This window comes from Pistacia vera, unplaced genomic scaffold (genome assembly GCF_008641045.1).
Source record: "Pistacia vera cultivar Batoury unplaced genomic scaffold, PisVer_v2 Contig462, whole genome shotgun sequence".
NCBI lineage: Eukaryota > Viridiplantae > Streptophyta > Magnoliopsida > Sapindales > Anacardiaceae > Pistacia > Pistacia vera.
The window spans coordinates 490,853-551,800 of NW_022196293.1; the positions used below are offsets into that span (position 1 = coordinate 490,853).

General features: G+C 37.1%; 5 protein-coding genes across 9 annotated transcripts; 2 read left to right on the forward strand and 3 right to left on the reverse strand.

Annotated features, from left to right (window-relative positions):
- Positions 1–13,620: 13,620 nt before the first annotated feature.
- LOC116145571 (pathogen-related protein) lies at positions 13,621–15,655 on the reverse strand. The gene is made up of 4 exons (XM_031431023.1): positions 15,331–15,655; positions 15,079–15,211; positions 14,250–14,548; positions 13,621–13,961 (listed from the first exon to the last, which is right to left on the reverse strand). The coding sequence occupies exons 1-4, from the start codon at positions 15,490–15,492 to the stop codon at positions 13,791–13,793; spliced, it is 765 nt and encodes a 254-aa protein (XP_031286883.1). The 5' UTR covers positions 15,493–15,655; the 3' UTR covers positions 13,621–13,790.
- An 18,218-nt stretch (positions 15,656–33,873) lies between these two features.
- Positions 33,874–38,378, forward strand: LOC116145492 (ankyrin repeat-containing protein At5g02620-like). The gene is given in 6 exon segments (XM_031430950.1): positions 33,874–34,557; positions 34,673–34,860; positions 34,962–35,251; positions 35,254–35,402; positions 35,404–35,538; positions 37,531–38,378. Coding segments are annotated over 6 exon segments (2,163 nt in total). The 5' UTR covers positions 33,874–33,972; the 3' UTR covers positions 38,347–38,378.
- Positions 38,379–38,385: 7 nt separating this feature from the next.
- Positions 38,386–42,541, reverse strand: LOC116145490 (alpha-1,3/1,6-mannosyltransferase ALG2). Of its 2 annotated transcripts, none has more exons than XM_031430948.1 (8): positions 42,306–42,541; positions 41,958–42,074; positions 40,695–40,888; positions 40,511–40,616; positions 40,244–40,391; positions 39,975–40,102; positions 38,975–39,141; positions 38,386–38,884 (listed from the first exon to the last, which is right to left on the reverse strand). In XM_031430948.1, exons 1-8 carry the CDS (start codon positions 42,367–42,369, stop codon positions 38,591–38,593), a joined length of 1,218 nt encoding a protein of 405 aa, XP_031286808.1. In that variant the 5' UTR covers positions 42,370–42,541; the 3' UTR covers positions 38,386–38,590. The 2 variants fall into 2 exon arrangements, with proteins under 2 accessions (XP_031286808.1, XP_031286809.1); XM_031430949.1 differs by lacking the exon at positions 42,306–42,541 and adding an exon at positions 41,171–41,198 and having other exon boundaries at positions 41,958–42,078.
- A 177-nt stretch (positions 42,542–42,718) lies between these two features.
- Positions 42,719–44,457, forward strand: LOC116145573. 4 transcript variants are annotated; one of them, XM_031431026.1, is made up of 3 exons: positions 42,719–42,904; positions 43,017–43,173; positions 44,152–44,457. In XM_031431026.1, the coding sequence occupies exons 1-2, from the start codon at positions 42,832–42,834 to the stop codon at positions 43,139–43,141; spliced, it is 198 nt and encodes a 65-aa protein (XP_031286886.1). In that variant the 5' UTR covers positions 42,719–42,831; the 3' UTR covers positions 43,142–43,173; positions 44,152–44,457. The 4 variants fall into 4 exon arrangements, with proteins under 4 accessions (XP_031286886.1, XP_031286887.1, XP_031286888.1 ...); XM_031431027.1 differs by having other exon boundaries at positions 44,163–44,457; XM_031431028.1 differs by having other exon boundaries at positions 44,186–44,457.
- Positions 44,458–53,979: 9,522 nt separating this feature from the next.
- LOC116145481 (protein DOG1-like 4) lies at positions 53,980–55,240 on the reverse strand. The gene is made up of 2 exons (XM_031430937.1): positions 54,815–55,240; positions 53,980–54,325 (listed from the first exon to the last, which is right to left on the reverse strand). Exons 1-2 carry the CDS (start codon positions 55,195–55,197, stop codon positions 54,028–54,030), a joined length of 681 nt encoding a protein of 226 aa, XP_031286797.1. The 5' UTR covers positions 55,198–55,240; the 3' UTR covers positions 53,980–54,027.
- Positions 55,241–60,948: the final 5,708 nt, after the last annotated feature.

Here is a 60,948-nt window from a genome sequence, read left to right on the forward strand (position 1 = left end):
ACCTACCAGCGATTGGTTAACCGAATATTCTCCGACCAGATCAGGAGAACAATGGAGGTCTATGTGGACGACATGCTAGTCAAATCCCAGGTCGCCTCAGACCACATTGCACATCTCGCTGAGATGTTTGACATCCTCCAATTATATGGGATGAAACTGAATCCTCTCAAGTGTTCATTCGGAGTGTCATCAGGAAAGTTCCTGGGGTACATAGTTAACCAGCGAGGGATAGAAATAAACCCCGAGAAGATTCAGGCTCTGCTCGACATGGAGAGCCCGGCCAGTGAAAAGCAGGTTATGTGCCTTAACGGGCGGATAGCGACACTTAGTCGCTTCATATCAAGATTAACAGATCGCTGCTTACCATTCTTCAATGTCCTAAAGGCCAACAAGAAGTTCGAGTGGACACCCGAATGGGAACAGGCGTTCCAAAGCATAAAAGAACACCTCGGGAAACCACCTCTCCTGTCCAAGCCTTTTCCCCAAGAAATCCTACTCCTGTACCTGTCCATTTCTCAGTTCGCAGCCAGTGCAGCTTTGATTCGGGAAGAGGAAAAGGCACAGTGGCCTATGTACTATGCGAGCAAGCACCTGACAGATGCCGAAATATGGTATCCAGAAATGGAGCGATTGGCCTATGCCCTGCTGATCGCCTTCAGAAAGCTGCGACCTTATTTCCATGCCCATACCATCCATGTGATGACTAATTACCCACTCAGACAAGTCCTTCAAAAGCCAGAAGCATCGGGTAAACTACTCAAATGGGCCATGGAATTAAGTTAGTTCGATCTTAAGTATAAGCTGAGATCGACTATAAAAGGGCAGGCAGTTGCTGATTTCATCTCAGAATTTTCCTATCTTCCGAGCGAGCAACAGCGTGGCGAAGCCATTCAGGAAGATATTAAGAACCTGTTGACCTGGAGTCTCTACGCCGACGGGTCATCAAACAGAAAAAGGGTCGATGCCGGTTTTCTTCTTTTAAGCCCCGAAGGGGCTCGTATTCATGGTATTCTTCGGTTCGGATTTAAAGCGACCAACAACGAGGCTGAGTATGAAGCTCTGCTCGCCTGGTTGCGGTTGGCCAAAGAAATGGGCCCAACCACGATCAATGTTTACAGCGATTCCATGCTGGTCGTCAACCAAATTTTGGGGGAATATCAGGCCAAGGAAGAGAACATGGTCCGTTATCTGAAAGAAGCCAAGGCCGCACTCGAGCCGTTCAAACATTTTGAAATTACTCAGATTCCCAAAGACAACAACTCTGTGGTGGACGCCCTGGCAAGGATAGCCTCGTCGTTAGACTCAGAGGCACCAGATAGCATTCCTATTGAGCTCGTCGAAACCCCAAGTATCAGCCCGATCGAACAGGCTATGAATGTGACTCATTTCGATTCCTGGATGACTTCCCTTTTTCTGTATCTCAAGAATGGAATCTTGCCGGATGACAAGGTCAACGCAAGGGTCCTGCGAACAAGATCTGCTCGCTATACCCTCATCGGGGACCAGCTATATAGGAGAGGATTTAGTGCCCCTCTCCTTCGATGTGTAACCAGCAAAGAAGCAGACTACGTTATGAGGGAAATTCATGAAGGGATCTGCGGTAATCACACCGCTGCCTGATCTCTTGCAAACAAGGTTGTTCGTCAAGGGTACTATTGGCCCCAAATTCAAGACGACGCTTACGACTTTGTCAAGAAATGTGATAAGTGTCAACGGTTCGCAAGCATACCGCGAGCTCCCTCCCACGAGCTGATAACTATGACTAGCCCCTAGCCTTTTTCCATGTGGGGAATTGATCTTATTGGCACTTTGCCAATTGGAAAAGGGGGAGTCAAATATGCCGTAGTCGCGATATATTACTTCACTAAATGGGTAGAAGCCGAACCGCTAGCCGCGATCACGACCAGAAAACTGAAGGACTTCGTTTTCAGGAATATTGTGTGCCATTTTGGAATCCTCATACCCTCATTTTAGACAATGGAAAACAATTCGACAATGAGGAATTCAAACAGTTCTGTGACGAGCTGGGTATCTATAAAAAATTCGCCTTTGTGGCAAGACCGCAAGCGAATGGCCAAGTGAAGGCAAAACTTGGCGCAGCTAAGGGGAATTTGGCCGACGACCTCCCCGAAGTCCTATGGGCATACCGAACAACCCCAAGGACCTCCACCTCGGAGACACCATTTTTGCTAGCATATGGGTGCGAATCAATGATTCCCATCAAAGTAGGAACTGGTTCACTTTGGAGAGGCTTGTACAATGAGGCCAATAACGAAGCGCTCATAAAAGCGAGCCTGGACTTTATTGAAGAACATCGCAGCAAGGCTTCGCTGAGGATAGCAGCCTATCAGCAACGCACAAAAAAGTTCTTCGATTCAAAGGTTAGGCGAAGAGACTTCCAAGTCGGTGACTTGGTGTTAAAAGAAGTTCTCCTCGGAACGAGAGAACCAAGTGCGGGAGTTTTAGGGCCGAACTGGGAAGGTCCATACCGCATTGATAAAGTAATCAGACCGGGAACTTATCATCTCAAAAGGCTAAATGGTTCTAAGGTACCTCTAGCCTGGAATGCTGAACACTTTCGGCCATACTATCAGTAATTCCGAACTCAGCTTTCCTTGTAAATTAATTTCTGATTTTTGTAAATCATTTGTTTTTGTAAAGTTTTTATCTTGAGCGTTTGTAAACAACCTCTATGTATAATCCATTTCTTGTAAATAAGTTATGTTATCTCTAACTCAATGAATGTAAACAATCAAGAAAAAGCTTATGTATGATAATGCGAACAGAAAATTGTAAAGGCCAAAATGTGTTTCATTACTATGAAAGTACAGCAGGAAAGAAGAAGCAATTACAAGACCTAAGCCAGCCCCTACGGGGCCGACCTCCTCGTCCTAGGGTTGGTCGGCTGGGGTTTTGTCTGCTACGTGTCCAGAACCTTCTGGTCGGAAGGCCGCCGCTTCATCGTCCTCTTGAGCCATGGACATGAGTGTTTCCTGCCAGTCTATCGGGAGGTTTGACATATCAAGAAAAGGATTCTTTGGACGCAAGGCATAAATGGAGTCAATTGCCCATTCGGCAGCCTTCTCCTCGAGCTCCTCTGTCAAAGAAGCAACTTTCCCTTCACTCTCCTGAAGTACAACTTCAAGAGCCTGCCTTAGCTTCTCAGAGGTCTCTCTCACCTTTTCAACTGGCGTGACCTGTAAGGAGGTCGCATTCACTTCTTGGTCCTTCTCCCCGGCCAGTTTGGAGAATCGGGATACGGTCCTCTGCAGCTCTTTTATCTCCTCTCCCTGCTTCTCAAGCTGCGCTTTCTGGAAATCCACAGTGCGAAGAGCCGCGTTTCTTTCATTCAAATAACTGTTTGCCGATTCGAGAGACAGGTTTCTCTCCGCTTCGGTGGCTTCTAAGTTTCGCTTAAGCACTGCGATCTCTTCCTGTAGGGTAGCACCTCCCTTCGCAGCTCCCAGTTGTGCCTTTTCCATGGACATTCTCATGGAAAGAAGAGCCTGCGAACAGAAGAAGAAAGAGTTAGGTAATCAAAAGAAGTTAAGTCATCGTCAAGGATAGTTCTCTCACCTTGCTTATATGCTGAATCGATGTGGACATTAAGTCCACGTCGTTGGAACTTGCGAAATGCTCGAAAGATTCTGAAAGTCCGCATTCCAGCAGGGCATACACCACTGGCTGCAGGTACTCTGGCAGGTTCCCCAGCGAGTCCAACACCATAGGACCCTTCTTCGCGGTCTCAGCAGCCGACGTGTCGTCCATAGGCGCCTTGCTTGACTTACCCGCGTCAGGTCGCGACCTCTTTGGTTGCTCACCTTCAGATTCAGTTTTTGATTCCTCGGCCTGAATCTGCTTTCTCTTTTTCCGCTGAGCCATGGTTTTCATCCTTGGCCGAGCAGACGACAGCTGGGCGACCTTCGTGGTTCGTGCCGACACATCCTCTGCCGGCTGTGGCTAGGATGTTCTGGAAGGTCGCGTCGGTTGGCTCGGGGTCGCGCCCTCAGCTTGGGAGGCTGTTCGTGCAGCTTCGGTCACTTAGCTTTCTTCGTCTGAGGGAAGTTGATGTTCCTTCGACGAGGTTGCTCTGTTTCCTTTGGTAGCATGGTTGCTGCTGCATACAAGGCAAGGTTAATGGAGATATTCTGTTCCACGACCAAGAAAATAGCCAGTTAGGGAAACTTACATGGTGGAGGTGGTAGAGGCTCTAGCGACACGCTGGCGTTGAAGAAACCATACTTCCGCAAATTCGTGGTTGTCACAAGTGTCATCGCGTCGCGCTTGTCCTCAGGAAGGGAGCCGAACTGAAAAATTCTCCTCCTGTCGTGGAGCAGCCCTATTTCAGTTGTCTTGTTAACTGTAAGGAAATAAAAACCTGGTCGTTAGAGCGAGCGCAATGAGTTTGCCAAAAATAAAACAGAAATGCAAGCAAAGAGAAAGAGGCCTACTCGGATCCTGGAAGCGGCAATGGCCATCATAACGAAAGAAGAAAAACTTCATTTCGTAGGCCCCCGCGTTGCTGGGATAACTGTGTATCCCATCGGCAATGGTAGGTCGCTTGGACAAGTAATACGAATCCTTGTCCTTGCTTTTCTTCAGATAATACGAGCAGCCGAGCTCCAAGGCTGTCAGCTTGCCTAGCCCGTTTTCCTGGCACGTGATGTACATTGCAACAGCAATGACATATGCGTTCAGGGTCAACTGCATCGGTGCAACCCCGAAGTGGTCCAAAACCAACCTGATGAAAAGGTGCAGGGGGATAAGTCTTCCACCCTTGATGATCTCCTCAAAGATCGCATCCAGGCATTTCGATGTGTATCGCGACGAGTGCGTCAGGTCGTGGAATACGTCCACTTCGATACCGAACTGGTTTATTACCCTCTCAAGTTCTTCCTCGGTGAGTACCGAGAAAACCTCAAGAGGGATGCTGGGAGCAACATGCGGGGAAGAGTTGGTTCCCTGCTCAGGCCTGGTATTCGAGGGGTCCATTTTGCCAGTCTGTAACAGCGACAAGCAGAGGGATTATTTGGTCTCCGTACACTATACCGTACGATGACATGGGAGGAAATAAACTCCCTAAACCCTAAATAAATACCCTAGTAACATGGTTTGAGCCGCCATTCACAGCTCCAACCCGGCATAGACGACTAGTCTCCGATGGGTTACCGAAAGACCGACGCCATTAAATCATGGAAAAAATGAGATGACGACAAGAAAACTCTTACCTCTCGAAGTACAGCGACGGTGTCCACTTCAGATGCCGAAAAGATGTAAGTCTGGAAGACAAAAGTTATTGGCCTGCGGAAATCTCTTGTTCTCTGTAAAAAGGGCTTTGGTGACATTGCGTGAGAATGATTTGTGGTTTCTATAGCGCGTGGGTCGGCGTTTGGATTTCTCGGAATTGAAACGACGTTCGAACGGTAAAGGTTTCTTACCGTTGATCTTGGCCACATGTCACTCATCAGCTAGGGAGGGTGAGCGAAACGACTGGATGAGGTCAGACTTTCGCCTTCCCAGTTGAAAAGCTCAAACGACGGCCATATCTCTCTCAGTGCATTAATTGCATCTCAAATCTTCATTTAATGCTCTGGTAAGGTGCACTGTTCCAATGCATATTGCATTTAATGCCCTGATAAAGCGCACTGTTTTAGCATGCAAGGCATTAAATGTGATTGGCTGATATTCTCCACGCAAGAGGTACACCTGTCAACGCAGGGGTGGCCCCATTAAATGCCTTCCTACCACCAGAATGAATGGGCAATGTCAGACGAAAAGGTCGCTCGCCCTTGAGCATGTGAGGTCGCGCTTGTGCATATGCCGCTCCGACCTACTTTCGAACAGATTAAAGTTTCCTGAAATCATCTAACTGTAGCGCGACCTGTAGTTTCCAAGGTTCAATCTTCAAACCTTAAAAACTATGGGGCTTCTGTTACGCCTAAAAATATAAGGGCTGACATCAGGACCCTTTAACCCGCAAAAGTCAGATAATTGGGACAGCCACCGTCTGTGTCTGTCAGGGTAGTGGGCGTGCGTTAGGCTAGTCAGGAGGCTGTGGTGCTCTCACATGTCCAATCCCTGCTCTAAATCGCGCTAATCACTCTAGAAGGTGGGCAATGTGACATAAAGAAGGATTTGCACGGATAATCCCACCAACTTAAAGATTTAGTGATCATTGCCTCAAGGCATCCGACTATAAATTAGGAATTCATCTTTCATTAAAGGGATTCGGACACTTTTCGCTTGATTAGAGATACTCTCATTTCTTATCAATTTATACCTTGTATTATTGTAAAGTCAGTCAGCTAATAGCGACCTGACCCCCATAATCAATACAAGCATCAGTGGACATAGGACTTGCTACCTTAGCATCCAAACCACTTTAAAAATTGTCTCTATTGCATTTACTATCCTCTACCCATTACTTTCACCTGTGATTTCAGGGCCTCCCACAATACTTCACATGTGCGTTTCGTTGGTGCAAAATCCCGCAGCAATACTTGGTATTGATAGAGAGAAGTTTCATCCCAGTTTTTCTCTGTGGGAAGGTTCAACAGTAGTTCTTGAATCTCATTGCTTAGCTCTTCTACTGGAGCCGCGGCTTCTATTTTCCGTTTCTCCATGGATTAAAGGGGAATGATTGATTTAAGCCAGATATGCGAGGTGAAGAAAAGTATTAATTAAATTAAGGTAAATATAAAAGATATATATGATCTTTCTAGCTATAGGCTATAGCTATAATTCACTGGTCAGACATGTGGCCCGCTATTCTTGAAGGGCCTTCACTATTGACGAAGGGTGAGCAACTGAGCACATAAATGCCACCCCTAAAACTCAAGAACCTACACCTAGTCCTCCAAAACTCCAGAAATTGCATTCTACGCCCACTGTCATCTATTTTGGCTGTTAGATTGAATGATGACCGTGTTTGACCTTAAAATGTCGAAATTGCCACTGAAAATATTCAATTGCAAATTTTTTTTTGCGTTGACTATCTTTGACTTTTGATATGTCTTTAATGCCCCTACAACTTTTCTAAATACTTTAGGGTCCGTTTGGTTTATTATTCATCCATATTTTATCCCTATTCCAAATACAAATGCACGTTTGTTTCCTTATTTTCAAAATCTTATCCTGAATAAAAAAACTTTTAAACCCCTTAAGTTTGTTAATTAACAAAACACCCTCAACAAATTTTTTTATAAATTAACAAAAACACCCCCAACCACCCATAGTTGCCAAATTCCGGCAACCACTGTCGGTGGTGGCCAGAATCTGTCACAACGACGTACAAATGACCGGAACTAGTCGGTAATTCACTAATCTGGTCGGAAAAGAAATGGTCGTCGTTGAGGATCAACGACGGCCATATCTTTGGCCATCGTTGACGGCCAGATCTGGTCTTTTGTGACCAACGACGGTCATATTTGGCTGTAGATATAGCTTTTTTTTGCTAGATCCGTGGTGGATCTGATCGGAAAATTTCAGATCAGACCGATCTGTGCAGTGACGCCAAATTCCAACCAGATTTCGACGGTGGTGGCCGGAATCTGATACTGTGGGTGGGTGGAGGTATTTTTGCATTTTACAAAAAATTTATATATTAGGGTGTTCAGTTAAATTAACAAACCTATGAGATTTTTTTGTTAATTTTTAAATTTTACCTCGTAATAATCACCAAACTCTACCTACCAATACTATTTCAAAAATTTTATCCAAAATAATAAATCAAACGAACCCTTAAATCTTTGTAAAAATTTATTTTAAATTATTTTAAATAAATAGAAAAAAACCTTATAAATCTAAAAAAAAATTAAAATAATCTTAATATTGAAAATAAATATGAAATATTAAGAAATAATCTGAAAATTAAATTGGACTTAAAAATATGAAAAAAGTTAAGAACAAAAATAAAAGCAAAATTTTGAAAATAAAAATAAAAATCATGGAAAATAGTCAAAATACATCAAATTTTAAGAAAAATCAGGTGCTAAAACATTTTAAACTATAAAAAATTAATAAATATTTTTAAAAATAAAATAAAATATAAAAATAACACAAAAGAATTTATGAAAAAAATATGGGTGCGATTGGTTCCATATTATTATTATCCATATTCCCAATCCTATTCTCCAAATATTGTTTGGCACATTATTTGAGAAATATTATTGTATTTTTTAATTATTTTTAGACCCATTAAGTTTACTAATTTCATTAAATACCCCCAAAAAAAGTTTAAAAAGTAACAAAAACACCCCCTAAACCCATACTTGCTAGATTCCGGCAACCACCCACTATAGATCTAGCCAGATGTGGTCGTCAGTGATAGCCAAAGGAATGGCCATCGTTGACCAAAAAGACAGCCATATCAGAGTTTTGCGGTCGTCGATGGCCACATCTGGCCGTAGATCTATTATTTTCCGGCCAGATCTGATCCAACTGGTCTGTGTCGTAATGCAATTTTTTGGCCAGATTAGCCAAAATCTGGCACTGCCGGTGGTGGGGGTGTTTTTGTCATTTTACAAAAAATTTATATATTGGGGTGTTTAATAAATTATCAAACCTATGGGGTTTTTATAAATTTTTAAATTTTACCTTGTAATACTCCCCTATTCAACTGCCCAATATTATTTCCAAAATTCTATCCAAAATAATAAACCAAACACACCCATAAATTTTCTCCATTATTTTTGGTTGGTAAAATGGCCGACAACCACAATCTCAACCAGATTGTGGCAAGAAAATTGAGATCGCTATGCAATCTCACAAGATCAACCACGATATGTGCCATCTATTGGTCTTAGATTGTCCCAATCAATGTTTTAAAACCCGGCCCGGCCCGGCCCGGCCCAACCTGTTGAACCGGGACCCAAAAGCTTCAACGGGCCGGGTTTATATTTTTCTTATTCACCCAACACCCTAGGATTTGGGAGGATGATCGGCCAACAATTGATGGCCGGAATGTTGGGGCTTTTGAAGAGAAAGTGCCGATGAATGCAATGGTGGTGACGGAATTGATTTCCGGTGAGTAAATCGACCGAAAATCTAACAAAACTGGCAGCGACAACAATGAGATTTTACTGGCGATTGGTGAGGCTAACGGGGGTGAGGTAGGTGGGTTTTGGTCGAGAGGAAGAGGGGAGTAATTACTGCATGATGGGGAGGGTTGTCAACGCTGGCATCGATGAGATCTGGCTTGGAATCTCGACGCCGACGTCGGTGAGATTTGGCCAAAATTGAACCTATTTCGGCCAGATCTTGGGTATATTTTGATGGAAATGGGCTCAAGGGACGATTGGGATTGCATCTAGGGTGTCGTCGCCACCAATTAGTCACCGGTCAATCTGCATTTGGGGTGTGTTTGATAAATTTTAACCCTATAGGGACGTAACTTAATTTTTATCGGTGTATTTGCTGGATTTTAAAAGTTTTTATCAGCCGGTTTGACCAATGGTCAAACTGGTTAAACTGGTCAACCCGGGACCCGGAAGCTTTGCCGGGCTTCACCTTGGGTTGGATTTTAAAACATTGGTCCCAGTAGATCGAAATCGTCGTATTTGGGTTCAAATATGGTGTTTTTGAATATATATATATTTTTTACTTTTAAAATTTTAATTTTTTATTAAACAAATAGTTTAGCTTTTAAATTTATTAATTTTAATGTATATATTTCATATATAGTGACAATTTTGACCTTATTCCATTAAATTAAACTGCCAAAATAGACGACAGGGGGTGTAGATTGTAATTTCTGGTGTTCTTGGGGACTAGTTTGGTTTGTGAGTTTCAAGGGTGTTTACTAATTTTGGGGCAATTTAATGCATTTCGAAAACTATTGGAGGGAACTTGAGGCTGGATTTTTTAAATTTTTCTTAAAGAAAGAAAAAAGAAAAAAATGGTATATAATAGTTAATTCAAACAAGAGTTTAAATTCGAATGCTAAATCTAAACTTTTCGTTTATTTGTACTTCGTATTTAAGAATGCTGGCATGAAAAACTGAGCGATTAACGTAATAGTTGGATAGATGGGTCATAGCATCCAGCCTTATGGAAATAGGGGTAAAATTAAATCAAATAAATTAAACTCATATTCATATCTTAAAAGTATAAACTCAGATCTGGCTAAACAACTAAAACACTTTAACTTGCCCTATAATTCAGACTTTATATTATCAGAAACCAATATATATATTTAATCATCAAGACTTTCGTATACATCAAAGATCTTTTGCATAGCATAACCCATATGGCTCTCCACTCTTATTACGTTAAATGATGATCCATTATATTTATTTATTTATCTTTAATAAATAATCAGCTATTTACTTCTATGTTAAGTTGATTTAATCATATGAAGATTGTTTTGTTTTGTTTTTTTTTTTTTTTAAGGTTACGTATGAAGATTGAAGATTGCCATTCTTGATGCTGGTGATTTGCTCAAGGCAGTTCATGGAATCTCGATGTATCAGTACATGAGCAAGGATCCAAGTTTCAGCGATGTTTTCAAACAGACAATGGCTGCTCAATAAAAATTATCATGAGGGGAGTTCTAGAGATATACAGAGGTTATGATGGAGTTTCATCACAGTTAATGTTGGCAGTGGAATTGGAAGATGCCTCCATAAAATAACCTCCAAGAATCCTTCTATTAAAGACATTAATTATGATCTACCTCATGTGATACAAAGTGCACCATCTTAGTCAGGTACTTGAGATCTTGGTATCAATGATCTTAATCAAAACTATTGTACAGATTCAACTTCATTTATCAAAATTTATATGCAAAAATTCTATATAGCTATCCAACATATTGGAGGAAATGCGATTATGTTGAATGCATATCTTCAGTTTGGATTGGTCTGTCAACATTCTCCTTCAAACTTGAGGCGATCAAACCAAGTTTGCTACGAAGAGACAAAAACATGGGTCATGAAAGTGGTTCAGTGAAGATGTTAATGACCTGCTGGTTCGTAGGGACATATAGAGTGACAAGAAAGAAGAGACTTCAAGGCAACCTTTTCCTTTATAAAATGATATTCTACTTCAACGTGCTTCCTCCTCCCATGCAAGATCGGATTGGTAGTCATGTGAAGAGCAGAGAGACTATCACAAATTGAGATGTAAACTTGGATTGGGATATTCTGATAAATTATTAGTTAAATAAGAGTTTATTTAGTATAAATTATTTTAATACACATTTAATAGTTATTAAATATGTATCAAAAAAAATTATAATTATAAAAATATTTTAAGAAATAAAATATGCCCTCTTTTGCCATTACACATATAACAAAAATTTGAAAATTAAACTTACCAAGCACATATTTATAGTTTTTAAAAATCAAAGCAACCTTAAAATTTTAATTTACCCAACACAATCCAAATTATTTTTAAAGTTGAGTAAAAAAATTATTAAGTTTTAAGTTGCAACAATCTCAAACTAGTCCTAATATGAGGTAGAAAATGAATTTCAGACATAATAGGAATTATGGATTTTTTTTAGGAATTTTAAAAAGGTATATAAATTAAAAATTATATGAAAAATAAATATAAAAGAAGTTGCATGATATACATTGAGGGGAAATTTTTAGCCTAGTCCAATTTGATGAGGTCCGATGAGGGAGTCCATGATAAATGCGCCTAAAATATATAAATAAAGGTCTAGAGTGGGAGGTGATTTTTAGTCCCTGTCTAATTGGGCAGTATCCTCCGTTGCTAAATACACCTCTTTTATAATTAAAAAAAATCTCCTTAATCCTATTTAATACCCAAAAAAATAGCACTCTAAGCGTAATTAGGTTTATTTTTCCTAATTTTAAACTTAATTAGGTTTTTTGTTTACACCTTTCCCCAATTTTGTAATTTCATATTTGAAACTTTTTTTTATCAAAATCTGATATATCACATGGTGTGATTACTTTTTCCATGGTTTTAGTATTATATTCTCATCAAAAAAGTAAATGTTGAAATAAAAAAAAGGTTTTCAACCAGTATGAAAATTCAGGGTTGAGGTTATGAGAATTTAGTGTTAGGGTTTATGTAAAATCAAAGGTTAAAAAGATTAGGAGTGTAATTAGAAATTATAATTACATTTATAGTGATTTTATTTAAGGTCAAACTTGTCAAAACATAATAATACTTTTAAAAGTGAGGGATACTAGTTAATTAAGTGGAGGCTAAAAATCATTTCTCATCTAAAATAAATTAAGTTTTGAAAATGAGTCGGATTGGAGATTTTGGCCACCTGCGGCCCAAACCCGAAAGTCTGTCCAAAGAAAAGGAGACTCATATATATGTTAATATGAGTGGACAAATGGTATGACACGTGGCAGACAAGGAGGTAAAATCTCCAACGACCCATCACGTATTTGTCTTCCCTTCCAAGTTAACTTTCCACCGCTTATATTTTACGATATTAACTTCACCACTTCTAGACATTTCAGCAAAAATAAAAAACTTCCTATAATTTTGGGGGCAAAGGCTGTATAAATCCCTCAAAATCATATTGCTTGCATAAAATCCTAAGGGCCTATTTGTTAGATTATTTAAAAAATGTAATTATGAAAAAGTGTTTTAAATTGAATTGAGTTTGATTAAATCGAATAAGACCAAATTCCGAAAATGTTTTTAATAAAATATCTAAAAATTATATTAGAGTTTGATAAAATGTTAGAATAGTTGTTTAGTACATTTTAAAAAAAAAAAATTAAGATAGAATAATTGTTCGGCATAATTTCTAAAAATATTTATTATTTTTTAACCAGTGTAACGCTAAGTACACCCTAACCACCCAAGAGGATAGCCAACGTTCGACCACCACCTCCGAACGATAGCCAATAATCGTCGAAATAATGCATGACCAGCTGGATTTGACCGATCATGCACTGATATTACCATTTTTTGGCTTGATCTATGACAAATCTTTGGTCGTCGTCAACGGCTAAAATCTGGCCATTGTTAACTGCTAAATCGATGCACGACCAGCCAGATCTTGCTAGTCATGCATCGGTCTGGCTACGTTGGCCAGTGGCTGCGGTGGTTACTGGCAGGTGGTTGTGGTCTTAGTTGAATTAATTTTCAAATTGGAAGGAGAAGAAAATGAGGAGAGAAAGAAAAAAAAAAAAAATTGAGTTGAATAATGTTAGATAGAAAAATGTTTTGAGTTGAATAATCTGAAAATAAGTCCTCCCTCTTTTCATTTTTAGACAAAAACAATGTTATTTAATTTGGATTAATTTTCATAATAATGATACTAATAAGTAAATAAACACATAAATAGGATAACATAATAATGATTTAGAATAGTATAACATGCAGTAACCTTATTTTTTCAACTGTTTTGGTCTTGGTATCTAACTTAAGTATCGGAAGGGTCACGCCAACAAAACCTATTAACAGCCTTCAACATTAGCGAATCTCTTCTAAACGCTAGTGAATTTTATTTAAGAGTTCAACAAGTAGGCAAACCTCTTACTCGACAAAATCTGTCTAGGTCATTTTTTCGCCCACATGATATTACTATTATCATATGAGAAGTTGCAAAATTTGGCATGAAAACTTAAGTATATAATTTGGGATATGTCTTCTTCTAATAGATATTTCTTCTTGCAGTGGCGATACTGAATAAAAAAGTCTTCAGATTATTAAATATTGATAAAGAAAGAAACGACGGAAACAGAAAAAAAAACATTGTTGATGATAAGATAAACTTAAAAATAAAAATCGATTGGGAAAAGGGCACCGCCATGAGCCATCCACATGTTATGCATTTACCCATCATCATCAAGCATTCATACTTTGTGGGAGAAAGGACAGCCTTGGATCGGTGTTGAACTTTCAGCACTCTTATCTTCTTTCTTCGACACAGTTTCAGAGATTGGTGACCCTTTTAATAATCGTCCAAATAACTCTGCTGGGTCATAGTAGATTTCAACATCCTCTACCCTTAGTGCTCCATCAACCTGTCAAGTTTATTTCTCATTACCAAACCCACTTCAATCTCAAATACAGTCATGTATTTAATTAATGATGGGCCATTCTTCAATTGACAATGTCAAAATGTATGCAGCTCACCTAGACGTCTGCAAAAAACATTAACTCCAGGGAAAAGGGATCCGATGGATGATATCACTATTGTCTATTTCATTTCATTAGTCGATCTATAAAATTAGCACCATATTTTGTTGTTATATGTTATTTAAATGAATACATCTATTTACTTAATAAATAACTGAATTTAGAGAACATACCTTAATAGTTCCCAACCCAATAAATTCAACCTTTTCTCCAGTGGGAGCATGTCCTCTGAAAGGTCCTTCAAAGAAACCCCAATGCCTGAACTTGAAAGCAATCACAGGAGGCCGAGAATAAACACTTAGAATTTCCCATGCAAACCCTCGAGGTAAAGCCGATCGAAATACTTCATGAGATGATTCAAAGCTCTCTTCTTCTGCCTTGTAGTATTTGAACTCCTCTGGCAATGAATTCTTCAACAAAGCGTTGTAGCTTCCAACTTTTAGTGTCTCTTCTGCAGATAATCCTTCTCTTCCTGTCACGTGTAAAATTTATTTACATGTGATTTGATATGAAACACAATGTTTGATTTGTGTTCAATAATTATGAACACATGTTAAGTTTCAAATTAAATCTCAGAAAAGTGAATGAATTAATTCAATTCAATTCGATAATGATAAATAAAAAAAATGGGGCATAACATGATACTTTAGTAGGACCAACAATCCAATTAAACTATTTGCTTAACATGACAGGTGTATTGTATTGTTTAGGTAAAGTGAAAATAAATAAATTTATATTAGTCAAAGATATCATAATATTGCACCAATAATTAATAATATCTGTAAGGTTGGAGAGAAACATCTGGTTTCAACATTTATCATCAATAAAGGAAAAGATTAAGAAAAAAAACTAACCTAAAATCAACAAAAATGATATTTTAATATCAATTTCTTTATAACTACATGAAGTGCTTTTGCTACAAAGTTAAATTTATTCATATGATATTTAATTACTTCATAAATCATAATAGAGCAATAACAGAAGATGATATATATGTAGTACCATTAACAATGAGCTTAAACTTCTCAGGATTAATGGTTTTGAAATCTTGTAAGCGAGTCTTGTGTGAGAGCTCCATCTCCCATGACTTGATGGCATTTTGCACTATTTCTTCCAAGGAACCTTTCGGCCACTCCTGCATAAATAACACGAAAATGTTAAAATCTTACACAGAGATTAGTCATCTCCAAGATTAATATATAATATCTAAGAAGAAAGAGAGATCTATGGGGGGAGGATGAAGGTGTTATGCACCTTAGTTCGGCCTTCTTCAAAGAGCTGATTTACGCTATCATAAGTAGGAGGGCCGCCATGTCTCCATTGAATTTTCTCTCCACCTTCATCGTTCAGGAAGGACCTGTATTTATCTCCTCCTTGTGCAGCTACTGTAACTGGAGCATCTTCACCTGTTGACATGTTCGGGAAATTAAAGTTCCTTGTGCGAGAAAAGTATAAACAGTTGAAGAGGTTTTATGAGAAAAGTATAAACTGCTGATCAGGTTTTGTAGAGAAATACTGGATAAAACACTTTAGGACCACATGTTACTATCTATATAATTAATCTCCAGTATAAACATCTAGAAATTTTAACATGCAGGCGGAAGATGATACTCTCACAACATAAAATAAGAAAAGTAAGTGACCACTTACCTTTAAACCATATGTTAAAACTTCAAGACATCTAACCTGAACATATATCGAGTAATTTTCTAGTCCAGACTTCATGATATAAATTTTGTCAAGATCATAATTATCTACCATTGGATTTATCACATTTGGCTAAAATGATGTTTTACAATCTAAATCCAATGGTATCTGTGCATGATCCTGATAAATTTATATTAGGATATATTCTCAGATGCAATAAGGGATGGATTATATTATTCTTATTCTACTTTAATATTCTATATTCATTTTCGAAATTACCAATGATGTTGATTAGGTGTGAGCAAAATTTTAGGGTAGGACTAGAGGTGGACCAAATAGGCCGAGTTAGGCGGGTCAACCCTAACCCGGCCAGCAATGAAGAGGGTTCAACCTGAACCGTCAATATGACGGGTCGGGTTGAACGCAACCCTCCAGCAACCCTCGGGCGGACCGGGTTGCTATATGGCAACCCGCCAACCCGGCGGGTTGCTATTTGTTTGCAATAGCCAACTTGGCCGAAAAAAAATTAAAAAAAAAAAAAATTAATTATTTTTTTCAAGTTTCTCCCATTTTTTAAATTCTTTTAATTAAACTATTATGATTGAACTCTTACAAATAATTTTACACAATAATATTAAACTATACTTCTAAATCATAAATATTAAAATGTATAAAACTTTGTAATATTTGACACATTATTATTATTATTTTTTATGGTACGTAAAATATATAAAAAATTAAATACTAAAGTCTTATTCTCAAATTTCCATGTCTTGTATAAAATATAATTCATTCTTATGCTAAAGTTTCATCAATTGAATGAATAAATCTAATTTTTCTTATATTACAATTTTATTGTATTAAAATTGAATTAATATTTGAATTGTTAATAAAAAAATTAATTTAATTGAATTATTGATATTTGAAAAGTTAACTAAAAACAATTACATTATTCATTTATAAATCGTTAATTATTTATTTGAAAAGTTAAGTAAATAAAACAAAATCAAAAATTAAATTAAGTAAAAAAAAGGGGTTAACCCGGCCCGACCCGTAGCCTAACCCGGCGGGTTAGGGTTGGCAGGCCGGGCTGGGCCAGCCATTCCCCCAAAAATGACAGGCCTAACCCGGCCTGCCTTTGTTGGCGAGCGGATTAGGACCAACCTGCCAAAAGTAGTAACCCGCCGTGGGCCGGGCGGGTTACTTTTCCAACTCTAGGTAGAATCGGAACCAATGGGTACCTGGGTGTTAGTTTCGGTTCCTACTCGAAACCGGCCATAACAGGGTAGGTTTTGGTTCCAAAAAATTAGAACCGATACTGTGCGGTTCCAGTTCCGGTTCCAAATAAAAGGAACCAGAACCGAAACTGAGACTAAATTGATATAATATTAAAGAATATGAGGTTTCTTGATATTTTGCATATCACGTTAAATAATAGCTTTTAAATATTTATTATCGGTGAAAACAAACAATTAAATACTTATAATCAAGCATGAAATATCAAGTAAATATAAACAAATATATTATTTAATGTTTTGTACTTAATTGTTAGGGGTGTAATTATAATTTTATAAGGGTTTATTTGTCATTTTTTAAAAAATAGGGGGTAATTGATATTTTCTAGGGTACCCAGAACCTATAACACAAGTTCTGGTTCCAAGTTTTTTGGAACCAAAATTGACGGTTCCCGTTCTGGTTCCAAATCAAAGGAATCGGCAGGTTTCGGTTCTGATTCCTTTGATTTTTTACTTGTACCCAGACCCGCCCATCCCTAAATTGTTGATTATATGTGTTGATGCTGGATTTTGACACCAACTATTCGCACGTGCAAAGTGCTAAGCAGACTTAGGAATTACATGTGAACTGGGAATGGAAAAAAATATATAAAGGAAGACAATTTTTAAAATGGTTCGGATGCTCAAAGTGAATCCTACATCCACTGTCTTTTTATAGAAGAAAGGTTACAATCAGGTTGCAAGTAGCGATCTTAAAATAAATACAAAGAGGGAGAAAGAGTGTTTATATTATCAGAAGTCGAATCCGAATGAAGAGATGAGAGCTCTCTCTTTATAGCAAGAGGTTCTTGGGCAATGATTACGAGTCTGTCAATGGGCAAGTACCTTACAGTTCCTACCTTGCTTCCTATTGGCTGGCTATGTGATAGGTATCCTTAAATCGTGTAGGGATCAGGCAAGTGGATGACTCCTAGCTATTTACTAACCATACCCTTACCAGCCAAGTTGATGATAGCCTTACTCCTCTTATCTTTGGATGACATGGCAGCGCCTGGATGACACAATGCCTTCCTGAACTCTAATTAATCCTTGCTGACTTGAGTCTACGTCAGCCCTGATTTTTTAGACATAACAAAAGCCCCCCCAATTCTTAAGGTTCAAGGCTTGAACTTTGAGAACTTCATGATTATGCTATGATTTGACTCGTTCCGAGGATCGCTCGCTCAAACTGTTGATGAAGATTGGCTGAGGTAACGTGAAGCACACAACTTAACTTGACCAACGAACTGAATGGAGGTCGTGATGCAAAGTTTCGCGAGTTGCACAAGTGACCTGATGTGATCGTCCCTTAAAGGTTCAACGGCCTGGGATCGGATCTTGCTCAGTACTATACCAACGTACTTAGAGCTTTGCCCATCGTTCGCGACCTGAAAACACTTAAGAGTATTTTTGCCAAAAATCAGAAGTCACTTCGCTTCGAGCCTAGTACACAAAGAAGAGTGTTTTAATCGAACGATCTCTTCAGATGTGATCCATTACACATGATAATTGGCCTAGTCAATAAAGTAAGATTTATCTAACAGACATGTCTTTGCGCAATAAGTGTCAGCCATGAGCATTAAATACAAGTCATGTTGAAACGACATTCTCTTTTAAGGCATTAAATACGGATGAGGGCACATTTAATATGGTGAAGATAACCATGCCGATGTTTGGTATTTTCAACTTAGGGAATCATCGATTGATCTTTACAAAGCATGCAGGTCACTCTTTGTGAGGATTGACAACACATGGTCGCATCCAATGGTTGGGAACACGCCCCACCCAAACGTCACTTGCGAAGGGAACCAATCGTCGCCTTTTTCCTTATAAAACCCTAAACCTATCTAAGAATTTTCACAAAGTTGGAATCTTCAGAAGAAGAACAAAGTTTTTACACTCAAGAAACAAGTTCATCCATCTTCTAGTTGATGTGCACTTGCCGTTATGATAGAGTGTTCATTCCTAGCAACCAGGAGGTAAGGAAAACTCTTCCCTTTCTTCCTTTCAATCCTGTTAAAAGCTTGGTTATTTCACAGCAATGGCTTGCTTGAATGCTTGGTAAACTTATATGATACACATTTTGGGGCGGTGTTAAAAAAGGAAACACCCTCAAGAACAAAAAACCTAGGGCACAGATCCTTGGGAACTAGTTCTCAAGGACGTTTAGGGTTTTTAGGAGTTAAAGAGGGAAAATTAGGGTTTTTCTTACTCTTTTAAGTTGACGTACGACACACTGTATGAAGACCGAGTCACATTTACGTGTCGCATCTTTTTAGACTTTAAAAGTGATGGATGCTTCAGATATGCAAGCAACCGAAGGAACCAGTTCACAACCCCCAAGCACCTCGACGGGCCCCGCACAAGCGATGCTATCAACAGCCACTACGGATGAGATTCAGAAAGCAATAGACTAGTTTGCAATCAACGTAAACGTCTACCAGCATATATCGCATACCGCTCAGGACCCTCCAAAGGGAATGGCTATGATCTTAGAGGCAATCTTTAAATGCGGAGTGACGATACCTTTTCACCCCTTTAGCAGATCGATCCTCGACCACTTCGAGGTTGCGATATGACACCAAATATTTCTTCTTCGAGTATGATGGTGTCTATAAATTTAAGGAGCCGAGTAGGTTTTTCCCTTTTTAATTCCCATACTGACCATCCCTTCCTTTAACTCCCTTTTAGTAGTCAAGACTAATGATTTTTTTTTTTTTTTCAGTGAACAAGATGACCAGGTTGACGGCTCTAGTAGATTTCAGATGCATTGAAGCGTTTGGTCGCTTGCCTGATTAGAGTCGCGATGCAAAACTACTTGTGACCACTGCCAATCTGCGAAAGTACAAATTTTTGCTCCCCAAGGCATCTTTAGAAGCTCTAACTCGTAAGTATCTTCGTACCTAGAAAACCTTTTAGCCTTGTGCCAGAGATGATTTTTTACTAACACATTTTCATGACATGTAGCGACTATGCCACCAAGGGTTCTGAGGCCACCGACAAGGGTTGGGGGGTTTGTATTCCCACGAGTCAACCCAACTGAGGTGACCCTAGTGTCATCCTTACAAAAGGGATGCAGATCGGCGTCAGAAGGTGACCACCCACTGAGTGATGCGAAGAAGTTCCCTGGCCTGTGACTGCTCATGCCACGAAGCAGAAAACCATAGGCTATAAAACCAAGAAGAGGAAACAACTGGCCGCCGAGGAGGAAACAAAGTCAGAACCGAAGGGCTTTGGGGTGCTGCCGGAGAGAACTCAGCCCTACCCTGTTGCTCGTTTGAGAGTATCCTTGATGGGCCCTCATGTCGCTTCGATGGCCCCTGGGAGCTCATACCAAGGAGTGAGGGCGACCATGGCTGCCCATAGGAGAGCGGGAAAGCAACGGGTTGAGGATGCACCTGCCCTCTCAAGGTCAAGCCCGTCCGTGCTAGATTCCTTAGGGCAACTGCCAAAGCATTTGCAACCAATGATGTACACCCTACTCGAATGCCAACTTGCCAAGGCCTTCGAGGAGTTCATGGCCTCGTGACCAGTCGACCTGGTGACTATCGCGCTCCAACTGCACAGTCAGGTAAAACAACCTGTTCCCTATGGGAACCTTCTTAGCTTTTATGATTTTAAGAAAAGAAAACTGACTTTTGTCTCTTTTCCTATGCAGTCCCTGCTCACCATGACTGTGGCCTAGCAGAAGATCGACGTGGACTCTACCGGCAATCTCCACAAATTAAAGGAGAAGAATGCCAAGCTAAAGCAGGACCTCGCGACCATGGATATGGAGACCAAAACGGTTCACATCCAGGCGGAGCAGTACCTGGGAAAAAGAGATTTTGCACTTCGGTCTACAGACTTTTAGAAGGTTGAGCTTGAGCAGAAGGACAAGGACAACAAGTAGCTTTTAACGGACGATGACAAGACTCACCAAAGAGCTGAGCAAGTTAGAGAAAGAGCTAAGGGTGAGCACTAATCGCGCGAAGGCGATGGAAGAAAGTCAGGCTCAACTGTGGGAGAACTCTGAGAGGCAGAAGAGGGCGATGAAGGCGGACCTCGAGCTGTCTCAGGGGCGAGTTGCTTCACTGACCGAATAGATGAAGCAACAAAACCTCGAGCTCGAGAGGTTGGCTGCTCATTGGGCAATACAAGCCATTTACAGCCTGTGATCGAGGCACCTAGAGATGGACATCTCTAACCTTTTAGACGAATGCCAGTCCATCTTTGTCTCTATGCTTGAGGCTGAAGAGGCCGAGCAGCGGGGATAGTAGGAACCTCCCCCAAAAGATGATCAGCCAAACATCACCAAAGATTGGGTGGATGATCTAAAGGCTGACAATTGTCTAGAGGATCAGGAGGTTGCGCCCGATGAGCCTATAAATGAAGACAACTGATTGTCCTTTTTTGTCTATCATTGTAGTTCTCACAGCTTTTTATCTTTCAGCAACTCTTGACCGTTTTCTTGTACATATTCTTTTCTTTTTATAATACATAAAAGGAACTCTTGGTTACTTGCGATAGCACTTTTATAATTTAAGCACTTCGCAGAACAAATATGACTTCTCCGACTACTGAACTAGCAAAATGTTATAAAGAACAAGATCATTAATAAAAGACTTGAGATAACGACACAAGTTTTCCTTCGAGAAAAAGCAGAACAATCTTATTCATAATACTTACAAGGACAATTTTACAAGTTCAGAGGAAAAAATCAAAGTTGTAAGCGAGTTCGGAATTACTGATAATAGGGACAAAGATGTTTAATATTCCAAGCTTGTGGTACTTCGGAACTATTTAACCTTTTAAGGTGATACATTCCAGGTTATATTACCTTTCCGATGCAGTATGGACCCTCCCAGTTAGGTCTTAATACCCCATGCTTGATTCCCTTGTACCTAAAAGGACTTCCTTTAGAATTAGGTTGCCAACGTGAAAGTCTCTTCTTCTAACCTTGAAGTCGAAGAATTTTTTTGCCGTTGTTGGTAGAAAGATATCCTTAATCGAGCTTTGTTGCAGTGTTCTTCAACCAAGTCCAGAGTAGCACTCAAGAGTGCTTCATTGTCTGCTTCGTTAAAAAATTCTCTCTGAAATGAGCCAGTTTCTACTTCCATTAAAATCATCGCCTCGCAACTGTATGCTAGCAAGAAGGGCATTTCTAAAGTAGAGGTTCTCGGAGTTGTCCTATATGCCCATAAGACTTTTGGGAGGTCATTGGCCCAATTGCCTTTGGCTACGCCAAGCTTGGCCTTCAATGTGTGCTTAATAGTCTTATTGACAGCTTTAACCTAACAATTGGCTTGCAGTCTTGCTACTGAGGCAAACTTTTTATGAATCCCCAATTTATTGCAAAACTGCTTGAATTCCTCATTGTTGAATTGCTTCCTATTATCAGAGATGAGTGTATGAGGAATCCCATAGCGACACACTATGTTCTTGAAGACTAAGTTTTTGAGTTTTTGGTAGTGATTGCGGCCAAAGGCTCAACTTCAACCCACTTAGTGAAAAATCCACTACGACCACTGCATACTTGACGCACCCTTTACCGATTGACATAGGCCCTATGAGATCAATTCCCCATATAGAAAATAGCCAAGGATTGGTCATTGTCGTCAGCTAGTAGGAAGGAGCTTGTAGAATATTCACGAATCTCTGACACTTATCACACTTCTTCACAAAGTTGAAGGCATCCTTGTGAAGTAGGGGCCAATAATATCCCTCACGGATAATCTTATTGGCGAGAGATTGTCCGACAGTGTGTTACAACAAATTCCCTCATGTATCTCTCTCATGATGTAGTCTGCTTCATCATCAGTTACACATAGGAGGAGGGGAGTGCTAAACCCTCGCTTTTATAGTTGGTTCCCGATTAGTGTGTAACAAATAGCTCTAGTTCGCAGGATTCTTGCCTCAGCTTTATCGCTGAGTGGGGTCCCATCTCAGAGATACTAAATAATTGGAGTCATCTAGGAAGTAGATTACGTCGTAGTTACGGCTTGCTCAGGCGAGCTGATGTCGAAAATCTCGATATGCCGAATCGAGATGTTGTTTGGGACGTTGGAGTCTAGTGAGGAGACTATTTTTGTCAAAGCATCCGTGATAGAGTTATTATCTCTCGGGATTTGACTGATCATATAATGCTTGAAAGGCTTGAGTACGGCCTTAGCTTTCCTCAAATAGCTAATCATGTTCTCCTCTTTGGCTTGGTATTCTCCTAGGATCTGATTGACAACTAGCTGGGAGTCGCTATAGATGTCGATTATTTTCGACCCCATTTCTCTTGCTAGTCATAGACCAGCAAGTAGCACTTCATATTTGGCCTCGTTATTTGTAGTTCTGAATCTAAACATGAGAATCTTGTGAATCCGAGTCCCTTCGGGACTAAAGAGTAGAAGCCTAGCTCTGGCTCATCTTCTATTCGAGGACCCATCAACATAAAGGCTCCAAGTCGATAAGTTTCAAACAGTTTTCTAGATGTCTTCGCTAGTTGGCTATTCAGGGTTCCCGATCTAGCTGATAAGAGAATTGCAAAATAAAATCAGCAACAGCCTGCCCTTTGACTACTATCTTTAATCTGTAATGCAGATCAAATTGGCTTAGTCCCATAACCCATTTAAGCAACTGACCCGAAGCTTCCGACTTCTAAAAAACTTGCTTGAGTGGGTAGTTGGTCAGAACATGGATGGTATGGGTATGGAAATAAGGTCGCAGTCTCTTAAAAGCATTTAGTAAGGCATAGGTTAATCGTTCCATTTTTGGATACCATGTTTCGGCATCCAGTAGTCGCTTGCTCGTGTAATACACTGGCATTTGAACTCTGCCTTCCTCCCAAATGAGGGTTACGCTAACCGCATACTAAGAGACGGACAGGTAGATGAATAAGATTTCTCTAGGAAGAGGCTTGGATAGGAGATGTGGCTTTCCGAAATATTCTTTTATGCTTTGGAAAGCCTGCTCACATTCTGGAGTCCATTCAAACCTCTTGTTGGCCTTTAGTGTATTAAAGAACGGTAAACAATGATCTGTTGCTCTCGATATGAAGCGATTGAGGGTCAATATCCTTCCATTTAAGCTCTGAACTTGCTTCCTATTTATGGGACTTTTCATATCCAAGAGAACTCGGATCTTTTCGGGGTTGATCTCGATCCCCCGGTGGTTAACCATATACCCTAGGAATTTCCCTGAGGATACCCTGAATGAACACTTTAGAGGATTAAACTTTATTATGTACCTTCAAAGTATGTCGAACATCTCGGTGAGATGTGCTATATGATCTGAAACGACATACGACTTAACCAGTATGTCATCACATAGACTTCCATGGATTTCCTAATCTGCTTAGAAAATATACGGTTAACCAGACGTTGGTAGGTTGCCCCAATATTCTTCAGACCGAAGGGCATGGCCTTATAATAGTATAGTCCCCGATCTGTGATGAACAAGGAATGCTCCTCGTCAGGCTCATACATCGGGATTTGGTTATACCCTGAGTAGGCATCCATGAAGCTTAACAGCTCATGCCCAGAGGTGGCGTGATGAGTTGATTGATCCTAGGCAAAGGAAAACTATCTTTCGGACAGGATTTGTTGAGATCAAAGAAATCAACACAAGTTCGCCACTTGCCGTTGGGTTTTTTCACCAACACCGGATTAGCAACCCAACTCAAGTAATGGGCTTCTCGAACAAACCCATTTAAGAAGAGTTTATCCACCTCAACTTTAAGAGCAACATAGCACTCCAGGTTCATGGTTCTTCTCTTCTGGTGAACTGGCTTGATTGCATTGTCGATGTTGAGTACATGAGATATTATGTTCGAGCTGATCCTAACCATATCAGCCTGAGTCTATGCAAAATCATTAGTATTCTACCAGAGGAAACTCGTTAAACCTGTAGCAAGTTGAGGGCTAAGATTACTCTCAATCCTCAACACTTGCGTCAGCTCATTCTAGTCGACAGATACCTTCGACAAAGACTCAACTGGTCCACTGTGAGAATACTCCTCCTGGACACAAGGATCCATGCGATCTTCTATTAGACCTGGCTATGGTTCAGTCTTGCTGATCGTCATTGCCTACTTGAGAATGCCCACCGGCTTTCTATTCCCTTTGCACGCCATCTGCACTGCCCTTACATAGCAGTCGCAAGATTCGCTATGAGGCCTTTTCATTTCTCTGCACCCCATTGGTGTGAGAAACTTCATCTTTAGATGATAGATAGAGGTGTCGACCTTGAAGGTTCATAGTAGAGGTCATCCCAGAATGCCGTTAAAGGCGGATAGACAATCTACTACCAAGAACTCCATCATATTGGTCACTTCGTTGGTCTCACCCAAAGTGATAGGAAGTGCGATCGTTCCCCTAGGAATCAGATGATCCTAGTAAAATTGTACAAAAGGATAAAGGCAGGCTTCAGATCTGCCTTATCTAATTGCATTTTTCGAAAGCTTGCTGAAATAGGATGTTCATAGCGCTACCATTGTCCACCAGCATTTTGTGGACTTTGCACTGACCTATTTCAAGCGCGATGACGAGTGCATCCTTATAGGAATGATGCAATCACATCGCATCTTTCTCTGAGAAGGTAATCTCTTCTTCTCTGTGAACCTTAGCGGGTTGCGGCGCCATGATCATCATACTCATGGGGTTATGACGAGCTTCTCGATCGTGCCTTTCTTGAGCATCTCGAGAATTCCCCGCGAGGTGTGGTCCTCCAAAGATGATCCCCACACACTAGAGATCCTTACGATCATGGCACTTTTTCCCTTGTTCTTCTTGATCTCTCTCCCGAACGGGAGTCAGACCATCAATATACTCCTTGAAGTGCCACTGCTTGATGAGGTCTTCAATTGCTTGCTTGAGAGCCCAACACTTATCGGTGTGGTGCCTATTATCTCGATGATAGTGGCAATATTTCTTACAGTTTCTCACTCAAGCGGGATTGCTCATGGGCATCGGCTCTCCGAGTAAGCTGGCTTCTTCTGACTTATCTAGAATAGCCGATACTGATGTGTTCAAAAAAGTATACTGATTATTGTCGCGATTGCGATGAAGAACTTGGGCAAAGGATTTCTTAAGCTCAAATCGTTGCTTCTTTCCTCTCCACTGATCGTCATTAGCCTATATGTGATTAGCTCTTCTACTATTATCCCCCTGGTCAAGAGCACTGGTCGAAGGACCAGGGTCATTGCGATTGAGAGCGGTCACAAAATTATCGATTTAGAGGTACTTCTCCGTAAGATCATAGAAGCGGGTGAGGAAAATGTCGTCCTCGGATTACAGCTTTTTCCACAGGTCAGTCTGCGGGGAACTCTTGTAATAATGAGAGTCCGAACAGATATTAGCCACCTTGTGCAGCTCCCTGTGGAACCTATCAATGTAGGACTGGAGGGATTCATTCTTCTCTTGCCGTATATTACTCAGATAGCTCAGCAGCATTGAAAACTTCCTATCTACTCGGAAGTGTCTCAAGAATAACGAGCTCATCTGCTACCACGAGTTAATAGATCCTAGCGGAAGCGATCTAAACTAGTGCTTGGTATGGGCAGTCAGGGTCACTACCGAACAGCGACACTAAGTTGGAAACTTGGTGAAGCTTTACAAGGTTGTTAAACTCATAGACGTGATTCTGCAGATCAGAATTCCCACCAAATGCTAGCATATCGGGCCTTCTAAATCTTAATAGGAGAAGAGCAGCTAACACTGTTGAGAAGAAGGGAGATGCCTCAGCGACGTGCCTACGCTCATTTTGTTGAGCTCTAAGTTGATCCAAAGCTCGCTGTAACTCCTCAATCTGAGGTAGCGCAGCTATCTGGGATCACTTTCTGTAACATAGGTTCGACCCTCACGATTACGATTGAGGAAAAACCACAGATCAGACTCTTTCTCGCCTCGGCTAGAGGCTCCGACATATCTTGACACATGTTGACTAGAGCCATGTGAAGGCAATGAAAGGTTCGGCGAGTTAGCCCGACCTCTACGATGGTCAAAACCAACCCGCATTTGTTGGGGGTTTCCCTCCCTTGCACTCTTGTGGGGGTGCCTATGCGATATGGCTTGGGATGGTTCATGATGCGACAAATCGTCAAGCCATAGGTATTTTACTTGTTTCACGATCGGTATTTGCTGGTCCCTTGGAGCCCTTCGACCCACTATTTGCCACCTGCTTTCCCTTGCCTTTCCGCACTATAATGCACGCAGCATGGGCATTTGCCCGTTTTTGCACTTTAGCGCAATCTACAAGTGTTTTTGGCGATATCATCGCCTTGTCAGACTTAGATGGTATGACCTGGTCCAAACTGTCTAACCTTTGGTTAATCGTTTGGAGATTATTGTTGAACCTCTCCAGGTAATCCATTACAGCTGAGTCGAGCTCTAAGCTCGATGGAATGTCCGCCGCAACACTATGCTGAATCAGGGGCACTTCGAGAGAAGTGTCATCCTATACCCAGGGGATCTCCTCGTTGCTAGGGCTAGCAAACTCGGCTTCGAAACCGCGAGCCATTTGCTATCGAACAGAATTGATTGATAAGAGATTTTTGATGAAGAGCGGATACTAAATCAGGCCCTTCTTCTAGAACCAAATGGTTGATGCTGGATTTTGACACCAACTATTCGCACATGCAAAGTGCTAAGTAGACTCAGGAATTACACATGAACTGTGAATGAAAATAAATAAATAAAGGAAGACGGTTTTTAAAGTGATTCGAATACTCAAAGCAAATCATACATCCACTGTCTTTTTATAGAAGGAAGGTTACAATCAGGTCGCAAGTAGCAATCAAAAAAGAAATACAGAAAGGGAGAGAGAGTTTATATTATCAGAACCCAAATCCAGATGAAGAGAGGGGAGCTCCCTATTTATAGCAAGAGATTTCTGGGCAATGATTGCGGGTCTGTCAATGGGCAGGTACCGTACAGTTCCTACCTTGCTTCCTATTGGCTGGCTATGCAGTAGGTATCCTTAAATTGTGTAGGGATCGGGCAAGTGGATGACTCCCAGCCATTCACTAGCCATACCCTTACCTGTCAAGTTGATGACAACCTTACTCCTCCTGTTCTTGGACGACATGACAGTGCCTGGACGATACAATATCTTCCTGAACTCTGATTAATCCTTGCTCATGTGAGTCTACATCAGTCCTGATTTTTTAGGTATAATAATTTGTTATACTTGATATTATTTTATGACATGAATTTATTACATGGGCATATAAGTGACTTAAAAAGTGGGTGGACAAATAATAGGCATTTCCTTTGGAGACAGGGAAATCTTTTGTAGACTTTGATACAATTAATATTAATATAAGTAGTTAAGTAAAATTAATGGGCAATTAATGGTCCAGAAAACACATAGCTGGCTTGGTTCCTTCAAATCAACTGAATTTGCGTAAGTATTAATTTTCTTCATCAGAAAAAGATATTGTGTTTTGTTATAAACATGCTTTGATTCTAGCGGTCAACTTCTCCACCATGTGATTGATTACATGGATTAAAACTCACCATTTAGTTTATATATATTTAATATTACTAATTATCAATAAATTGTAAAATCTTATCACTAATTTTTTTGCAAATAATTTATTAATGTTACTGTTTTATGTGTACAAATGGGGTGCAAATTTTGAGGTTTGGTTTACCAAAATTGCGTGGGCCATTTTTGTGGCAACCCACATGCCACAATCAAACAAACTAGGTGGTTGATAAGATGACAATTGCAACATGTTAGCTGCAGCTTAAAAGCAAATAGTCGGAGGATTAAATAAATCTTAAAGAAGACAAAATTTCAGAAATTTTTTATGCCGTTTGTTGCGCATATCTTTTGGACGATTAGATTCGTGCCATTTGTCCTTGTACTACGCTAAGATTTAATGGCTAAAATCACCCCATGTGTCGCCCTCACGGTAGCTGATTTTACCAATAAGTCTATCAATATTAAGTATGAGTGTTCAGACCTAAACATGAGAGGGGCTGACTCAGATTCGGATTACTAGGGATTATGCGTGTAATCCACCATGCAACAATAACTCCCAACCATTGTTAGATAGTGTATAAAAGAGAGATTCCACCTCTATTTTGGGGGTTCGATCATTCACACATAGAATAAGAAACCCACTTAGAGAGGTTGAACCTCGCTTTTGTGTGTTTCTCTTGAAATCACGCTGTGTGTAAAACAAATACAAAGCAATAATATAGCAATGAACATAGGCTTGATTTATACTAGCTGAACCACTTTAAAAACCTCATTTGTTATCCCATTATGGATTTTCTAATTCATTTCAAGTTGTTATTCTTAATCACTCATACATCATGTCCAATCCCATCGTGATCGATTGGGCATCTCTGGCTGTTGTGTTTTTGCGTAACAACACTGTTATTGTTTAACAAAAAAAATAAAAATAAAAAATAACCCCATTTCTTTTATTATGCCATTGTTGTTTAACACAAAAATAATCCCATTTCTTTTATTACGTTCATGTCGGATTGGTTTATGACGAAATTTGTCTATATCAAAATATATGTAGTCGAAAAACACAAAATATCTTGCGGTGTCATTTTTACAAGTATAGGGGTTACAACAATCTTAACAATTACTTATATTATTGTTTGGTAATTTCATGAAGGAATGTAAAGTATATAATAATCCATTTAATATATAAATATATGAAAATTCTCAAGTACCGATAAGAATAAGTGTCTAGTTGCTGACTTTGATTTTTAGGGTTAGTGAAATTAGCGATTTTTAGGGTAAGATATCTAGGGGTTCCTCTAATCTCTACCCGCCTTCGACACTCTGATTGTAGGCCTCTGTTGGAGCGAATTCTCTCTCGGTTTAGGCTATGGACGTCAACATCTTTGACCTATGCAGGCCGACTACAGTTGATAAAGTCGGTACTTTTCTCCATACAGGTTTATTGGTCCTCCATGTTTCTTTTGCCGGCAGCTACAGTTAGACGGATTGAGAGTATTTTGGCCTCATTTCTTTGGAAGGGTACTTCTCTGTCCCATTCTAGTGCTAAGGTTGCATGGTCTTCTGTTTGCTATCCATTGACGGAGGGTGGCNAAGACTTCGTGATATAACTTTTGTCAAGATCATAATTATCTACCATTGGATTTATCACATTTGGCTAAAACGATGTTTTACAATCCAAATCCAACGTATCTGTGCATGATCCTAATAAAATTGTATTAGGATATGATGCCCTGACTAAAGAACTATCGTATATAAATAATTTTTTAGTCAAAATCATGCATATACATCATTGGATCCGAATTGTAAAATATTATTAATATATATTAATTTAATAAATTTTATCGTATAGATTGTGTTTTAAAATATAGCGATTATGACAATAATTAGTTAAATAGAAAAAAATGTCGGAGAGAATATTCTTAGTTGCGCTAAAGGATGGATTATATTATTCTTATTTTACTTTAATATTCTATATTCATTTTCAAAATTACCAATGATGTTGGTTAGGTGCGAGCAAAATTTTAGGGTAGAACCGGAACCGATAGGTACTCGGGTGTTGGTTCCGGTTCCTATCTGGAACCTGTCGTAACAAGATAGGTTCGAGTTCCAAAAAATTTGAACCAATAGTGTGCAATTTCGGTTCCGATTCCAAATCCAAGGAACCGAAACCGGAACTAGGAATCGGGACTAAATTGATATAATATTAAAGAATAGGGGGTTTTTGATATTTTGCATATAGCACTGAGCAGGATCCGACCCCAGGTCGCTGAACCTTTAGGGGACAATCATCTTAGGTCGCTTGTGAAGTTCGCCAAGCTCACATCGCAACCTCCACTCGCTGGTCAAGTAAAATCGTGAATTTCGTGCTATTTTAGCCGTTCTCCACTTGCAACTCGAGTAAGCGATCCTTGGGATGAGTCAAATAATGGCATAATCATGAAGTTCTTAAAGTTTAAGCCTTAAACCTTAAGAACTGGAGGGCTTCTGTTATGCCTAAAAAATTAGGACTGACGCAGACTTACGTCAAAGAGGACCAATCAAAGTTCAAGAAGGCATTGTGTCGTCTATATGTTGTCATGTCGTCCAAGAACATAAGGAGTAAGGCTAAGAGTCACCCACCTATCCAAGCTCTGCGCGATGTAGGGATATCTTCTGTGCAACTGGCCAATGGGAAGTAGGGTAGGAACTGTACGGCACCTGCTCGCTGGTAGACCCGCAATCATTACCCAGAAACCTCTTACTATAAATTGAGAGTTCCCCTCTCATTTTTCAGGATCTTGACTTTGATAACACAAACACTCACTCTCCCTCTCTGTATTTCTATTTCTCTGATCGCTATTTGTGACCTAATTGTAATCTTTCATTTATAAAAAGATAATGGACGTAGGATTTGCTTTGAGCATCCGAATCACTTTAAAAATCGTCTCCCTTCTATTTATTTTATTTCCAGTTCACGTGTAATTTTTAAGACTACTTAGCACTTTGCATGTGTCAATAGTTAGTGTCAAAATCAAGCATCAATACTTGGTTTGAACAAATGAGCTTTCTTGTAGAGGATAAGAAGAAAAGCTAGATATAAATTAGATCAAGAAACAGTATTAATAAACAATTGACAATGAATTAAAAAAATAATTATCAATCAATTAAAATGTAAAAATTTTAATATTCAAACGAGATTGATTGCTGAAGAATCTTTCATTGCTATTTTTTATTAGCCTTAATTAAAAAGCTCAGCTCACCTAATAAATCAATCTCAATTACTAGCTTTCAAACATTCAATGGCTGTCCTTGTCTCTTGATTTTCTAAAGAAACCCGTGAAACTGACTTTGATCATATATATATATATATATATATGGCCTCTCTGCGCTGGCATTTCAATCCTTTTGAAAGTTGGTACCTTCCACAACTATTTAATTTAAACCAGATTTAGATATATTTGTATTCTAATGGCATATGTTGGGTTCTCGTTCACCACACTCATTTCTTGAATGCTTCCAAATTCATGCTTTAATTTATACGTAGCCAATAGTGTAGGTGTAGGATATAATTGGAGTATTTATATATGGATAATGGATCCCATATGGCAAGGTGGTCTCGCCCTAAAAGGAGAAAAAAAAAAATAAGAATATAATCACATGCGCGTGATAGAAAGAAGACACAATGCTCGAGGATATATATTCTTAATTTTGGCAAGGCTCTAAGACTATTTTATTTGAAACTGCCTTTTCCTCTAGTTATATTTACCATGTGGAGCCCCATCTTTATCAGTAAACACCCTTCTTTTTTATTTGAAAATGTTAACTCTCTTTTCCTTTAATTATATTTACCTGATGCCCCTTGGTTAAGATTTGTTTTTGTTCATTTTTCAGGTACAGATACCCAATCCATGGAAGAAGAGCAACACATCAGCCCACAACTTATCCTTAAGGCCCAACCAATTGCGTTACAGCCCAAGTACAATTTGATTGAAGCTCCCAAAAACTGACATCACCATAAGGAATATGTAGTTACGATTTTTCACAGCGCAAGAACAACATAAATATTTAGTTTGAAAATTATGTGAAGTTCTTACTTCTAGGATATTTGTCCAAGCCTATAAGCTGGTCAAACTTATTTACAAGCTCTAAAATTAAGCTAATCTGTTTGTTTATAATTTTTTTGAGCTTATAAGAAAAAAAAAAATAAGTTGGAGAGGAGGTACTTTTTTTTTTGGCTTATAAGCACTCTGCTTATAAGCTAGTTTGACCAAGTATATTACCACATTATCCTTGTTTAATTTTAAAATTTCATAGTATATCCTTGTTTAATGTAGTACCCTTTTTAGTCATTTTATAATAAAATGTACTTATAAGTCACATTTTACCAAACACGTCAACTACTTATCAGTCACTTATAAGTACTTTAACCAAACACGTAATTGCTTAAAATTTCAAATGCTTATAAGCTAAAATTAGCTTATAAGTACTTGTTGCTTATAAGCTAATTTTCATAAGCTCAGACAAACATCCCCTTAGTACCAGAATTTCTGGCCGCCCTGTCCCTCTAATTCTCTTACCCCCTTATAAACCAGTTTGAAACATGTTTGATAAAATACTTGTGAGAGTTATATTTGCTATTTGGTATCCCTTTTAGCATAATATTTCATTTAATTTTGTTGTTTTATATTGTATGGGTAAAAATGAAATGATTATAATAGTTTTTTTTATACAAGTTTTAATTTATAAAACTTAAAGTGTTAGCTTTTTAGAAATGGTTAGGCTATGTATACGGTATACCCACTGCCTAATAACTAAAAATTTTAATGGTTATTGGTTAATTGAACACTTTACATTTGAAATGTTATATTGATTTAAATCAGGTAGTTCATAAAAAATTTTAAAAATAGGATTGATATAGTCATATTTTTCAAAACGTATTATTGACAATAGTCGTAATAAACTTGTACTCTATTTTTTTCATATCCGAATTTTATAATTAAATTTTTATAAACATATTTTTTATCATTTACTGTATCATACTTATAAAATTTTCATACTCGTATTTACAACTAGGTACACATTTAGGTAAGAGTCTGGCTATTGTAAGATATAATCTATCCCCTTTCATGAAAACTCATTAAATTATTCTCCCAAAACACTTAATCTTAAATATGTACACGTATTTCTTATTTAACAAGAAGGAAGTGACACTACAACACCTACACATATTTATATTATAATAAGTTGTGATTTTATGTCCATCAATTTTCCTGAGCATTACAAGTGAGGTTTGTCCATTGGTTGCGGTTTGCGACAATAATTTCTTATATTTTAGAATATGAGTTGTTAGCAACACTAGCATACTTTTTAAAAAGTGCAATTATTATGTCTTCTTTAAAATGTTAATTAATTCGATTGACCTTGACTTTGCCACCCCCTTTTTTCTGTTGTCTTACCGTCTTGCTGATCAGCCGGTCTTCTGTAGATTCAATTAATCTTCCCCAATCTTCAGGAGGAGTCAACATGGTATTGTGTTTCCAAGATGGAGGCTGCTCTGGAAGCGAGAGATACAAACACCTTGTATGAACTAATTCAAAGAGATCCATCTATTTTGCAGAGGATTGATGAGATACCTTTTGTTACTACGCCTTTACATGTTGCTGCATCTAACGGGGATATTGAATTTGCCATTGAGGTCATGATGTTAAAGCCATCATTTGGTAGAAAGCTAAACCAAGAAGGGTTCAGCCCCTTGCACCTTGCTTTACAAAATGGGCAAACCGAAACAGTTTTTCACCTACTTGCTGTTGATGCTGATCTTGTTCGTGTTAAAGGAAGAGAAGGTTTAACACCTCTGCATTTTGCAGCCGAGAAAGGAGACGTTCATCTCTTGGCCGGTGTCTTATCAGTTTGCCCAAAATCTTTCGAAGACGTGACTGTAAGAAGTGAGACTGCTCTGCATATAGCGTTGAAAAACAATGAGTTTGAAGCTTTTGAAGTTCAGGTCAAATCGCTTGAGGGGATTAAACATGAAGATAATCGTTTCTGGAATAAAAGAATCCTAAATTGGAAGGAGAAGTATGGAAACACTGTATTACATCTAGCAATATACCAAAATCAACCTCAGGTAAGCTAGCGCATAAATATGCTTTAAAAAATTTCTATAAATGATTATTTTGACATTAATCAAAATAAAAAAATTCATAGTGGATGGATCAATTATTCGTTTATCCATTAAGCAGGCTGTACGGTGTTTATTAAAGGGCGAAGTAGATGTTAATGCCAAAAATTCGGATGGCTTAACAGCTTTAGATATCTTCCTTGCTCAAACTCCTCCAGGAAACGCTGAGTTGGAGGAAATGCTACGCAGTGCTGGAGCATCCGAAGCTTATTTTCTTCCTAGTATTGATCCCTTTGCACGTACCGCAAGGTAAAACGTTTCATTTTATGCATTTTCTGTTGTTGTTTGGAGTGCTTCGACATCTTATCTCCGAAATGATTTGATTTAGCTACTTAATAATTATTCCTCAGTAAGGATCAGAGGTTGAAGAAGGCTACTGAACAGGGAGATTTGGATGCCCTATATGCATTAATATCGGAGGATGTATATCTTCTGGAGCATATAGATGAGGTACCATTTGTTGATACTCCTCTGCACATGGCAGCATCTGCAGGTCATATTCAGTTTGCCTTAGAGATTATGAGGTTAAAGCCATCATTCGCTAGAAAGCTAAACAAACATGGATTTACCCCTATGCATCTTGCTTTGCAATATGAACAAACCCAGATGGTGCTTCGACTACTAGATGTTGATAGAAATTTGCTCGTGTCCAAGGAAGGGAAGGTAAAACCCCTTTGCATTATGTGGCTGAGAAAGGAATGGTGGAAATTCTGTTTGAATTTCTTGCAGATTGCCCAGAGTCTATTCGAGATGTGACAATTCGAAGAGAAAATGCTCTGCATCTTGCTGTAAAAAAATGACAAACTGGAAGCCCCTGAAATCCTGCTACGATGGCTTCACTGCATGGGCAGTGACGAAATACTGGGATGGACCAACGACAAAGGTGAAAATTTATTGCATATTGCAATTTCTAGAGGTCATCTCCAGGCAAGTTTCTGATCTCTTCGGTTCTAATTTGTATATTTAATTGAATCTCATATATATATATATAATGATTTGGCTAACAAGTTAATAACCACAAGATAGTTTTAAGCCATTTTGAATGTCTATTGGGAATAACTAGTGTTAAAGGGTTAGAGTTTTACACCTAAATGGCTAACACATTAGGTGGAGAGACTCCTCTTCTAAGCCCAATACGTCTCCAATGCTCTTCTGATGTGATGTGGGATCCGTGACATTCTTTTTTAAAACTTAAGACCTTCCCAATGCGTGATGTAGAATCCGTGATATTCTCCCACACCCAATCTTGTTACGCCCATCAAAAGATGGATCGGGTTTACTTTGATACTACTATCACGAGCTGGAAATTTCACACTCAAAAGGCTAACTCATTAGGTGGAGGAAACTCTCTCTCTCTCTCTCTCTCTCTCTCTTTTTAACTCTCTCTCTCTCTCTCTCTCTCTTTTTAAGCGCAAAACCTCTTCAATGTGTTTCTGATGTGGGATCCGTGACACTAGGCAAAACCTCGTGGGATGGCACTCACTTGGGATGGCCTTGGTCGTGGATGAGATGACCTATCAAATCTTGCCAACTAGGTAGATCAAGCTGACAAGGATGTCTATTGGGCATATCTAGACAAATCTCGTGGGATTAATACCCGCTTGGGACATTCCTTGTCATAAATGGGGCCAAGTATGGATCAAGCCCCTTTGAGGCTCAACCTACCCTCGGATTTAAAAAAAAAAAAAAATTTATTAATATATAAACCCACAAAAAAATGTTATTAATATATATACTCAAGCCCACCCTCATATTTAAAATAAATAAGAACTATTATATCAATATCTAAGTCCACAAAAAAAACTTGTTATTAATATATATATTCCAAGCTTACATCATCTTTCTCCACTCTTTTTCTCCACGTTTTCATCTGCTTTTTATGATTTTATTCCTAAAATTCTTTACTCTCTCATTCTCTCTTTGTCTTTCTCATGTTATTTGCTCTTAAAACTTTTGAAGACTAAAATTGTTGAAGCTTTCATTACTCAAGGTGCCACAATTAGCTTCGTTTTTTGTTTTATCAGTTTTAGATATGTGTATTGCTCATTTCAATTTATTTTATTTTAGGGTTGAATTATGCTTTTTTTTTTTTTTTAGGTTTTTTATCCTAATTTGAGAGAAAAAGACATGAATATTATAAGTTTATTTTGTGTTTTGTGTCTAAGAATGAACTTATTTTCCCAAATTAAAACTTTAACTATATTTTAAAGGACATTATTCTTCGCCCACCATTACCATTTTCTTACATTTTAAACATCACGGTTTAGCTGTTCAAAATTATTAAAGAAATTTGAGTTACTATCTATGTTTGTACCAAGAAAATTCTCTATTTTTTTGTTAATTCATATTAAAAATCAACGTAATATTGACTTAATTTAAATTGTAGTTGACTTTAGCTTAGACTATGTCTGATCAAGGTCATGAAAATTTATATTATAATATTTGAAAACCAAAAATTAAAAAAATTAAATTAAAAGAAGATTTTGCTCAAAATTTACTCAATACATTTACTTAAAATTTTGCTTCTCATATATTTATTTAAGTAAAAAAGTATTATGTTATTACATTCTTTTCTTCTAGGTTTTTAAAAAAAAAAAAAAAATTTTAAATTTAGTAATTTTTTAAAGTTTTTATTAATTGTTTGACAAACAAGGCCGAACTGACAGTAAAAATCCTGATCTGCCACCGAATGGGACGACCTATGAAATCCTTCCAACTGGGTCTATTAAGCCGCCATAGATGTCTATTGGGTATGTCTAGAAAAACCTTGTAGACAAACCTTGTAGGATGGACACGGGACAGTTCTCGTTGTGCATAGGGTTGCCAGTAGAATATATCGAGCGGCCATGGATGTCTGTAATGTTTTATAAGCTGATTCTGGTTTTACTTGAAGTAAAAATTTTATTGTTTTATATGCAGATTGTGAAGCTTCTAATCAATAGAGTTCAAATAATAGATGTCAAGAATTCAGCGGGTTTGACGGCCTTCGACATGTTAAAGTATAAAATTCAAAGCCATCCTGAACTTGAAGAAGTGTTGCATAAATGTAGCTCTCTGGAAGTGTCATCATTTTCTAGAAAGAAAATTGTGGATTACCTGAGGGATACCATCAAGGAACCAAGACCACCTGGGTGCACGTCATGGTTCTATTGTCGCAGATTTTTTCATGAGTTGGCACGGTTCTATTATCGCAGGAAAAAGAGTACGACAAATGAAATTCGCAATATAGTACTTGTGGTAGCTGTTCTCATTGCAACAGCAACCTACCAAGTTGCGCTTGCTCCTCCTGAAGATACGGACACAAAACCTAAAGAATTGACCGTCGCCAATGCCACGGCCACCAATGGAACCACAACGGACGGAAACCCATTCTTACCCGACTTTTTCTTGTTCCCAGAGATTCTCAAGTCTTCGGCTGCCCAAATTTTCATGTATTGCAATGGTCTAGCCTTCTATACATCAATGCTAACCATTCATTTTCACCTCCCACGACACAATTTAAAACTGGTATATGTGATCTGCTTTCTGCTATTAATAGCAGCCCGATCGGACATTTCGCTTTTGATTTTGTTTGGAGTGCTGTTTCCGGCTTTGAGTTTCTCTCATCTTCCCTTGAACATCCTCCTTCGTTGTAAAAGGAAAAATTTGTCAGTGCAAGCTATGCGCTCCATTTTCAAACACTACAGAAGCTTTTACAATGAGATGCAATGCCACAGCACGGTTGAAAGAGAGTAAAAGAAGTGTGTTTTGCTGCAGTATAATGATACATCAAAGTTAAGTCTATGAGCTTATAACGTAAAACTTGTAAGCTGTTTTACATTTGACATTTTGTTGTGTGATGAATCTTCAAACAACTTCCAAAAAAGAAACACTGTCAATGATATAGTGCGTTCTGTAGCCAGATTTTCAAAAATTATCTGTAAAAAAGCCTATGCCTATAATTTAATGACTATCATTGTATCATACATGTTAATCATTCTCAGTCTTCCTTACTCCCAACAATATCAATGATGAATCGGTTCAGACGCTGGCCAAAAGTCTTTGTAGAAAAATTCTCTGTGACATGCCTCCGGGCCTCTTCACCCATTGTCTTGGCCAATTGTGGATCCTTGATGAGTGAACCCATTGCCAAAGCAAATGCTTGGGGAGTAGGGTTGCAAAGGAATCCAGTAACCCCATTCTTAATCGTCTCCACAGGGCCCCCACTGTTGCATGCAATTACAGGTTTGTGAGATGCCATTGCCTCCAATGGAACAATGCCAAAGTGTTCATCCTACAATCATTAAACATTTGATTTAAAATTCCCTTCCCCATTTAATCTAATATTAATGAATTGCAAACATAATGCTGGACAAAACTACACCTGAGGTGTATAAAGGACACACAGGCATTCGGAGAGAAGAGCATTTCTTTCAGCTGTCAAGCAAGATGTAACAAAGTTAACCCGATCTGCCACTTTATTGTTTACTGCAAAGCGTTTAAGCTCCTCCAAGTACTCAACATTCTCCCTCAAGCGTTCATCATACCCACCTGCAAAAGAGAGAGAGAGGTCAATTACTCTGTAAATCCAGAAGCCATGCCAGTTTTTTGCTCTCACATCAGCAATAATGTTGCCTTCATGTATATGTAGCACATAGCTTAGCACGCTATTTTGCTTTCCCGGCTGCAAATAATTGAGTTCCTCCAATTCCATGTTAAAGGCCACCAAGAGTTTCATAAAGGAATTCCATTTCACTATTTCACCATGCAGCTATAAACTTTACCAAGCCATTGTTCGTAAAGACTATTCCAGTTATAGATGATATTATGCCTCATTTTCTCCCCTTTTTTTTAACTATGAACAGAAAAGTGAGTTATTTGCATACAACAAACCATAACCAAAATCCCCTTCCACTTATCACCGACTTCGGCCACCAAGATCACTTTTTACTCTGACATGCAGCATTACAGCCAACTCCAAGTTATTCAGGATAAAATTCTGAGCAAGGAGTCCAGTTTCCAGAAGAGACCCATGCTGCCATATATTTATAAACGTTTAACATGCAGTCAAAATTAATAGGGAAATATTTCTAAGAGAGTAAGCTAAGACACAAAGTCTGTCCGATGTTAACTAAATGAAATATTCCAAGTGCAAAACAATGATGGATCAAAAACACGTCATAGAAACTTCATTCCCGGACAAACTTTCCGCACATGTTTCTGACAGGTCACCAAGACAATGGTCAGATTAAAAGTTATCACCACTCTAGCACAAATATCTGAGTTACATGGACATACACTACCCAAGTGAAATATCTCAGCACACTGACATGGCCAATAGTCAGTATGAGATATCTGCCAAATCATAAAAGAGAAAGACTTGCCTGCAATGGTCAATGTAACATCAGGTATTTTATGATCCCCTTCAAGGTTTTGAAGCATGACAAAAGCTGAAAGTGCTAAATCAATATTCTTTTTTCTTTCAAATCGGTTAACAGAGAGAAAATTCAACCTACACCAAAGGGAGCAAATAAGAGGTTAGAGTCCAAACAGTGGCAAGCAAAGAATACATAATCAATAACATGTTGACACAGTCTTCTAAGAATAAAAAAATGATAGGAGACACAAAGTGATATACGAATATGTCTTTTACTTATTGGAACGGGGCTCATCAAACTGATCCACATTGACTGCTGGATATAGGACAGCTGGAAAAATTTCTCGTGCACAAAGACGCTTGAAAGTATTTGCAAAGGTAGTAGAAGTAAATTTACTATTAACAAGTATCAAATCTGCCATTCCTGCATTTCAGAAAAGCAAGTAAAATAGATGTATAGATAGATATTGCAAAAGAAAAATAAAATATGAATGCAAAACATATTTCACATGAGCAGCAGAAAACAAGAATCTGGAATCAAACCAGTTGTTATTTCTTCAACAAAGTCTATAGGTTTCCTATATATCCTCCTCAGAAGAGTTGAATGTTGAGCCAGTAACAAATCCGGGAAGTGACAATAGAATAAAACCTGGCAAAGAAGTGTAATACATGAAACAACTATAGTGTAAGGAATGGCATATAAGAGTTGATTTTAAATAATAAATACCTTTGTTGACCCTTTAAGTTTCAAAATTGGGACGACAACAGAAACTTGGTCTGCTATTATAACATCAAATGATGACCAATTGAGAAGCAAACAAAGTGCAACAAAAATACATCGCACATATGCACATAATGCATGAAGACGGTAGAAAATATGGCGAGGTAGGAAATCCCCATACACTGTAACTGGAAAGGTACCTGGAGAGCCAAATAAAATAAACATGGTATATCACATGATTTGGTTTATAACAGAGGAAAACAGGCAAAAGCAAAGAGAGCATTTGGAAAGCAGAATAAAAGCATCAAGATGTGGAAGAAATAAACTTCAAAAGGATGTCCATGACCCAGTAGTAATTCCTGTTACCGTCTCTCTAGATGTGTAAAGAATATATTATTCATCCAAAACAAAAGAGAAAAATATATATGCCAATAGGACTGCCATGTACACATATTTGAGACATAACAAGAGCCATGACATACCTTCACAACTATCCAACACAACGAATTCCTGAAATAGAATTAAAGCAATCCAGATTGAGCTCAAAATGGGACAAAATCTATTATTAACAGAGAGGAATTACTACTTACAGTATCTGCTTAATCAACTAGGAATTAAGTGTAATGGGCACAGTACTTTTAAAAGTTCCAAAAACTAGCAAATACTATCCTACAATTCAGAGTATTAGTTCAAATGAATTAGCAAGATACTGAAATCAATTTTGTTCCCAGCCAATCCTATCATTTTACTCTTAGATGACTCGTGTGAATTAGCTTATACCACACTAATTTACTAACATTAAACTCAGGTTCAGTGCCTTTTCAAACACATTTTTAGTCAAAGCGCCAGACATATTTTCCTTATCCTGTATAAAGAATTCAACAGTAGAGTCACATACAACTAATAAAAGGAACTAATGCATCTAACTATCCACTTTGAACTTGCAAAAGCATATATACATAGCACATAAGACACAAAACGAGCAAAAAACAGGATTCAATGATCACATCAAAAATTAACAAAAGTATATTCAGCTTCTTCAAAACAACAAACTAATAATAACCCATTTTCATTAATCCTCTGCCCACTAATTTACTCAACCATAAACCCTACGACATCAAGATTATTAACCCACAAATATTGCATACGAGAGATACTTTAGAGAAGATAACGGATAATAATCCCAGCTCTAATTTAACTCAAGTTCAGTTTCTTATTTGCATTTCCAGATCAATCACATAAAAGTTAAAATAATGGAAAGTTACTGACCACCAAGAGTTTCCTCAAAACACCGAGTCCTATCATGGTGAGCTGTAAAAACATGAACATTGTGCCCATGGGAAACAAGTTCAACAGCCGCATCAACAATTAATCTTTCAGCTCCACCTATCAATTATTGAAACACATCCAGAAAATAAGATCAAAATTCACGGTTCTAAAATATTATTAATGAGCTACTTCAGTCTTTAAAGAAAAATTGCAAAACTAAGAGGGTCAAAATCCAATTAACTGAACATGGGTATTTCCATTAATCTAATTTTATTCCCAGCAGAAACACTAAAACAAATAATTAAACGAATAGAAAGATAATCAATGGAGGTTTAGAAACAAAATTACCGATTCCCAGATCGGGGTGTATGATGGCGATGTTAAGCTTTTTGCTTGATTTCTTCTTCTCCATTGCTTTTGCCGCTGGGTTTTGACTTGCAATTAATCGTTGTTTAGGTGGACTCGGAAGCTAGATGGGTTCGAATACAGCACAGAAAACTCATCGGAAATGAGTTGACATGATCTCTACTGAAGCGTAAAGGTTATGCAATTTGAAATTTGTACGAAACGATTTCAAAGTTAATGCTTGGTTAAATAAGTTATAATATACTTAAAAAAAAATTAAAAAAAAAAAAAAAACACCCAAACGCCCATACTATGGTAGTTTAATTTAAAATTGGAATATTTAAATAATTTTTTTTATTTCAAAAAGAAAAAAGAAACCGAGCTATTTGAGGGGTATTATGGTAGTTTCGTAAACTTCTCATTTTCCGCCTACATATTTTTCTCGACTCCCAAAGACCCGCCACGAAAATTACGCTGTGATACATTTTGACTAAATAGCGAGAGTAAACTTCACTTCACAGGGACGAAGATGACCGGAGAAGAGATATCGGGCCCTGCTGGTCCAAAGGTTCTCCGTCTCCTCTATTTCGTGGGCGCCGGATGTAAGTTACATGTGATTATTTGATACACAAAGACATATATTTATATTCTCTATAGCTTTGAATAATTTCAGTTAAATTATAATAAACTCTGATTAAATAAACAATCTTATAGTTATCTGCACTGCGGCAATCAACAAGTGGCGAGAACTGGAGCGGAAGTCTCTGCAGAAGAAACAGCAAGAGAGCAATATATTGACGGAGAGCTCGGCCAATGCGGTACAAAAAGCAGTCAAATGATAAATCTTGTTATAAAATTTCGAATTTTTATGGTAATAATGTTGAATTTGATTCATTTTCACATTTTAATTGTGTATTTTGAGTGATTTTTATAGTGTATACCTTTTAGAGATGTTAGGGTTTATGGAGCTTTCAATTTAGTCATCATGCTTTGTTGTAATTTTAATCAATAAGTTTCTGGTTACGATTTCCCCAAATTTTATTCTTGATAAGCTCCTTAAATCCGTCTAAATTACTATAATACTTCACTGGTTAAATTTGATACCACAAAATTCTTTGCTTTTTTTCTTATTTGGTATACAAATGCTTAAATTTGGAATTGAATTTGAACTTGGTAGACCATCACATATTGATTTGTTTGGATATCATATTTGACTTAAGATTTGGAATCGAATTGTTATCCCAGGAAGTTATTTACTTGATTATTCATTGAAGACTTGCCATGCACCACTGTCAACATATAGAATCAGGGAAACTGTGACTACTTCTGGAAACTTGGATTTCTAATTGGTGAAAAGAAAAGAGTTTTCTAGAAAAATTCATTTGTCACAACTTAACCAATAATAAACACACTTTAGATTTGCAATTGAATTGTTTGTTCAAGGAGTTAGTTACTTGATTATTCATTGAAGACTTGTTATGCACCACTGGCAACATAGACGTCAGAATAGATTTTGTCTTCAATTTTTTGGTAATGAAGTATTAAATTTTACTGTGATTATCACAAACTTGAGTTTGCTTAAAATATTTGGGATGCTTTCATTGGCACCAGAAAGAATCATAGTTTCCTTTCTTAACCAAACATCCTTTGTTTGGTGGTCATGTGTAAGAAAGCATTGTGTCCACCTATAAAAGGATGACACTTATGGACTGATTTATTTTTCAGTGAGTCAATCGATCATTTCCTTAATGAACTAGGAGGGCTTTTCCTATACAAAGAATGGACCTACCACTATATCTTGTCTAGCTCAGTGCTTACTTTGCTTTTGCTTTTGGTTTACTCACTGGAGGCCATGGTAAGGTAAAAACCTGGTGGCAGTGCAGAGCAAAGATGGAAGCGGGATGATTGTAGTGGAGCAGAGGAGGAATTGTCTGTTGACATCAAGTAATACCAGAATAATTGAATGATTTGGCATTATACATTATGCACTGTTATTCCCTAAGATGTGGGCAATTCTTGGTAGCCCGTTATTCCATGTATTAGATTCTTAATTTTATTTTACTTAATATTCTATAGTAGTTGGACTATTACTTTTATGTACGAAATATGATAGAAAAAAAAATAAAGTTTTATCATTTTGTTGTGTTTGACCTCATTTCCTAGGTATGCAAGTATCTTCAAGGATCGCTTTGTTTATGCAATTATTTATGGTCATGTATATTCCGTTTCATTCTTTCCAAGTTCACATTTAGGAATTCATAAAGACCATAAATATCAATGTGCTATCTTACTTTATTCAATTTTGTTATGTAAATGTAATAATGTGAAATTTTAAGTTTGGATATTTAATCCCTTTGTACAAACCGCAATAAAAGTTTTAACATCAGCGTTTTTCTTCATGATACCGATTATAAATTGAATGAAACCATTGTCATGCATATCAGTCATGTTTGGATGTTTTGCTTCTGTTTTGATGAAATTCTATATGTTTAATGTAAAGTCAGCTTCACATTTACTGCTGATTATTGAATCTTTGGTATGGTTATTGAATGTTTGGTATGGACTTAAAAACATATAATTTGCATAAAGAAAGAGTATTGGTAGCTATTTCTCAGAGTAAAGATATCTGCCGTGACAAATTGTTGTCTTTATAGAAACTGCATTTTGTAAGGAAATCCTAGAATGGTCTTTCTGTATATATAAACACTGCCCAAATTTGTCTAAAATCTTCATGAAATTCATCAAGAACTGAAATATTTCTATCAAACTTTGTAGAAACTTTCAATTCAAGTAGGTTTGCAACAGATTTCAAAACTATGGATATGTGTGTGTTGAAACAAAGTAATGGGAGATCTATGATATTATCTTAAACAAAACCCTTAAAAAAAGAGAAAGAGCAAAATAGTGTAACTAGTTGGAATTTTCAGCATTGTTTTTATTGGATCAAATAACATTTCACTTTCATCTTTCTGGAGAAAAAGAACAATGAGGAGAATCCACATCGACTGATGTCTATACCCATATAGCTAGAAAATTTGTCAGATGCACTTAAGACCATGAAATTCACATGCCTTATCCTTTTCATTCCATCATTAATGGCAATACCGCAATAGTAATCATCAAAGACAAATGTCATGAGGAATAATTCAGCTTTTTTTTTTCCACTTTTTTTGTTAGCACTGATAAAATATCTCTATGTTACATCATAAAAGAGAGGTAATGTTCATTTGTTTCTTGTAGAGGGGATAGAACCTCGAGAACCACTCATGAATACTCAAAATAGAAGTCAAGAAACAATAATGTCATTTAGGCATCTTTATTTCTTTGTCATATGATAAAAGGAAAGTTAGAAGCCTATGGAAAATTCTACTCATTGATATTCCTGTGGTGACGGTTTGCTTTGCATTTCTGAAAATTCTGGCTTCCTTACGCTGTTATGGCCACGGTGGAGGTGGAGGCGATGGTGGCCAAACTGGAGGTGTGTGTGGTGGTGATGGTGGCGGTCATGGAGGAGGTCATGGGGTGGTCATGGTGGAGGTCATGGTGGAGGCGATGGTGGTGGTGTTGGTGGATGTGGGGGTGGTGGATGTGGAGGAGGTGGCAGTTGACATGGAGGTATGCTCATCATTTGTATTTTTGAGCTTGGTGGAAGATTGTAATGTTCTCGTGTCTCCATAAAATTATGACAGTTAAATAATAAACTAATGCTAGATATTCCAGCAAATTTCCCTTCTCAAATGATATTACATCCTTTTTTATTAATTACCAAATCACTTACCGTGTCGACCAAAATTTTGAAGTGTTACTTGAAAATTGAAACGTCCTTTAATATTTGTCATTTTATATGTCATGTAGTTCTATTGATAAGCAGATAAGACTAAGGGAAGTTTGTTTTACGTTTTTATCTTCATAAGAAGAGGTAAAAATTTGGGCATATTAGTTAATTAGTTTGTATCATTGTTTTAAAAACCGGACCGGACTGGACTGGTCGATCCAACTGGTTGGATCGGGAACCGGTCACGTGTCCGGTTCGAGTCAACCCTGAAACCGTTATAATGCAATGGATTGCGTTAAACCGTTTAAAAACCAGATATTTTCAACGAACCATTGGTCCAACCAGACCGATTGATAAACCGGTCCAATTAAAAATCCCTAAACTTAATACACACAGCCTTCTCATTGCGTTCAGTTCATCTCTTTCAGTGTTTCTCAGTTTCTTACAAAAATTTTCTCAGTTTCTTAAGCAAATTTCTTAGCTTCTTCTCTTCTCTGCAAAAATTTATTAGCTTCGTCTCTGTTGTCTGTTCTCTGCAAAGATTTCTCTCTGAAATCCCACCCAAATCGCATCTGAACTCTATGAAATCGACGATGACGTCTTCCTCCCTCGCCGGAAATCGACGACGATAGCTCCGTTCCTCGCTGGAAATCGACGGCGACAACTTCATTCGTTGACGACAGCTCCATTCTTCGATTCAGATAATAAACACGCCATTCTTCGATCTAGCTTCAATAATCAATAATTTCAATTTCATTTTTGTAACAATGTCATCTCTACAAATATTCAGGAGGTCCTATATAGGATCTGTGAACAAACGAGCAGTCTATGGACCGTGTACTTCATCCTTTTGATTTTTATGCATCATATATGCCTCTGATGATTAATACATAATGTGGTATCAAATGAGTGTAGCATTATTTGTCAACTGATATCTGGAATATTTTTTTTAACACATTCAAGTGGCATTTGCGTTATATGTGTAGGAATGTTTTAAGCTCATGTTGAATTTTTTACCCTGCTATTTATCATATGCATTATCACAGTGACGACTGTCTTGATTATAGCTCATGTTGAATTTTTTACCCTNTCCATATAGCTAGAAAATTTGTCAGATGCACTTAAGACCATGAAATTCACATGCCTTATCCTTTTCATTCCATCATTAATGGCAATAGTAATCATCAAAGACGAATGTCATGAGGAATAATTCAGCTTTTTTTTTTCCACTTTTTTTGTTAGCACTGATAAAATATCTCTATGTTACATCATAAAAGAGAGGTAATGTTCATTTGTTTCTTGTAGTGGGGATAGAACCTCGAGAACCACTCATGAATACTCAAAATAGAAGTCAAGAAACAATAATGTCATTTAGGCATCTTTATTTCTTTGTCATATGATAAAAGGAAAGTTAGAAGCCCATGGAAAATTGTACTCATTGATATTCCTGTGGTGACGGTTTGCTTTGCATTTCTGAAAATTCTGGCTTCCTTACGCTGTTGTGGCCACGGTGGAGGTGGAGGCGATGGTGGCCAAACTGGAGGTGCGTGTGGTGGTGATGGTGGCGGTCATGGAGGAGGTCATGGGGTGGTCATGGGGGTGGTCATGGTGGAGGCGATGGTGGTGGTGTTGGTGGTTGTGGGGGTGGTGGATGTGGAGGAGGTGGCAGTTGACATGGAGGTATGCTCATCATTTGTATTTTTGAGCTTGGTGGAAGATTGTAATGTTCTTGTGTCTCTATAAAATTATGACAGTTAAATAATAAACTAATGCTAGATATTCCAGCAAATTTCCCTTCTCAAATGATATTACATCCCTTTTTATTAATTACCAAATCACTTACCGTGTCGACCAAAATTTTGAAGTGTTACTTGAAAATTGAAATGTCCTTTAATATTTGTCATTTTATATTTTATGTAGTTCTATTGATAAGCAGATAAGACTAAGGGAAGTTTGATTACGTTTTTATCTTCATAAGAAGAGGTAAAAATTTGGGCATATTAATTAATTAGTTTGTATCATTGTTTTAAAAGCCGGACCGGACTAGTCGATCCAACTGGTTGGACTGGGAATCGGTCACGTGTTTGGTTTAAGTCAACCCTGAAACCGTTATAATGAATAGACTGCATTAAATCGTTTAAAAACCGGATATTTTCAGCGAATTGTCGGTCCAACCAGATCAACTGATAAACCGGTCCAATTAAAAATCCCTAAACCTAATACACGCAGCCTTCTCATCGCATTTAGTTCATCTCTTTCAGTGTTTCTCAGTTTCTTACAAAAAATGTCTCAGTTTCTTACGCAAATTTCTTAGCTTCTTCTCTCTTCTCTGCAAAAATTTATCAGCTTCGTCTCTATTGTCTGTTCTCTGCGAAGATTTCTCTCTGAAATCCTACCCAAATCGCATCTGAACTCTCTGAAATCGATGACAACGTCTTCCTCCCTTGTCGAAAATCGACGACGTCTTCCTCCCTCGCCGCAAATCGACGATGACAGCTCCGTTCCTCGCTGGAAATCGACGGCGACAACTCCATTTGTTGACGACAGCTCCATTCTTCGATCCAGATAATAAACACGACATTCTTCGATCCAGCTTCAATAATCAATAATTTCAATTTCATTTTTGTAGCAATGTCATCCTACAAATATTCAGGAGTCCTATATAGGATCTGTGAACAAACGAGCAGTCTATGGACCGTGTACTTCATCCTTTTGATTTTTATGCATCATATATGCCTCTGATTATTAATACATAATGTGGTATCAAATGAGTGTAGCATTATTTGTCAACTGATATCTGGAATATTTATTTTAACATATTCAAGTGGCATTTTGCGTTATATGTGTAGGGATGTTTTAAGCTCATGTTGAATTTTTTACCCTGCTATTTATCATATGCATTATCACAGTGACGATTGTCTTGATTATAGCTCATGTTGAATTTTTTACCCTGCTATTTATCATATGTATTATCACATGGCATCGGGTTCCTCTCTTTTTTGGGATAAAAACATTAAGAAGTGGTTTCTTTTGATGTTTCCTTGATATCAGGTTAATTGAGTGACTTTCTGCTCCTGGTGTGCTGTTGGTCTTCAAGGAGATAACCAGTTTTGCGGACTGAAGTAATCTGCAGAAAATTCTATCAATTTTTTTTTAATTTTTTTATCTTGTTCTCTGTTCTTCATTTGTAGTTTTCATTAATTACTTATTTGTGTATCTTACTAGTTAGAGTTAATATAGTAATGCAATATGTTACTTTCAAGCACTACCAGTTATCAACTGTAGCTGCAAATTTTTACATGTATGTTACTTTATGGCTATCAGTAGCTTAGTTGAACATCTGGTCCTATCTAAGATTGTGAAGAATAGCTTATAATCCCTATACATTTAAGTTAAATTACAAGTTTTAAATTATGATTTTTATTTTTTACTAAAATTTGTGTAGATGGTGGTAATGGTTATGATGATGATGATGGTGATGAATTTTGATGCTAGTGTGTGAAGCTCAATCAACATGGAGACGGATCAAAGAAAAAACACTTGCATCAAATGTTTTATTATTAATTAGTATGTATTTTGACATTTAATATGTAAATACAACATCATGTTTGGATTTGGACTTTGAATTTTTGTTAAATACTTAAATTATGTTAGGATTGTTGTTGAATTTGAACTTTGAATCATGTTGGATTGGACAAAAATTGATTTTGTATTATTAAAAAATAGAAATCTAAAAAAAAAAAAAAAATTTAAAAAATGTGCTGACGTCATCATGATGTGTGATGACATCATCGGTTGAACCGTGACTCTGCCATCAGAGCGGGTTGCCCGTCGGTCCGGTTTTTAAAACAATGGTTTGTATACCAATTACTGATCGCATAGTTTATAGCTTAATGTATTTTCTGTTTATTTTTCAATATGAAATAATATATAAGAGTAAATGAAGTCAAATTTATAATATAAGATAGGGGTTTTTATTTTTAAATTTAACACTTTAAATAAGCTCAAAAGAGCTTATGAGAGAAATTTATCATAAGCACTTATCTTAAATTTCATAAGCACTTTTGAAATAAAACTAAATAATCTAAAAAAAAATTCAACAATTGTTTATAGCTCTAAATAAGTTTTTTGGGCAAATAAATAACGCAACCAAAAGACTTATATAAACCATTCCACCACAACTTGTGACTTACCAAGAAAATAATAGTCATATACAAGTCGATATACACATAACACTTAACATAAATTTGTACTATCATTAGGGTGTGTTTAGTTCAGAGAATATTATATTACTAGAAATATTATACTAATAAGAAGATATATTATTTTAAAGATTACTGAGAATATCTACGGAAATGTGTTTGGTTAGGTTGGAATAAATTAGTGGGTATATTATATTTATATGTTTAGTTGGGAAGAATAAATTGGTGAATATGTTATATAAATTATTCAATTGTCCCTCTATTTTACTATTATTATTATTATTTTAGATTATTTTTTAACCTTTACATTTGTTAATTTAGCCACTTCCACAATAAAAGTTTAAAAATTAACTAAAGCACCCTAGCCACCCAAGAGGACAACCAGCGGTCGGCCACCATCGTCGAACGGCAGTCGCCGAAACAGCACACGATTGGTTGGATCTGGCCGGTCATGCACCAATATGGATGTTTCCAACCAAATCTACAACCAAAGATCTAGCCGTTGACAGCCCAATTGTGGTCGTTATTAACAACCAGATTGGTGCATGACCGATCGGTCATGCGCCGTTCTGGCCACGTCAGTTAACGGTGGCTATCACCAGCAGTAGCGGTGGCTGACAATGGTTGCTGGCAGGCAGTGCTGATCTTGGGTGGCCTACAATTTGTTTTAAGTACAAGGGTATTACTATCCAAAAACTTAATTAATTAGGGGTAAGCTTGTAATGACAAGTTTATGTGAATTAATTCAAAATAAGGGTTTTTTTGTCCAAAAAAAATTATTAATAAGGGTAAAATTATAACAAAATTAACATTATCAAATAATCTTAAAAATACCTAAGAAAATAGAAGTAATCAGATTACCACCTATATAACCAACAATAATTATTATTGGTTTTGGAAGATTACCAAAATATTATATTACTTAACTAAACATAGTAATCTAAGTAATATAAGATGATATTACCTCAATAAGGGAGGATAACTACCAACCAAACGCTCCTTTAATAATATGATACTTGATCAAATCCTGTCTTTATATTTTAAGAGTAACATCCGTTTTGTTCCCTGTGGTATGGCCTAACAAAACAAGGTCCATTAGAATCTAATAGTAACATTTAGGTCCTTATCAACAAGAATTAGTTTTTTGAAATTTTATTTGCAAAGTCTAAAATACCCTTAATTTGTTAACTTTTCTTTTCTTTTAATTAATGAAGTTGTTCTAGGATTTTACTAGAATTGTCAGTTAGCATCCGTTTATGTTTTTTTAATGGCTCTATTAAATTTTTAATGTCATTTACATAAGAAAAGATTAGGGGTATTTTAGACTTCTACAAAAAAAATAAAAAAGTGGCACCTTATAATTCATCAGTTTACATGGGTCCTGTCTGTCCAATAATAGATTCCACCTAATCAAGCAAATCACAAACTCTCACGTGGGATTAGTGAGACGAGTTAGTGAGAGGGGTTAGTGAGGTTAGTATTATTGATTATCATAAGGATGAGAGTTTGACCCGCCCCATTCGGGATGGAGTTTACCAAGAAAAGTTGGTTGCGGGCACGGGGTGGGTGTGGGGATGACCTTGAACCCACCCCCGCGCCTGATTTATTACATGTTTCTCTAACCATGAATGTTTTACACAACTTTGAGAAAACAAAAAATTCAAATATACTCTAGCATCTATATTTATTACTAGGAATAATTCATATGAAGCTCTGCTAATCTGGAAAATCCAATTGGAATGCTTGATAAAATCCATATTCTTAGTGTGTGTTTAGTTAGAGAAAAACTAATTAAACTTAAAGTTACAACAATTTCAAACTAATCCTTACCATCATTAGAAATTTTAGGATAAAACTTAAAATTCACTTTTTATTTTCGTCCATTTTGCGTTACATACTAATTATATAATGCGAATTTTATTTTTTTCAGTTTGATTGATTACATATATATATGGATAGTTGTATTTATTCATCTTATTATGCCATAATTTAATAAATCGAGATATTTGCTTTACACGTTTATAAATATAGGTAAGCATAAAATTCATTCACCATATCTTTTTAACTTGAAGTGGAGTTGGCAACTATCTGATTCATTTTCAACAAATAAATATTCAATTAAACTTACATGTAAAATCAAAATAATTATAAATGATGAATCAATAACATATCGTACCAACTCAAACTCAAAACAAAAAACTATGTCTTCTTGTAAAAGGAAAAATATTAAATATAAATATGGATATCATAATAATGTAACTTATTGTTGGTAAGAAATAATATATTGTAGGCTCCATTGCTTGCACCAATATTTACATTTTTAAAAGAATAGATCTTCTATCATAATTATCTCTATCACACATGCTTGCACCAATATTTACAACACCTTCTCCCTGCATATTATAAATTGAAATATTTTATAATATGATAAGATATACAATAAACTTGGAATTATTTTTAGAAAATTACTTAATTACCTTTGCAATGTTTCTAAAGAATGTGATAGAGCTTTAATGAGATCTGCTAAAACCAATTGAGATTGGGCCACAGCTCCGTCATACCGGGTTGGGGGTGGGGGCATCCCCCATTAAAACCATCTCTGGATGCAGGGGTGGGTGTAGGGGGCAGGTTCGAGTTCGGTGGCTGGGGTCCCCGACCCGCCTTGTGCCCATCCCTATATTATAAGGACGAAAATGTTACTATTAAATTCTACTGGACCTACGTACTTAGGTCATGCCTGAGGACCAAAATGGAGTTAACATAAAATAAAAATAAAAATGAATAGTGTACGTAGAGTTACTATTGGCTAGCCTTGTATAAACAAAAAGTTCTGCCACCTTTCACAAGCAGCAACCTCAACTAGCGACACGTGCACTTGAGCTGACACGTGTCAAGCATGCTGCTTTTGCATGCATGCAAAACTTCAAACTTCATTTAATAATATGTTTGTCCTCTTTCTCTAACTTTCATTATCATCTTATTTAATTGAATTACCTTAATATATATATATATATATATTTGGGATACTACATTACTGTATGTATATTTTTCCATTTTTAAAAGAATAGATCTTCTTTAAAATAAACTTAATATACCATCACCATATGAATAAATGTCTTAATGTTAATAACTTTCATATTATTTTTAGGATTTTAGGTGAGTGATACTGATGATACATATTTAATAAAACAAAAATTATGATCTCATTAAACAAAAATATCCACATAAATAATACCAAATTTTGCTTACCAATAATATCTACTTTACATCTCACCTATTATTATATTTCTAATAAAATCATATTCATATATTTATCAAATACCCAAAGAAATATAATTTAATTTTTATTTCTTTCAAATTATTTGAAACTAGAAATGGGTAAATAAGAAAAAGTAAAAGGATTCTTACTGTAAAGTGCAAACCAACAGTTTACGACGATACAAAGATCCATACAAATAGTTATTAGTTGACTGTTCAAAATGTCAAAATCATGTGAACTAATTAATCTAATTATCAAATCTCTTTAATATATATTATTTTCAAAACCATTTATCAAGATATTCATTTAATGAAAAATAAAAATTAAACATATGTCATATATATATACACACATATGTCAAAATTAAACATATGTATAAATACATATATCGAGACTTTATTAGACCCATTAAGACTTTCATTTACTAATTAAACACTAAAACCTAACCCTAATACGTTGAAAAGGCAGCATTTTGATCAAATTGAGGGATTAATTGCCACGTTGACGGTCCTGCTCCAGCCCCCACCGCCGGACTCCGAACTGCAACTCGGCGGCAACGATCAAGAACTCCACAGCCTGCTGTGTGGTGAGCAATTCCACGACTCTTCTCACAGTTCTGAGGCGGAGATCGTCGGCCTTCTGGACTACGCTCACCAGCTGCCCGATCTTCTCGTCCAGGTTCGCCCGCTCTCCCATTAAGTCAGTCGCTCCGTCTTGCCACTCCGATAACTCGTCCGTTATCGCATTCTCTTCCTTCACGGTCTCGCATTGTAACTCACTCACCCGCCTGTATTTTCCAAAATCATTTCTCTTCAACTTTCTTCAACTAGCTAAAATGCCGTTTTCTTATAAATTTCTAATATTTTTTAACCAAATTTCAATATATTTAGCCCTTTTTTTCCTTAAATTTCTAATATTTTTTGAAATTTTTTAATAAATTATATACTATTGTAAATCACTTCTTTTAGAGAAATTATTTATTGTTGCTTATGTAATGTTATTGGAATAAATAGGGCTTTCTTATTGTTGTTTTTCTCTATATATAGTAAATAAATAATAATATAATTTATGATTCACAATTACAATATAAGAAAAAGGAACAAAATAAATAATTAATTAATTTTACATGTTACCACTGAAATTTAAAAATTAATTTCAATTTTAATGCTAAAATTCATCAATTGTAGAAAACAAAACCATTTTCGAACTAAAAATATATACATAAAACAATGAAAACAAGAAAAACAAAAACATGAAATTCTATGCGTTAACTCACCTGAATTGGCTGGGAGAGAGGTCACCGAGGTCACCGGTTCTCTGACCACGAAGAATATCAACAATATGAGACTCAAAGAGAATGCTAGACTCAGTGTAAATCAAATGGAACACCGTGGTGGGTCGCCACCCGGCAATCCAATGGAGGGAGCGCTCGAGGGAGGAAGCCCAAGGGGCGGCGAAGATGTTGAAGATGTCGCGTTCGGCGGCGGCGGACTTGGCCCTGTAGTACTCTGCGTAGTGGGTCATGGTCTTGGCGACCAAGTGCTCCAAGTCCCAGTGCTGGTCGGGAGTGGTGGGAGCCCTCGGAGCCGTGGCCAGCTGGCGCACCAGCTGGCTCAAGTGGTCGCACCAGGTGTTGTAGAAGGTGTTGAAGCTGGTCATTCGGTAGATTTGGGTGTGAATTTGAGTGGGTTTTTCAGAGAGAAAGAGGAGAGAACAAGTGGTTGGGGTTTTGGGTGTGGGTTTTATATATGAGTACTGTGAGGAGGAGGAAATGAATAGGGTTGAGTTGAGTTGGGTGACAAACGAGTAGAAGGCGCGTGCTGAGTACGTGGAGGAAGATGATGAAATATGGACGGCGAATTTGTTTAATCTTTTATGTCCTTTATTTAGTTTCTTCTCTCTTTTCTCTCTGTTGTTGGGTATCGTTACCTCTGGATCAAGCATTTGATACTGCCAATGACTGTTGGATGAGTTGGAGGGTCTATCCCGGTAATTAGTCGTCTTAATAAGTAAAAGCAATGTATGCATATGAGAAAAAAGAGTATCGGAAAAAAAAAAAAAAAAAAAAAAAGTAGTGATACGTGTATAAATTATGTTTACAAATTATTGTATAGAAACAGATGTAAATGTAACACAACTATTTTATTGCAACATCATTTACCTATATAAATTAACATTAATTGAGTTGGTTTTGTATATAAGTTCATTTATTCATTTTGTGTAACATCAGTTTATATAAAAAAGTTTATAAACCTAATATTTTTCGACAAAAATTGAGATAAAAAAAATAGGAAAAAATATAATTTCATCCTTAACTTTTGGTGGAAGTTAGAGGTAAAAAAAATGGGCTGGGTTAGGCAAGTCAGCCCTAACCTGGCCGGCCTCGACCTAGGCTCTACCCAGCCTGACTTAAGGGCGTACCAGGTTTAGCCCGACCCAAGTATCCCTGTCGGGCTGGTTGGGCCTTCATAGGCCAACTCGACGACGTAACAGGTCATTTTTTTAAAAAAAAAAAAAAAAACCATCCAACCCGTCAAGTTGGCGGTTGGAAACCTGACAGGTTGGCTGTTGGGTGGGTTGCTTAGCAAAAACCTATTTTATCTTTCAAATATAACCGTTTTATAGTAGTTGGAGGGGTTTTTTTGGTCATTTTTTTTTCCCATTTTTCTCTATAAATAGGGCATAAACTTCTCATATTTCCTCACATCTCAAATTCTCTCATTTTCTTTTGCTCTTGCTTTAAAAATTTCTCAAATCTCTTTGATGTCAATTTGATCTCATTTTAATTTTTATTAGTTTTTACAATTTTCAGTTCATATTTCCAAATTTCATTCTTCTTCTTTAATTCCTTTATATCCATTTTTTTTTTTTTTTATCTAGAATTGATAGATATTTCCATCCCACCATCAATTTTGATGATGAAAAAAATTATCCTAGCTCAAAAATTTCATTTTTTGGTTGAAAGTGATTGGCATATAACTAGAAAATTTCATTCTTTTCTTTAAACCTTTTATCTTGCCACTTTAAAACTTTCTATTATGTATTATCCTACTAATCCATTGATAATACATTCAATTTAAAAAAAATTATCTGCTCGAAACAGAAACAATTAAATTTTAGTAGGACCAATAGAAGCAATGGAATTTAAATTTAAAAAATATTGGAAATCCATTCATTTTCTTTATTGTTTAGCTATCATATTTGATCCTAGCTTAAATTAGCAGGTTTAGAAAAATATTTTAGACATGTTAAGTGAAAATTTACAAGAAGAAACGTATGCTAATCAACTAGGACAGATAAGAGAGTGTTTTTGAGAGGTATATTTGCAATATGAAAGTAAGTATGGGAACTAGCAAATAGGCATAATACCTGAGGAAGAACTAGAGAAGACACAAATGAAGACTTCAACTCCTAGAGAGAAATTAATAGGCAGAAAAAAACCTGAACTCGAAGCATAACCTCCTTTTCAGAAGCATCAACAACGAATATAATGTCCTCCATGCAGCTGCAGAGTAATGAGCTTCACCAATATTTAGGAACTCCTAACTTGCTACCAGCAGATCTACAACAAAGAGTCAACTTTGATGTCTTAGAATATTGGAAAACCAGAAAATATACTTTTCGGTACTATCAAGACTTGCCCTGGATGTTTTCTCTGTTCCTATCTCTACCGTCTCATCCGAACAAACATTTAGTGCAAGTGAAAATTTTTAAATGAAATGAGGACTAAACTTTTATCGAAATTGATTGAAGTCCTCACATGTCTTTGAGATTAGGAATGGTCGCGCCATCAGGATCAATACGAGATTGTCAACGATACTTTAATAGAATTATTTCAATTTTGTAATTTAGATGAGACATATGAGGGGGTCCTAGTCAACCTTCAAATTAGTTGTTTTGTAATTTGTAAATTAACTGTCAATTATTACACTTTTTTTTCCTTACTAAGTTTTTATCTCAATTGAGTTTTTCTTGATAAGGTTTTTAACAAGGCAATAACTGTTGTAATTTCTTATTTCTTATTTTATTTTTTGATAAATGAATAAATATAATTTTTCTTATATTACAATTTAATTGTATTAAAATTGAATTAATATTTGAAATGTTAATTAAAAAAAATTATTTTAATTGAATTGATATTTGGAAAGCTAACTAAAAAAAATGATACAAGAGAAAAAAATTAAAAAATTAAAAAATATTTTTTTGCCAGGCCGGACCGCACAAAAATCCATTGGGTTAGGGTTGGTGGGCCAGGTCTGGCTGACCCTTTGGAACAAAGAGGTGGGCCTAACCTGAAGATGAAATCCATTTCCAAGAAACTAAAGTGAGCGTAACTTCATTACTACTACCATAAAGGAAACTATTAGGTGAAAAGATTAAAGTGCAGTAACACATGCTTCTAACAAGATTAAATGCATTTAACTTCAACAAATTCCATATAACATCCCCTTTATACGGGTGTTACTGCCCTTTTAAAAACACAACGAAAAGAAGCAAACTTTGAACAACAAAATGCGTTTCTTTGGTAAGAGATAAGAGAGGATGAAGGACACCAGTGGTGGAGTCGCCCACGAGTACGACAGGAGATTTAGGATTTGGATTCGATTTGGATCTTCTTTAGAGTGAAGAAGAAGATTGAAAATGCAGTTTGGAGATTGAAGGATGTAGGGAGCAAAGAAGCCCGATTGAAGATGCATAATTGCAATATGTGATATTTTTTTTTATTTTTAAGGATTTAAGTTTTAAATGACTTTACCATTGCTATTCCCTTGCCATCGTGAGTGAGGGGTTGAAAGCAGTTTTTCAATTCTAAAAGAGAATGTGTTATGAATTTGTCAAAGTAGTCCTTCAAGTGGGTTCTTAGAATTCAGTCTTTAGGCATTTTAGTAGTGTTTGCAGATCATGAGTTAGTGGTCAAAGTTGTTGCTATTTTTTAGTCCATTTTTCGTTGATGTATTGCCTATTAAAAGGGCTATTAGTTAATTGAATAAGAGACACGAGAAAAAGTCTTTTCTCCAACTTACTCTGTTTTTGACCTTTATTAAAAGTGCCTTTGTCTTTGTGCCTTTTTTTTTTTAGTCTTCAATTTGTGACAGTGGTATCAGAGCCACCGAGAGTGAAAGTGCAGCAGCAACAACTCCATTTATTGCAGTAGCAGTTTATTCATGGCCTCTGAAAAACTTTGTGCAACCGACTATTCCACGCTTTGATGGTCATTATGACCATTGGAGCATGATAATGGAAAATTTCATGCGCTTTAAAGAGTATTGGCAGGTGATTGTTGCTGGGGTAGCAGAACTAGCAGCCGGTACAATGTTGACGGATGCGTAGAGGACAGAGTTAGAAGCACTGAAGTTGAAGAATTTGAAGGCGAAGAACTACTTTTTCCAACCAATTGATCGTTCCATATTGGAGACAATCATTTGCAAAGACACCTCCAAGCAAATTTGGGACTCTATGAAGATAAAATATCAAGGATCAGCAAGGGCAAAGAGGCAGAAGCTTCAAACTTTTCGGTTTGAGTTCGAAATGCTTTTGAATGAAATCATGAGAGTTTGTTGCAGATTAATTTTCTTGGACAATGGCAATTGTCAACAAGATGCGGATCCACAGAGACAAGACGGAGGATGTTACCATCATTGAGAAGATTCTTCGATCCATGACACCAAAATTCAATTTTTTGTTTGTACTATAGAGGAATATAATGATATTGATGAACTTTCAATTGAAGAATTACAAGGCTTGTTACTGGTTCATGAGCAGAAAATTAACCAGCAGGAGAAAGATAAGCAAGCATTGAAGGCCTCAACTAACAACCATTCTTCTACACCAAATAAAGAAAGAGGTAGAGGCAGGGTAAACAAGGATCACAAAAGCCCGTACTAGACCTCCGAAGATAATCAATTCCATGATTCTCAAGGGAGAGCAAGAGGTCGAGGAGGCATCATTCAACTGTCATCAGGCCAAAGTCGAAAGACAAATCCAATGTTGAGTGCTTCAAATGTCATAGGTATGGCCATTATCGTTCTGAGTGTCGTACGAATTTAAATTGTGGAGAAAAATCCAACTTTGCAGAGAAGGAAGAAGAAGTGTCTTTATTGATGGTTTGTCATGCCAAGGAGGAAACCCACAACAATTTGTGGTACTTAGACACAGGATGCAGCAATCACATGTGTGGAGACAAATCTACAATCTCTTATTTGGATGAATCCTTTCGTGATAGTATGAAGTTTGGTGACAATTCTAAAGTCTGTTATGGGCAAAGAGAAGGTAACAATCCAAACCAAGGGAAACTATGTTCAGACTATCTCTAATGTTCTTTTTGTTCCAGATTTGAGAACAAATTTACTTAGCGTTGGTCAGCGTCAAGAAAAGGGGTATGAAATCTCTATCAAAGACGGAGTCTGTAGAATTGAAGATGCAAAATTGGGCCTATTTGCTCAAGTCAACATGACATCCAATCGAATGTTTCTGATGTATCTCCACAACACTACACATTCATGCTTCTCTGCGAAATTGAAGGAGGAAGCTTGGTTATGGCATTTTCGCTAAGGACATCTAAATTTTGGTGGCTTAAAGACGTTGCAACAGAAAAATATGGTGACTGGCCTTCCCAAATTCTCAAGTCCTTCTCAAGTTTGTGAAAAATGTGTTGTTAGCAAACATCTGCTACTGTATATCATAAGAACCAATTGTGTCGTCGGTTCAAAGACATTATGTTTTGTATACATATGTTAATATATATATTTTGTATATATAGTTTATCTTATCTATTGAAGATAGTGTTCTTATTTCACATGTGGTTTATTACTTCATTTATATATATTTATTACTTGTGAAATATCCCGATGATACAAATCTTTAGAAGATCAAAATCATCAAAGTATTCCCTGCATAAGTAATATTAATTAGACAATAATATTACATAGTAAACATGTTGAATGTCTTTGTAGAATATCATGTGATGGTATTAGTGTGGGTGATTATAAAAGTTATATCACTAGGGCATTAGCATGGATAAGCGGTTAGTGAACTGTTTATCGAATATGGTCATTTATGATGAATCACATGGACATTTAAAATGTAGTCAATAATTTATCATAAGATCATACTAGTGTATTATTAATCCTTAGACCTGAGATATTACGGTTGGATTCTGCATAAACGCATATGGTTCATATGGTGTATAAACACAAGGCTAATCATGTCATGTGTTAATAAGCCGATTTGACTATGTGTTATTTATGTGTGGAGACAAGTGATAGTCAAGATGAGATTCGTTGATTTGGTATAGATTGATATCAAGTTCCTAGACAAATGTCAAGATACATTGGAAAAGGGAAATCTCCGATCGGGGTATATAAAATATTACTTGAAAGGTGTTTCATGGTGACACGTTCCATATGTATT

Excerpts from the sequence above, each read along its gene's own strand:
- LOC116145573 (XM_031431025.1), top strand. The coding sequence starts at position 42,832 with ATGACCGGAGAAGAGATATCGGGCCCTGCTGGTCCAAAGGTTCTCCGT. Across the intron at positions 42,905-43,016 it reads CTATTTCGTGGGCGCCGGAT|TTATCTGCACTGCGGCAATC; the intron begins GTAAGTTACATG and ends ACAATCTTATAG.
- LOC116145490 (XM_031430948.1), bottom strand. The coding sequence starts at position 42,369 with ATGGAGAAGAAGAAATCAAGCAAAAAGCTTAACATCGCCATCATACAC. Across the intron at positions 40,103-40,243 it reads GATGAGCCCCGTTCCAATAA|GTTGAATTTTCTCTCTGTTA; the intron begins GTAAAAGACATA and ends CCTTTGGTGTAG. Across the intron at positions 39,142-39,974 it reads TGTTACATTGACCATTGCAG|GTGGGTATGATGAACGCTTG; the intron begins GCAAGTCTTTCT and ends TCTCTTTTGCAG.
- LOC116145481 (XM_031430937.1), bottom strand. The coding sequence starts at position 55,197 with ATGACCAGCTTCAACACCTTCTACAACACCTGGTGCGACCACTTGAGC. Across the intron at positions 54,326-54,814 it reads CTCTCTCCCAGCCAATTCAG|GCGGGTGAGTGAGTTACAAT; the intron begins GTGAGTTAACGC and ends TGGAAAATACAG.
- LOC116145571 (XM_031431023.1), bottom strand. The coding sequence starts at position 15,492 with ATGTCAACAGGTGAAGATGCTCCAGTTACAGTAGCTGCACAAGGAGGA. Across the intron at positions 15,212-15,330 it reads TTGAAGAAGGCCGAACTAAG|GAGTGGCCGAAAGGTTCCTT; the intron begins GTGCATAACACC and ends TTATTTATGCAG. Across the intron at positions 13,962-14,249 it reads TTGGGTTGGGAACTATTAAG|GTTGATGGAGCACTAAGGGT; the intron begins GTATGTTCTCTA and ends TAAACTTGACAG.